This window comes from Nycticebus coucang, chromosome 1, assembly GCF_027406575.1.
Source record: "Nycticebus coucang isolate mNycCou1 chromosome 1, mNycCou1.pri, whole genome shotgun sequence".
Taxonomy (NCBI): Eukaryota; Metazoa; Chordata; class Mammalia; order Primates; family Lorisidae; genus Nycticebus; species Nycticebus coucang.
This window is the reverse complement of record NC_069780.1, coordinates 1,967,643-2,038,986: the sequence shown is the minus strand read 5'-3', so window position 1 is coordinate 2,038,986 and position 71,344 is coordinate 1,967,643. Positions and strand designations below refer to the sequence as shown.

The 71,344-nt window shown below is 43.6% G+C and overlaps 3 protein-coding genes across 3 annotated transcripts in view; 1 reads left to right on the top strand and 2 right to left on the bottom strand.

The window, feature by feature from the left end:
- Positions 1 to 1,649, top strand: part of JCHAIN (joining chain of multimeric IgA and IgM) — a 9,443-nt gene extending 7,794 nt beyond the window's left edge. Inside the window, exons 3-4 of the mRNA XM_053603133.1 lie at positions 1 to 17; positions 682 to 1,649. The exon at positions 1 to 17 is cut by the window's left edge and continues 64 nt beyond it. Of these exons, the coding sequence (XP_053459108.1) occupies positions 1 to 17; positions 682 to 892 (228 nt within the window). The 3' untranslated portion in view covers positions 893 to 1,649. The remainder of the gene's footprint in view (positions 18 to 681) is intronic.
- Positions 1,650 to 13,118: 11,469 nt separating this feature from the next.
- ENAM (enamelin) lies at positions 13,119 to 28,135 on the bottom strand. Its single transcript, XM_053596260.1, has 8 exons — positions 28,082 to 28,135; positions 25,370 to 25,438; positions 25,189 to 25,233; positions 23,958 to 23,999; positions 21,275 to 21,541; positions 20,254 to 20,316; positions 18,143 to 18,196; positions 13,119 to 15,950 (listed from the first exon to the last, which is right to left on the bottom strand). The coding sequence occupies exons 1-8, from the start codon at positions 28,133 to 28,135 to the stop codon at positions 13,119 to 13,121; spliced, it is 3,426 nt and encodes a 1,141-aa protein (XP_053452235.1).
- A 15,114-nt stretch (positions 28,136 to 43,249) lies between these two features.
- AMBN (ameloblastin) lies at positions 43,250 to 57,624 on the bottom strand. The gene is made up of 11 exons (XM_053594441.1): positions 57,523 to 57,624; positions 54,159 to 54,227; positions 51,590 to 51,640; positions 50,308 to 50,355; positions 49,721 to 49,831; positions 48,237 to 48,473; positions 47,508 to 47,546; positions 46,887 to 46,946; positions 46,739 to 46,783; positions 46,328 to 46,372; positions 43,250 to 44,255 (listed from the first exon to the last, which is right to left on the bottom strand). The coding sequence occupies exons 1-11, from the start codon at positions 57,622 to 57,624 to the stop codon at positions 43,737 to 43,739; spliced, it is 1,326 nt and encodes a 441-aa protein (XP_053450416.1). The 3' UTR covers positions 43,250 to 43,736.
- Positions 57,625 to 71,344: the final 13,720 nt, after the last annotated feature.

The following is a 71,344-nucleotide window of genomic DNA, read 5'->3' as shown; positions in this document are numbered from 1 at the left end:
TACCATTTGTCTGACGTGTAAGAGATTTTTCCTCATACTAATGTAGATGTGGAAGTTAATAACCTTTAATTAAATTTGTTAGTAAGAAGGTTTTGGAAAAGATGTTGGGGTATAAACATCTACATATAGCATCTGAACCTTTGAATACATTAATTCCTAAGTTAATTATTAGGCATTATAAATTAGTAAAACTTTGTCCTAGATAAAAGTCAGCTAGAAGTTTATTTGAAATAAATTATTGTCATTCGTAGAATAGCCAATTTATCTTAATAGTTCAATGAGGGGATTTCATCTAATAAACATGTGGGTGTCCCCTTGGAAATAATAGAGGCCGATATCACTTCTTAAAGGTTTTTTTCCTTCTTGTCACTAATATAACTTGTTTAAACAAGTATGCAGTTGGGAATAAACCTACCACAGTGGAAGTTGCTGTGTGGTGTACCCGAAGCAGTCATATCATGTCATTAATTATGTTGCTTACTTTCAACTAGTTTCCAAATAGTAAAGGTTGAAAATCTCAAACCGTTCTGTTCTGCAGAGCTGCCTAACGCGTCTTCCTTAGCCCCGCGTCGGGTCAGGGCCGTGGGAACTGCGGTAACCGACTTGATAGTGATGTCCAGGCACTCAGATTCCCGGACAGCATTTGATGGGGATTCTCTAATACGTACATTTGTTTTTCAGCTGTAAAAAATGTGATCCTACAGAAGTGGAGCTGGAAAACCAGATAGTTACTGCCACCCAGAGCAATCTCTGCGAAGAAGCCACCGAGGCAGACACCTGCTACACGTACGACAGGAACAAGTGCTATACGGCCGCGCTTCCGCTCACGTACGGCGGCGTGACCCGGATGGTGCAGACGGCCCTGACCCCCGACTCCTGCTACCCGGACTGATGCGGTCCGGCCGGCCGCGCGGCTCGCTCGCCCTCGCTCTCTCTCGCTCTCTCTCGCTCTCCATTTCCATCCAGAAATTAACATATTTACTACCAATGAATTTGAAGCCAGGATCTTTTGGGATGATGTAAAGCTAACTTTCTCCCCCAAACAATTTAAACAGTAACACCGTTATCTTTATTAGGCTACTGCTTGTCAGCTGCGCATGTTCACAAACAACCTGTCAGTTACCACGGTTGCCCCACCGGGTCTGCTCCCTTTAGAACACAGTTTATAGCATCAAACAGACAAACACAGAATGGAAGAAAATAAAACTCAAAGAATAAAAATCAGGAGGCATGATAAAATGTTACTTTTTTATTTTGGAGAGCCAGAGCTTTTGCATTTTCTGTACTATTCTCTTTTTAAAATGTTTCACTGTGTAGAGCAAACATATGTAAGCATATTTCAATTGTATGTCTTCCTTGGAAAAATAATGAAAACGGGTTTTGGAACTATTTAGAAAAATAATTTAAAATTAAATGTCTAATATACATGAAACCAATTAGCTGAATAATTAAATAACTAAAAAACATATTTTAACATAACACAGACTTGGAAGCAGAGGACACAGATTTTTCTTTTTGTTGGTAATCAGGGTACTGTAAGAAATTCCCATTGGAAACCATCTATGTCGTAACTGAATCTAATGAAATATGTATCCTAAAATATGTATTCTCTAGCACAGTTTGAACAATTAAATAGATTCATAAGCATATACCTGTGTGAAATAATTCTTTGGGAAAGAATTTGCTCATGTTAACTTTCTTGTAAGTTAAATATAACTTGTTATTGAACAATCTGTAAGTATGATGTAATGAGGCATTATTCACTGAATTCATACATGTACATATTTCAGGTAACTGCCATTTTACACTTAAATTTGATAAAAGGGCAAAATTTCTCCCGATAAAGACAGTATCGTGTCACCCAAAACTTCTTTATGGCAGGAAGCCTATATATTTCTAAAGGTGCGTGGGAAGTAAATGCTGACTCTGGATTTAAAATAGAGGGAAGATGATTAGTAGAAGTTGGTTTCTTGAAAAGGCATTTTTCTGTTTCCTTTAAAAAAAACAAACCATTTAAATCGTCATTTTCAGTAACTTCCAGGGATTATTCAGGGCTTCTTTAGGGATATGGGAGGACACTTGGGCCCCTCAGTGGGAACCATAGTTTTGATGTACTAGACAATTCATTCTTGACTGATCGTCAACCTAGGCAGCAGTTCTCGACAGAAACTGTATTAAAGGGCTGCGGCATTAGGAAGGTGAAGAACCACTGACCTAGAATCTGGTTTTAGTCAACTCTTTGACATTCATTAATAAAGCACACGAACAGGACTGTTCTGTGGCTATCAAATTATTGTGAATCCCTATCCCCATCACTGCTCAGTCCCTAGAACTCTGCTTAACTGTCATCTTGTTTATAAGGCCTGCCCTCCCTGACTACTTTTACATATTTTCAAAACCTATTTATATTTATTTATTTATTTTTGACATAGAGTCTCACTCCGACCCCTGGTAGAGTGTCGTGACGTCATGATTGCTCACAGCCAACTCAGACTCCTGGGCTCAAGCAATCCTCCTGCCTCAGCCTCCTAAGTAGCTGGGACTATAGGCACCTGCCATGATGCCTAGCTAGTTTTTCTATTGTTCGTAGAGATGGGGTCTTGCTCAAACTGGTCTTGAAAAACTGAGCTCAGGGACCCAGCCACCTTGGCCTCCCAGAGTGCTGGGCCTACAGGCCTGAGCCTTTGCACCCAGCCTCAAAACCTATTTCTGTACCTTAGTGTACATCCCCCAGGACTTATCACTCTCCAGCAGACTACATAAGTTGTTTACCACATTCACAGCTGTGTTCCCACTCTCTCCTGCCCCGCCACAGGGTGATCTACACAAGGGCAGGCATTTTTATTCTGCTCTTGATGTGTCATCAATCAGCACACTGAGCAGTGTCTTCACACGGAGCTGGTCAGGGCACTGTGTGAAGGAGCTGGCGTGCTGCTCAGGGCATGAGACGAGACATGCATGAGAAACACATACATGCACACACGCACCACACACACATGCACATACATGTATGTGCTCACACGCATACAAACACCACACACACACATGCACACACATGCATACACACGTACAATGTGCACACACATACATGCATGCACACATACATAGGCATGTACAAGCACACATACACAACACATGCACACGCATACTTACATGGACATACACACACATATGAAGAATTAACAATTGTTTGGCAGAATCTGATGAAGGCAAAGAAGTAGCTTCCAAAGTGTTATGAGAATTTACGGGAGACCCTCTCCCTTCTCCACATTTTTGCCATAGTTTCTCTGTGTATCCAATAGAAAAAGGTTTTGTCACCACAGCACACATTCTTGTGTGGAAGACCCCTATTCTGGAATCATAACCTGACTAAATGCTGTCTGGAAGAAGACTGAAAATTTATAGTCTTGCAGGCCTTTCTGCTTTCCGAAGTTGAGCTATGTTCTGACATGACCTTATTAATACAATTTACCACTTTGTTTGTGCTAGGACCAGTCCAAATGCTTTCTAAGTATTAACTCATTCAACAAAAATCTGAGTAGCTGGTAACTCTTACATGACAGTTACAGAAGAAAGAGGGTCACCTCCCTGTAAGTTTTCTTTACACATTTGCTCACATTTGTGGGGCATGGAGCCCACTGAGGGATCAGAGTGGATGCAGCGGCCATGGCAAGATTGGTTCTCTCTGCACGGAGCATAACTGCCTCTGGCCCGGGGACCCTCACTACGCTGTGCAAGGTTACAATTCCTCCCAGCTGCTCCATCATGGTTATAGAACGAGGCAGAGATGCTGAGATAGGCCAGTGCCTGGAAGATTGATCTGCTGGCACTGACTTGGGGACTTCCTGTTACTTTCCTGAAGATTTCTTAGCAGTGCACCACCAGATATGACCTACTCAGCCTCCCTCCCTAGCCCTTTCCTGCACGTGAGTCAGACTTGCATAAGTCAGGGTCTGATGTTTCTCTCAGCCTTGTTGACTTCCTGCCCATTTTTCCTCACAGGTGTTTTCCCAATAAATCTTTTGCACCTGTGATCTCATCTTGCAATTCTGCAGAGCTCCAATTAACACAATAGCCAACTACGATACATGTGATTCAGTGATGATAGTGATGATATTGAGTGCTCTTCACATGCCAAATAGTTTACGTCATCTCATTTAATCCTTACAATAACTTTTTGGGTATTTAATATGGTATTTAATATTTTACGTGAGACAAGCAATTCAGTGGAAAAATAGCAATTTGAGTGGTTCACTTGTTTAGTGACACTGAGTCCTTAACAGATATCAGTTGAGTCTCTTACATAATTACTATGTGCACTGTAATATTTTCTTATAGCTTATGTGGCATTTTGAAGTTAATGTGAACAATTCATTGATTTGTCAAAAGTCTATTAGTTATAATTTTTGTACTTTCTGTCCTCCCTTTTAAATTTGAATTCAATTGATGACATTTAAAAAAGACAGATATAAATAGGTACCATTGGTGAGAAATGAGAAATGTTTTTCCTCTGCAAAGTTCTTGACAAGATGGCCATCTGCCCAGGGGAGCACACTCAGTGCCAGCCAGATTAACAATAAGAGTAATGCTTCTTTGCTCCAGGCTCTTAGAGACCACTAGGCCCAAGCTAGGCAGTTGATTTTCACTTTAAACTCTTGTAATTTCTAGTGGTTTTGTGTGACTTGATATTCGAATTGAACCATATTTCCACTTCTGCAAATCGCAAGTACCCAGATGCATGTGCCCTCACAAGCTTCCGTGCACACGCCCCTCAGCTAGGAGCAGGTTGGGGTAATTACCCTTCAGTGACTTTCCTGACCTTGGCTTTGGGGTAGCAGTGTTGCCTAGTGACTACATCCATGGTCTAGGTCAGACACTGGGCAAGTTAATTCAATCCAAGACTGTTTCTTGTTAATGTTGTTTTTTTTTTTTTTTTTTTTTTTTTTGTAGAGACAGAGTCTCACTGTACCGCCCTCGGGTAGAGTGCCGTGGCGTCACACGGCTCACAGCAACCTCTAACTCTTGGGCTTACGCGATTCTCTTGCCTCAGCCTCCCGAGCAGCTGGGACTACAGGCACCCGCCACAACGCCCGGCTATTTTTTTTTTTTGGTTGCAGTTTGGCCGGGGCTGGGTTTGAACCCGCCACCCTCGGCATATGGGGCTGAGCCACAGGCGCACCCCCAAGACTGTTTCTTTATCTGAAAAATGCGAGTAAAAATAACTATGGTGGATTTTTATAAAAATAAGGATTCATGTGTGATTATATATATAATATGCATAATATATTATATATATAAATTATTACTGCTGTTGCAGCAGTCAGGATCCTTATATAAATTGCGTTAACACGTGTTAATCGCCTTTTGGCTATTTTGGCTGTTCTCTCTGCCTACACAACAAAAGAAAACTGTAAATATATATCAGATCCGTGATTCTTGAATTTCAGAGCATGTAAGAAGCGCCTGGAAGCCTCGTGAGCCTACGGTGGAGCCGCTCCGGGGTGGAGCTGCACGATCCGCGGTCCCCGCAGGTCCCGGCTTCCGCGCGGTTGGGGACCGCGGGGAAGCCCCTGCTTTAGAATCACGAGCCTCTGCTCCCACCTGGTGGCTGGATTGTGAAATTCAACGACTGTGCCTTTTCAGCACGGATCGGTTCACCTAATCCTCGCGGAGCGCCCTGCAAAACAAGCGCTCCCCTCATTGTACAGATGAGGCGGGTGGGTCCAGCCTCAGGCCCACCGGCCGGATGTGGGGAACTGGTACTGGATCGAGGCTGTCAGATCCCAAACCGGCCCCTCCCTCCGAATGCCACCTTGTCTAAACCTCACACCTCCCTCCCCAGTAATTCTACTTCTGAAGAAGTCACCAGAAACAGACAAAGCCAGACAGAGGTATTTACCGCAATGTTGTTCATAACTGTGAAAATTCACAGGAAACCTGAAATCCATCATCAAGGGAATGGTAATACAGGTGTATAGACTTCTCAATATTTTACAGACAACGGCAATGAAATTTTAATGCTTTTAAATTTTATGAAAATTGCTATACAGTGTGAAGAGGAAAATGGCAGGGTACTGCACGAGAGAGACTGAGGGAAACAGGCCGCAATGTTGATTTTTATGTTTCCTTTTACTTGTCAGTATAGTGTATTCCACATGTTGGACAATGACTATTTTATAATTAGGAAAATGTTAATCAATATTAATTAATTTTTTTATTTTTTATTGTTAAATCATAGCTGTGTACATTAGTGCAATCAAGGGGTCATTAATTTTTAATTTTAATCAATTATATGAATTTGGAGGAAATGCTAGGTTTTCATTCATCTGCATAATGTATTTAAGGGGAAGTGGTTTTACTCAGCGTCTCTGCGGTCAGCACGTGTGAGCCTCAGTGAGGGACACAAACGGAGAATGGGAACTGGGTCTCATTTGGGAGGAGTTTTTCTACTTCTACAGGCAGAACTAACAGGTCCTATGAGACAAATGTATGATGAAATGTTATAGAGGAGCTAGGATGTCAGGGATGGGCTGATGAAGGGCACAACCTTACAGGGGTCCTCGAACTGCATCCCGCCGGCCACATGAGATGGTGTGATTGTATTTGTTTCCATTTGTTTTTTTACTTCAAAATAAGATATGTGCTGTGTGCATAGGAATTTGTTCATAGTTTTTTTTTTTTTTTTAATTATAGTCTGGCCCTCCAGCAGTCTGAGGGACAGTGAACTGGCCCCTGTTAAAAAAGTTTGAGGATGCCTGTTAGAACTACAGGCCAAGAGACAGGGAGCAACATAGCAGGTGCAGGGGAGGCAGGAGCGGCCTCTCCCCTGTCCCTCGGCTCTCTTACAGGCTTACAAGTCACTTACAAGCTTCCTCATACACAGACCCTTAGGTTGGTGAGACTCGGTTTGCTTTGCCATCAAGATGTTTCTGTTCTCCCTTGGTGAATGTGAAGTTGTCACTCATTTACACGACATGGCCTAGCACCTTGCCACCCCAAACTTGGCCCTCTCACCGGCTGAAGCCGTCACCTGGGAACGTGTGGGTACTGCATGGTGGTTTGTCCTGCTCCAGAGCTACCACAGCACAGTCTGAACCACAACCACAAAGCAGCCCAGATGCTGGTTAAAGGAGGCAGCCACCAACGTGGCTGAGCCTCCCCAAACAAAATTTTCTGCCATTATTTTCCCCTAAATACGCTAAGGTCATTTTCCCTTTTTAAGGGAATGGTGGGCCGTCTGAGAGTACTGCATATTAGCCCACACTTGAGGAAAAAATATATTTACCAGTTTTAACCACAAAAATTGCTTTACGTAGTATAGAAAGGAATGACATAAAGTCATTGGATAACCTCAGAGGTAATTACTGTCCAGGCTGTGGCAAGGCGCAGAAGCGGGGTCTGGGTGCCCCAGCAGAGGAGGTGGCATCACGAGAGTGGAGTGTAGGGGACCTTTTCCAGGGCGGGACCCGAGAGCAGCTTCATCTGTTTCACAATGTCTGTGTCACATCACTTCTCAGCCTCCTCCTCGCTGCCTCTCCTGAACATTTCTCCTGCTAGCATGTAATTTTGCTTGTTACCTGCTGAATTCTGTTCCTAAGTCTAATTGACTATAAATTCACAACGAGAAGAAAATGTTGAGTAGCTGATATTGTTGGACCAGGGGTGAGGTGGAGTCGCAGGAGAACAGGGGCACAGAACCAAATGCCACATCTGTGTGAAGGGTGAATAGCCATTTTCCACCAGGTGAAGATTTCTTCCGAGCTTTAACCAGGCAGTTGGTGTGAGCCACAGTGAAACACTTACAATTTGGTGAGGTAGGGACAGTGTTGTCAACTCTAATTCCAACATTCTGGTTCCCTTTTTGGTTATTAGAAATGAAGTTGGGCAGTCAAGCTGAGATTCAAATTTAAGATACAATTCCCTTCACAGTAGCTCTAAAAAAAAAAAAAGAAATATTTGGGAATATATTTAACAAAGGATGCAAAAGATCTCTATAAATATACAGAACTATGAAACCCTGAAAAAGCAGAAGACATTAACAAGTGGAAGAACGTATCATGCTCATGGCTGGGAAGCATCGATATTGTTAAAATGTCCATACTACCCAAAGCCATCTACAGATTTAATACAATCTCCCTCAAAGCACCAAGGTCATACTTTAAGGAACTTGAAAAAATGGTACTTTGTTTCATATGGAACCAGAAAAACCCTGAGTAGCCCATACAATTAAAAAAAATAAAAGCAAATCTGGAGGCATCACATTACAAGACTTCAGGTTTATACTACAAGTGTATAGTGATCAAAACAGCAGGGTACTGGCACAGAAATAGAGGTACAGATCTATGGAATCGAAGAGAACCTAGAGATGAACCATCTGATGTTTGATAAACCAAACGAAAGCATGCACTGGGGAAAATAATCCCTATTCACTAAATGGTCTGGGAGAACTGGTGAGCCACATGTAGAAGATTGAAATTGGACCCGCACCTCTCACCACTGACAAAAATAAATTTTACTGGATAAAATATTTCAAATAAGTCAGGAAACAATAAAAATTCTAGAAGAAGGTGTGGGGAAAATGCTTGACAAAATTGGCCTGGGATTTATGAAGAAGATCCCTGTGGCAATTGCAGCAACACCAGAAATAAGTAAATGGGACACGATCAGGCCAAAAAGCTTCTGCACAGCTAAGGGCACCACAACTAAAGCAAACAGACGGTCTTCAGAATGGGAAAAGATAGTTTCATGCTATGAATCTGATAAAGGACTGATAATTAGACTCTACAGAGAGCTCAAATTGATTAACAAGAGAAAACAACCCCATTTATAAGTGAGCAGGAGAGTTGAACAGGAACTTCTCTGAAGATTACAGACGAATGGCCAACTACAAGAAAAAAATGGTCATTGTCCCTCACCATATTAATGCCAATCAAAATCACCCTGAGGTATTACCTAACCCCCGTGAGAACGGCCCACATCACAAAGTCCTGCATCTGCAGATGCTGGCGTGGATGTGGAGAGAGGGAAACACTTCCACGCTGCTGGTGGGACTGCAAACTAGTACAGCCTCTGTGGAAAGAAGTGTGGAGAGTCCTCAAAGAACCAAAAGTAGGCCTTCCATTTGATCCCATAATCCCAGCAGTGGGTATCTAACCAAAAGAAAAAAAGTCATTTTACCACAAGGACATTTGCACAAGAATGTTTATTGCAGCTCAGTTCACAATTGCCAAGATGTGGAAGCAGCCCCAGTATCCATGAACCCATGAATGGCTTAACAGATTGTGGTGTGTGTACACCATAGGGTAAAATGCAGCCATAAGAAAAGATGGAGACTTTACGTTGTGTGTGTTTACCTGGATGGAGTTGAAACACATTCTTCTTAGTCAAGTATCATAAGAATTGAAAAAAAGTATCCAAAGTACTCAATACTAGTATGAAACCAATATATGAAAAACTACATGCTGACATGAAAGAAAAACAGAAGAACAAGGTGGAGGGGAGAGGAGGGAGAGAGGAGGGGCAGGAGGCAGGGCAAGCAGCCGGGTCTCAGCTAACTGCACAATGTGAGGGTGTTCAGCAGGCGCCTGGGTGAAGGGTTCAACTACAATCGAACTTTACCTTAGAAATGAAAACAATATCAAATATATCAAAAATATCAAAAACAATATATCAACCTGAAAAAAAAAATAATGGAAAACGAAAGATATGAAGTTTAGTTTCCTGACAGTGAGATGCATCTTTTTCAGGTTACTTGAGGTCATGTTGGAAGGGGACGGGGACATGACAGCAGAGGGGACGTGGGCAGAGACACATCTAAACTAGTGACAGGAACAGCTTGAAGGTCACATCTTGTGCATTTTCTTTGAAGATGCACGTATAAAGTTAAGGCTTTGATGTGAGCGAAAAGTCAAACATGTTATCTATGCCTTTAGGTGCTTCAAAAAGCCTCGCGAAGATTCTCCATGAGAGTTTCCAGAGGTCGGGCGAAACCCGTTGCCCCGTTGTGCTTTCCAGGTACAAAGTGAGCAAGACCAGTGCCCAGCTGTCCTTTAGAAAAGCTGATCATAAGCTTTGCTTAGAAAGCAAGTGTAGTTTGGCCTTATTCGATTATCTCCTGTCTGTAAAACTCAGATATTGTTTTTTACTTCATCAACTAAAGATATCATGGACTATATACGTTTTAGGATTGGCAGGGGACGACCCCTAAGAACGCACCACAGTGGTGGGGCTGTAGTGGTGGGAGGGCTCACTTTCAGAGCACCCCATCTCTGTATGCACCTTAACTTTAGGGCAGACTTTAAGAACTCTAAACTCGGGTGGCGCCTGTGGCTCAGTTGGTAAGGCGCCGGCCCCATATACCAAGGGTGGCGGGTTCAAACCTGGCCCCGGCCGAACTGCAACCAAAAAATAGCCGGGCGTTGTGGCGGGCACCTGTAGTCCCAGCTACTCGGGAGGCTGAGGCAAGAGAATCGCCTTAAGCCCAGGAGTTGGAGGTTGCTGTGAGCTGTGTGAGGCCATGGCACTCTACTGAGGGCCATAAAGTGAGACTCTGTCTCTACAAAAAAAAAAAAAAAAAAGAACTCTAAACTCAATAACTGAGCAAAGGCACACAAAATACTTAATTCCTCTACTGTGGGGAGTTCAGGTCTGGCACCTAGGCCTGCAGAAGTGTGCTGTGCTGATGAGATCAAGTCATTTTCTACAGGGGGATTCTCCTTTCTTTTACTGTATATTCTCAAGTTCGAGAGCTGTTTGTGCCACACCGTGCTTCGCGCTCCATGTGACAGAAGCCTCAGATGATAATTTAAGCAGCAGTGCCTCATGGACTCACATGTGCTGACAGACTTGCTCAAAGACTATGAGACCGGGGGCGGTGCCTGTGGCTCAGTAGGTAGGGCACCAGCCCCATATAGTGAGAGTGGTGGGTTGGACCCAGCCCCGGCCAGCTAAAACAGCAGTGACAACTGCAACAAAAACAAAGCCGGGTGTTGTGGCAAGCACCTATAGTCTCAGCTACTTGGGAGGCTGAGGCAAGAGAATCGCTTAAGCCCAAGAGTTGGAGGTTGCTGTGAGCTGTGACGCCACAGCACTCTACTGAGGGCAACAAAAGGGAGATCTGTCTCAAAAAAAAAAAAAAAAAAAGAAAGAAAAAAAAGACTATGAGCCCCATACATTTTGGTAAAATGTAAAGTGAGTATTTTGCAATAAAGTATTCATACTGTGATTTCAAAAAGATCATTTGCAAAAACCTAGTGAAACAATAATGTAGTTTTATTTTAAGAGTATTTTTAAAAGACAGTTTTATACAGAATAAGTTAATGACTTTTCAGTACGTGATTAAAATAGAAACGTGGCTGAGGTGGGGGGATTGTAAGTAGCTAGTGGATGGCCTAGATAATCTACCTCTAAAATTCTTCTTATGCTGAAATTCTATGATGCAAATGTTGCTGAACGTACAAAGCTATGGAGTGTGGTGGCTCCTTTGGCTTCCCAGACAGTTCACTTGCAGGGAGAGAGTTTTCATGAGTGTGTTAAAAGCTGTTTGAAAAACCAGCCAATCGATAAATATTTACTGAGCGCCTTCCACGTGCGGGACACTGCGCTTGGTATTATGAAAGATTAGAGGGCAACATTTCTTTTTTCCGGAAGTTTTCATCCTTGTATTTCCCCAAATTTCTGAGAGCTTCTTATGAAACCTGTCCTTGAAAATTTCTCCTAGGAAATTTCTTGAAATTAGACGGTCAGTTTTTAGGTAAATCTGGGAAATCTTCTCTTCTAAGCAAGGACTACCCAGATACTAGGCCAAAATGCCAGTAATTAAAAAAAATAATAATAAACTGAGATGTATTCTATGTAAGGCAATATAGAAATATCAACTTTACAAAATAATTTACATCATTAATCAAGATACTGAGAGAATGTGTCTCTGATAATTCTACATGGACATCTGGCGAGACCACCTGTGCTGAACGAGTAAAAACAAGCTGAACATGGAGTGTTGCATTTGTGTAAGTCAAGGTTTCCCAAGACGTCCGCTGCAGACCTGCAGACTGGGAGCTGATGACGGGCACGGCATGCCCTGGTTTGCTCTTTGTGGTGCTCGGCGCAGAGCAGCAGCTCCCCTGTCACCCACTCCCTGCCTTACTGAGCCTCCCAGGTGGCTGGTTCTGTGTGCTTGTCTTCTCTTCTCCTTGGATGTGTTCCTCTAACTCTGCTGTTTCTACCTGGTTCAGACCATGAGATAATTAAAAACGAATGTAATTCTAAGTGTCTATTATTTCTGAAATATATCCTATGATGACGGTTAAGTGAGGTCAAGAAAAAATTAGGGTAGAATTTAGAGAAGGGCTACAAAAAGGGAAAAAGTGCATGTGGTCTTAAGACGTGAAATGGTGCAGCTGGGAAAAGACAAACTAAAGAGAGGAGAGCAGTCGGGGCTCCCAGAAAGACAAACAGAGAGGAGGACGTGGTGGGGGACGCAGACTCAAAGAGAAGATGAGTGCTGGCTAAAAATCGTAGCTTAATATGTGGTAAGTGGCAGGGAGCTAGAGGGAGCAGCAGGAAAAACAGAGAACTAAATATCGAATGGTAGAGGGAGAAAGAAAAGGAAGGAAGCCAGGAAAGGAAATGATAAAAGTAAGAAGAGTGCGTGTGGAAGGAAAATGCCCAAAGAGAATATCGAGCAGAAAGGAAACCTGACAAAACCAGTGCAAGAAATACACCAAAGGCGTGCCAGGACTACGCTCAGGCTATATCTCCAGGTGTAAAGTGGAAAGTCATCTGCCTTTTAGTCTTGCAAACCCAGAAATGTTTGCAAGTGTGGAACATTGAGAAAAAAAAAGAGAAATTAGCAAGCAAAAAGAAACTAACCCAGACATGGCAGGGTGGCCACGACCTTTTGGTTCTGAACTGATTAGGACAGTGCTGGACCCCGTGACCTCCAAAGACCCAATCTCATTAGCTCCACTTGGGCCACTACTCCTATTGCAAGGAGGGGAAAACTTAAGGATCACCAAAAGGCAGATTCTTAATTGAGTTTTCATGAAAAAGGTTTGGGAATGATTGTGCAGAGTATTAGTTATCTTCTCTTCTCCAAGAAAGCTTGGCTGAGAGATTCCTTAGGCCTGAAGTAGTAAGCAGTCTTGTGGCTGGTCCTGGGGGATGGTCCCCCTCTGATGGGGTTCAAAGGGAGTGTGTTCATCTGCATCAAGTGGGTCTACGTTCACACTCCTAAACTGCTCTCCGGGAGCTACCTCTAGCAATGTGTCAGGATTTTCTGTAGTCACAATTTGATCCCCATCAAATGGGCCTTGCCTTCCATTGCTAGACGGGGTCCCAGGGCTGGAAGAGTGATGCTTTGCTGATTTGGAGCCAAAGCATGGTAACTGCAGGACGTGAGGTGGTCTTTGCAGCTGCCTCTCACCGTCCTTGCCCTGGACCTCACTCTGGATGTCTTCTAGGTTGGGGCCTTCTTCAGGGGCACCAATAACAAGCTGCTCAGGAGTAAGGCCGACTGTTCTTCCATGGAGCTGGTTGTCTTCAAAAGTTTGTTCCAGAACTTTGCTCCCATCTCCTCCAAGGTCACTTTTGAGACACGGTGTACTCTTTGATTGAAGGGAACTGGCTTCGGGAAAGGGCACAACTCCCCTCTGGCCCACTGGCCTCTTTGAAGAACATGGCGTGTTCCTCCTCAGACCGGACACATCATCTCTAACAGGACTCGGGCTCTGGCTTTCCCCGGGCAGTCTCTTCTCTGAGCTATTTCTTTGGTCGGGTAGAATACTTGCTGGGGTGATGACGTGTCTGGCATGCTTGGCATGACTCCCTTCTGTATATAGCGGGCTGGCATCTTGCTTCTCCCCTGGCGCAAGGCCATAGGATGGAGTGTAGTCTTGTAGAGCCAGTGGGTCATCCTTGGGCCCTGTGGGGCCACCCGCGCAGCAGGGACCTCTTTGGTGTAGGTGAACTAAATGTGCTTCTTTTTGATGTGATGGGTAACTTTGAGGAATTAAGTCTGGGAAAGCCACCTGTTTTCTTTCTGGTGAATTTAGCCTAGTAATTTGCATGCCATAGTTCCAACTGTCACCTTCACGCCACACTGGATTTTTCTGAAGCCCGGCAGGGGAGTTATTGGAATAGGGATGGTTCTCTTTCTGGTCTGGTGGACTAGCTGGGGCTTTGTGTAAATTTACTGTCTGGTCCCAGAAATTTCTGTAAAAATATGGTCCTCTTTCCTTCTGTCCTTGGACTTGAATCCTGTGGTCCCAAGAGTTCCATGAAGGAAACAAAGTGCTTTCCTCCTGTCCAGCGGCACTGTTGGTGTAATAGCCCCTGCTCTCTATAGGTGGTGACACAGTAGGAGCCGTATTATATTGGGGGAAATTATCATCTGGGCTCCAGGGATAAAGTTCATTGTAAGGAAAGTCCTCCCTGGGTTTTGGCGGATTATCTAGGGAGTAGGGAAGATACTCTTTGGGCTGATGTGAGGTGTATCGCTCCCCTTCATAGTGAGCTGTTGGGCCTTCTTTAAAGCTCAGGTCCTCACCCCATCTATTTTGTCCCGGAAAAGGTTCATCTCCAGTTGGATCGATTGGGTCCTCTTCATTATAAGGGACTGTCCCTTTCTGGTCTGGAGGATTTATGGGGTACAGTGGATTTTCTTGCTGCCCCATAGTATTGGGAGAATCCTCCCTCTCATCCCACATACTGCTCCTGAGGTATGGGGAGTTTTCCCGGGGAGGGTAGGGGTTATACTCAGGGTAGAAAACGCCTCCTCTGGCACTGTGGGAAGGATGAGGCAAATGTTCTTCCTGCCTCCCCGGATCCTCCTTAAAAGGTGGAGAAATTTCTTGGTGGTTCCAAGTGTTTTTTCCAGGAGGAAAACGTTCCCTTGTGGTAGAAGGGATTTCCTCAGGGTATACAGGCTGATATGTACTGTGCTTTAATTCTGGCTGGTTAGTTTCTGATTCATACGGAATTCTTCTTGGTTCTAAAACAATCCCTTTGGGCAAATTTTGGCTTTGGGTTTGTCCATTAGAATTTGGGAGTCTAGCGGAATCTCCTATTTGGTGATAGGAGTTTTCCCGTTGATCAATAGAATTAAAATTTGGGATTGGTGTACTTCTTTCGGGATGAGGCAGTTTATAATTGGATTTATTAACTCCGTACTGTTGAGGCTTTCTCCAGGGCCCAGTTGGATCCTTTGTAGGAACAACTATTCTTTCCCTTTGGCCCAGTGGCTTCTCCCTGGGATTCTGGACTTTTTCACTGGGGCTGACAGTGCCGTGTTTGGGACCCAGTGGAGCAGTGCTGGCCCCCAGGGGGTGTTTATTTAGCTCCTGAGGCTTTCTTCTGATGTTTGCTGGATTTCCTGAATAATTGGGATAATTGCCTCTTGAAGTGGAAGGATAAGCTTTGTGATAAGTTGGGTTTCCTGCACGAGCTACTTGCACAAAGGAATTCCACCGAGGACCCCTTTGAAATTGTTGATTTCTAAAAAAAGTCCCCGTCTGCCTATGGCCCATGGCAGTGCCAGTGGGATACCACTGTCTTCCTGAAGGAAAACGCCGTACATTGGGGTTTGGGTAAGTCTCGCGAATATTTGGCTGACTTGGTCTCCACGGGCTCTGACTTCCTGGCACCCCCTGGCCTGAAGCATTGACCGCAGGGGGTGGAGTGACCCCATTTGGGGTCCCAGGGCTCGGCCCCAGGCCGCCGTTTCCTGTGGGGTTGGTGTCATTTCCTCCCGGACTCCCTCTGGGACTCGGATGGGTAGAATTAGTCTCTGTGGCTGTGGCTGTTGTGTTAGCTGTGGGCTCTGTGCCTGGACTCTCGGCTTTAGGGGGATCTTCTTCTTTTGGTTTTTCAAAATCTTGTTCGAACATCTCTTCTGAGTAGTATGGTGGGCGACCTCCAAAGCCATGATATCCAAAATATCCGAAGTAGGGGTTCTGCAGGAGAGAAGGTGGAAATGAACGGTTACTGTGTCCCACTGTGAGAGGGACATCCTGCCAGCACACGCTTCTTTCAGGGCCACTGGCCTCACTTTCCTTCTGGACGTGGATTCCTCTGGGGTCCCCCACCCTCTCCCTCTGGCTATCTCCTCTGGTGCTCTTGGTGATCACTCCTATTCAGCTTTCTCTCTTTAGGGGTAATACTGAGTCTGAGTTGTTGTTGTTTTTAATCAAGGAATCCATTGTCTATCCTCATTTTTCTGTTCTCATTTACACACCTGCCCTAAGCAATCTATTGCATGCTAATGCATCAGCCAAGGAGTTTAACAACCCCGTGGGACTTGACTCAGCAATAGAAGCTTCATGCATGCTCTGCTTTAAGTGTGTTGACACGTGAAATGCCTCCAAAAGGCGTCGCTCTCAGTTCTGGCAAGGCAACAGGGTTGCCCTGAGGAAGACTCCACGAGCAATTCCGACAGGAAGCCCAATGCTGGGCTCCTCGCCCCTCAAAGCTCCTCTGACATTCAATATTTAAGCAACATTCTCCACTGTCTACCTGGTTTCCCAAGTTCCTGCTCTCTCCCTTATTTCCCCAGATAATTAATGACACAGTCCCATAAAATCTAAACTTTCAGCCTGTCCCCTCTTCTGTCATCTGCAGTGCCCTAGATGGCTTCAAAACTTTTCTTCCTGGCTGGTCTCTGTATAATCTTACTCTCCTCTAATCTTGCCTCTCTGCTGCCATCAGAGGTGGGGGATGTGGAAATTCTGCCACTTTCCTCTTTAAATATGTATTTAAAGTTCTCCTTACTGAGATCAACCCTGACCCCTTTAGCATAGCATACAAAGCCGCCCAGCGTGGTGCTAAACGGTGGGTTTGAGTCCCATTCCATCAGTGTGAGCAACACGATGCCGCTGTCCTCAGCTCATTCATTTGTAATGTGGGGATAACAGTAACATAACTGCCTTTTAGATGGTCATGAGGGTGCAGAGAGGCATCATAAGTAAAGCTCAGTGCCTGGCACTTAGTGCCTAGGAAGTATATAATGGTCGTCATAATAGTAATAATGTTTTTTTATCATCATCTGGGCTATAACTGTAACATTCCACCTCATCTCCCCGCCCTTTTCCAGTTGCAAATCACAACTACTATTAGTTCTCTGAATTCTCTGCCCTCCATATGCTTCGACGTTTGAACACAGCTTCTTTGTGTTGAAACTTCTTCCACCTACACATTTGCCCGTCCTGGCGAGCTTGTCTCTTCCTTCAGGATTCAGCTGGATGGCTCCCATCTGGGTCCTAACTTCCTGGGCAGAATGTGGCCTGTCTCCAGGCGCTGCCCAGCAGTAGCAACTTCTGACACAATCATCATTCCTCTGCACTCAGTCGCCTACTTCCCTGGGATTCTCCCACTTGATTCTCCCACGTAAAGTTTTTGAGTGAAAACACAATGCTTCTCATCCTTAGCTAGCACAGTGGGGCATGCTTCATACATTTTTGTTTAATGTGTGATTTAGTTATTAGGAGCCCCATCAGTCAGCATGTGAGTTAGACATTTGTGTGGTATCTAGTAATTCAGTAGGTGAAACTGAGTAGTAATTTATCTTCTCCAGGCTTCATTTTATTTGTACTATGAAGAAGTTAGCTAATCACTGAATTTCCTTCTGAGGACAACATTCTAAGATGCTCCTACACAGCCGCCTGTGTTGATCACTGTCTGGAGCCCATGACCAATCTCAAGGTCACTGGCCTGATCTCTGTTTCCTTTCACTTTTTTATTTTTCAAAAATCCCAGGAGCTTGAGCTACAGGCTCATGTGCTGCATTTTTTTCGATACTCTTTTTTTAATTTTTATTTTTTATTAAGTCATTTGTACATAGATCACAAATATATTTATGCTATTATAGGATTCGATGTGTTGATTATTTGTACCAATTGGAGTGCTTGCATCCTACTAATCAACATAGCTCTCACCTCATTTACCAATTACAGCATTAAGGCATTTGTGTTCTACACCTGATAGATCCAACTTGTACTTGCAATGTGCTCCATAGGGTGGTCTCCCTACTATCCCTCCCTCCATCAATGCACCCCTCCCTTCACTTCTCCCTCCCCTAACTTTCTTATTAGAGGTGGATGAAAAGCAGAATGAATGGACTGAGATTCCTAACCAGGAAGGCAGCACTTACCCCTCCTTCTTCATTGCTGACTGGCGGGCGCCCGTAGCCTGGTGGAGGTCCCCTCTGAAAAGTGAAGGACGCAGTGAGCACAGAGGAGAGTCATTCTCTGTGCTACCTACCCCTCTGTGAGACCCCAATCTCTAAAAGTAGCCCCAGCTAGTGACTGGGTGAGTCAGCACTGTGAGGTGTTAGCCTCTGAGTCACTGGCTATCTCAGTCTGGCTAAGAGTTAGGATCCAGTACTGAACTTTGGTGAATATTAATACAAAGGCTTCAGCTGAATCCTAGACTATCTTCCTTAAAACATGCTGTATGGCTGTATCCCTACAAATCACTCTGCCTCCCACACATGTGTGACAGACACAGAGTGCCGTTAGGATCCAAATATCCATATTAGAACATCTTATAATAAAGATTAAATGATGATGTTACTTTCAGAAGCTCGCTTCATATTTAGGGTTGACAAACTGACAATCCTTCTTAGAGTGTTACCGTAACATTTTTATGTGAACAAGACTAATTTTCCTCATCAAACTTGGAAGCTGAGTTTCTGCTTAGGGATGGCTACCCAGTGGGAAGGTTTAGAAAAGTGATTTGATTCCTGTGAACTTTCAAGAAATTCTGTGTAGATGAGATTAATAGTTATTCCAGCATGAGAATTGTGTTTGTCTCCTCTTTTAAATTTAACTTTTAAGAACAGATTTTAAATGTCCATACCACAAGGAAAAAGTATGTGAGATAATTGGTATGTTAATGTTCTTGATTTAAGCCTTCCATAACATATACATACATCAAAACATCAATCATACCACATAAATTTATACAGCTATTCTTTGTCAATTAAAAATAAGAAAATAAAATTAAAATTAAATAAAAAAAATTTAACTTTTAAAACATTTTTTGAGATAGAGTCTCACTCTGTGTCCTGAGTGCCATGGTGTCTTCATAGCTCACAGAAACCTTAAACTCCTGGGCTCAATTGGTAACTCTTGCCTAAGCCTCCCGAATAGCTAGGATTACAGGTGTCTGCCACAACATCTGGTTGGTTTTTCTACATTTATTTATTTATTTATTTTTTCAATTTTTAATAGAGATGGGACCTCACTCTTGCTCAGGCTGTTCTCAAACTCCTGAGCTCAAGTGATCCACCCACCTTGGCCTCCTGGAGTGCTAGGATTACAGGCATGAGCCATCCCCGCCTGTTTATCTGCTTTTAAAATCTTTCCCTGGTACTTCGTTTCCTTATCCAGTATGGCCAGTAAATAGAAGTCAGTCTTAAAGAAAAAAACTCCTGACGTTTTACTCTTTGAAACATATTGTTCCTCGCTGATAAAAAGCCCTTCTTGGTTACAGGGTTAAAAAGAGAAAAGCTATGCCACAGCAGAATGAACTGTCATCAAATATTTATTGTTTTGTTTGTTTAACAACAATTGGCCTTTAATATTTCCTTACGTAAAAAATTTATTTGGGCTTCCATTATTTTGAATGCTTATGGTATAATTTCAGTATTATGTTTTAATGATTCTTTTTTTTTTTTTTTTAAATCACTACCTTATTTATTTATTTATTTTTTGCAGTACCTGCCACCTCTGGTACATGGGGCCGGTGCCCTACTCCTTGAGCCATGGGCGCTACCCCTGTTTCAATGATTCTTGAAGCATTCTTGTAAGTAATATTTTGCAAGACTATTTACAATGATGTATCTATGCCTAGAAACAATAGGATATGATGGAATATCTTAGCCTGTTCATAGCTTACCTTGTCATTTTCGAACTTCATTCTGTCCCCATTTCCCCATTATATTAAATGAGGATAAGATGTTTTCCAATCTTGTAAGGCAGCAGAGCAATAGCAAAGAAGTAGCCCAACCTTTTAAGATTAATTTATTAACTAAGTTTTTAATTAGTATCTGGTAATTTAGGTTGCGTTCATGTCACCAGTTGGGTATAAAATTCATTCAAAAATTACTTTTTTTTCCTGCGTGATTACTGACGTGAGGATTTTGCTCCAGACTCTCTACTGATTGGGATACGGCATTCCATTCCATTGTATGAACTTACCTTAATGTAAAATATAACATACTGATATTATTTTTCACTTTTAGTGTACAAAAATCCTCACCTGTGGGATGTGCCATGGAGGTGGAGGGTAGGGGAAGAGCCCATTGCTGAAGGGAGAGAAGGCCTGGAGGGGAGAGAGAGTGATGTGGAATTGAGAAGATAAAGAGTCAAACAAACCAGCTACATACAGTAGAAACTGATGTCTAGGACTCTCTGCATCAAACTGCATTTTTTTTTTTTTTTTAAGAGCAAAGATGATCATGATAATAACAATTAGTATTACGGAGCACAGCCCTAGGCACTGTGCTCAGCGTTTTGTTGCTAAACTCATTTCATCCTCACACAACTACAGGGGATGCCTACTATTACTTCCCCCATTCAAAAATTAAGAATATTAAGTTCGGAGCAGTCAAGTCACTTGCCCAAAGTCTCATAGCTAGTGAGTGGCTGGAACCAGTATTCAAACCCAGGAGTAGCTTTTCATTCAATTATATACTCCCCACGTGTATAGTAGCGTCTGATAATAGATATTAACTGACTAAAAGTCAGGGTTTTTGAAGCACCGCCCTGGGTGAGGGCGTGAGAAACCGTCTGTACCCCTGTCTCTTAGCAGGACCGGACTGTGCCCTCCGGGTGTGCGGGCAGCACTGTTAATTCCAGAGCTATACTTCATATCATCAAAGCTTAGATCTGGAAGAGACTCAGAAACCGTTTAGTTTACTCACGGGAAACAAATCTAGGAAGGTGAAGCGGTTTGTTCAAGATCTCACAACTAATAAGGGTCAGGGCAGAACTTGAACCTTTGTTTCTCGACCCCCAGGTTACCGCTCCTGCTATCACACCACTTTGCCTGTGGATCTTAGAAGGAGCTTCTAGAGGGCAACAATTTTTAGGTAATTTTGAATCAAAGGAAGCTGGAGTTGAGTGCCATGCAGTTTTGGGTAAGTGTAAAAACAAAACAGCACATAGCAGTGCCGGGGGGGTCCGGGGGGTCCGGGGAGCACGTGTGGGGGCGCACGTCCCCCCAGGCCCTCCGAGGACACGGGTGACTCCGGCCCGGGGGGTTTCTGGACCAGCCTCACCTGAGGGGTCTGCCCTTCTTCCTTGGGCTCCGGCATGTCATGCGGCGGCTGCTTCAAAGGCCGCTTTTGTGGTGTCTTTTTTGGCTGAGTCTGGTTGGGTTTATGGGCCTCCGGGGTTTGGTCAGTCTTGTTCTGGCGTTTGGGCGCCGAGGGTCCGTGTGGCGGCCACGTCCTGGGCGGGGGCTGAGGCCACATGGGCACCTGGTACTGCGGGAACTGCTGTGGGGGCTGCAGACCGTTCCCGTAGGCCCGGCCGAGGTGCGCCATCTGCAAGGGTGGCGCAGGTGTGAGACTGGGGGTGGGGGACAGACTGGGGGGCTGACACTATGGGGGTGGGACAGCCTGGGGGGCTGAGACTGTGGGGGTGGGACAGCCTGGGGGGGCTGAGACTGTGGGGGTGGGACAGCCTGGGGGGGCTGAGACTGTGGGGGTGGGACAGCCTGGGGGGGCTGAGACTGTGGGGGTGGGACAGCCTGGGGGGGCTGAGACTGTGGGGGTGGGACAGCCTGGGGGGGCTGAGACTGTGGGTGTGGGACAGCCTGGGGGGGCTGAGACTGTGGGGGTGGGACAGCCTGGGGGGCTGAGACTGTGGGGGTGGGACAGCCTGGGGGGGCTGAGACTGTGGGTGTGAGACAGACTGGGGGGCTGAGACTGTGGGTGTGAGACAGACTGGGGGGCTGACACTATGGGGGTGGGACAGCCTGGGGGGCTGAGACTGTGGGGGTGGGACAGCCTGGGGGGGCTGAGACTGTGGGGGTGGGACAGCCTGGGGGGGCTGAGACTGTGGGGGTGGGACAGCCTGGGGGGGCTGAGACTGTGGGGGTGGGACAGCCTGGGGGGGCTGAGACTGTGGGGGTGGGACAGCCTGGGGGGGCTGAGACTGTGGGTGTGGGACAGCCTGGGGGGGCTGAGACTGTGGGTGTGGGACAGCCTGGGGGGGCTGAGACTGTGGGGGTGGGACAGCCTGGGGGGGCTGAGACTGTGGGGGTGGGACAGCCTGGGGGGGCTGAGACTGTGGGGGTGGGACAGCCTGGGGGGGCTGAGACTGTGGGTGTGAGACAGACTGGGGCGCTGACACTGTGGGGGTGGGACAGACTGGGGGGGCTGACACTATGGGTGTGAGACAGACTGGGGCGCTGACACTATGGGGGTGGGACAGACTGGGGGGCTGAGACTGCAGGGCGTGACTCAGACCCCCCTCCCTCCCATGTCAGCCTCTGAACATCAGCCAAGGATTTTAACAACCCTGTGGAACTTGACTCAGTAATAGAAGCTTCAAGATCTTTAGCTGGAATCTCTTTAAATGTTGTCTTATTCTAGAAGAACTTAAGTCTTCTAGACAGCCAAACAACTAACCAAATCAAAAGGCAAAATAAGTTGAGAAATTTCACTTTGAGAATTTGATGATTTTCTAACTCTGAAACCCTGACTCAGGTAAGACGTGTACAGTCAGGTTAGGGAGGATTTGATGGCAAGTTTAGAACCCATGTGACTTGTCATAGGGCTGAATACAAAGGAGAAAAAACAAAAGCAAGGCAAAGGAAGTGAGAGTATAAAGAAAAAAAGAAAATAAAAATTCCATCAGTGTGAATACACCAACACGGTGGCTGGGCTGCTTGGTTATGGAGAGATCCTCACTAATTCTGTTTTCATTATCAAATCCCCCCAATTACAAGACTGGGCAGGGAAGCAAAAAATAGCTATAATGCTGATTTATGGATTTAGGATAATTTATGATTCAGGTCTTATGGCATCAATTCCCATTCAGACATTTCCTCCTTGATTTAACACCTGCCTCTGTCCTCACCCTCATTCATTAGCCTCTTGCTATCTAGTGGATGAGGTGCCCATGATGTGAGGACTGAGGGAGACAAACTGCAAATCTTGCCTCAAGGTGCAGAATTTCAAATCAAAGGCAAAGTCACTAAAACCAAGAATAAGGATTCGAAAAAGTTGGGCCAACCAAGAATTGAGGAAGAGAAAATTGGCAGTGATGATGATTTTAGGCAAGAAGATTTAAAGGAGAATGAGATGAATAAAAAGGATTAAGAGAAAATGGATGAAGTCGTCCTTGATTTTCCCTCAACATAGCTCTCATGATTATGCCATGGAAGTCAGAAGTGACGTGTGGAATTATTGTGCTATTATGTGATTTTCTTGGAAAAATTATGCCAAAGGATCCAACTGATAGTTGATTCCTTGTTGGTTTGTTCTGAGAATTAGCACACAGTGACAAGAATAACCTACATGCATTTAAATAACATAAAACACTCATTTTGTAATTTTAGCATTATCTTTCAAGATATTCCAAATAAAATTTATCCCTCCCAGTGTTTATTATACAGTTTTTGTTATCATTATTTGTGAACTCTTGGGTGACATTTTTCCAGAACCTTTTTTTCTTGGAGATATATCACCAAGATATATATACAAACACACATACATCTCCAATCTGTCTTGTAATTATAACAAATTATTTTGATTTACATTGTAAGATCAATGAATAAGGATAAAATTTGGCGTGAGAGAAAATGTAAAAGTTTTTTTCTCTCATCAGAACGCTTAAATGATTACATTGTGATTATATGCGTAGATCAGTGTCTTATTAGCTACAAAAAGCCTTATGATGGAGCTTTCTGGATAGAAACAAGAAATTGGCAGAAACAGCAAAAGAGGAACTTACATGTGGGAAGTTCATGAAGCTGAACTGGCCGTAACGCATCATCTGTAACGACAGGAATCCAGGGACCCAATCAGTGCCTCCTCCAACCCACCCGATTTGTAGGAAACAAGTTAAATTTCTGATTTTAAGGCACAGCAGTCATAATTTCTTTTATGAGCTGTGCATGAATTTAAAATACATATACAATTAAAGATACTTCTACAGCACTGTAATTTTTAAGTCAGAATTTTATTTTGAGGAGAATCAATATAAAATTGTAGAAAATGAAAGTCTGGGTGGCAGGCAGCCGGCCACGTACACCAAGGGTAGCGGATTGGAACCCAGCCCAGGCCTGCTAAACAACAATGATGGGTGGCGCCTGTGGCTCAGTGAGTAGGGGGCCGGCCCCATGTGCCAAGAGTGGCGGGTTCGAACCCAGCCCCGGCCAAACTGCAAAAAACAAACAAACAAAAAAAAAAACAATGACAACTGCAACCAAAAAAAAAAAAAAAATAGCTGGGCGTTGTGGCAGACACCTGTATTCCTAGCTACTGGGAGGCTGAGGCAAGAGAATCGCTTAAGCCCAAGAGTTTGAGGTTGCTGTGAGCTGTGACGCCACTGCACTCTACCCAGGGTGACAGCTTGAGACTCTGTCTCTCACACACACACAAAGAAAGTCTGGTCTACATGGAAGTTTTTGAATGTCCTACTCTTTTGGAGTTCAGGATTTGAGGATGTAATAATTACTTGACAAGATGATTCTTCTTTCTGATGGGTATTGAATTTGATTAATGGTCCTGGATTTGAGTCACTTAAAAGATATTTGTATTTTTCAGCATCTACCTTCTAATAACTCTTGGTACAAATAGCTGGTTATCAAAGAAGCTAACATCAATTAGATTTTCACATAATCCGCATTTATCTTAAATGTGAACACTGAAGCACGTGGGTCGGATGATGGTGGAGAAATGACTACTTTGCCTTGCTTTGAGAGTTTAAGACTTTCTCATTTGTTCACTTACTGTTTTTAGAGATGGGGTTTGCGCTGTCACCCAGGCTGGGATGCAGTGGCACGGTTCCAGCTCACTGCAGCCTCCAACTCCTGCACTCAAGGGAGCTTCCTGCTTCAGCCTCCTGAGTTTAAGACTTTAAGCTCTCCCTCTCTTTACCTTTTTCATGAGATATTCTCCTATTTTATGAACTTCTAGGCTAGGACTCGGGAAAGCTGTGCCCTACGACTGAACATACGTACCTCCTCACTTTTACTGCTAAATCCCGGCATGCGGGGCATGTGCATCTGGGGCATGTGCATCTGGAAGTGAGAGAATGTCAGTGACCAGTGACAACTTCAGTTGAAATAAGCTCTATGGCTTTCTCTAAGCTACGCAATAGCAGAACACAAAGGAAAGGCCTTGCATTTAAAACGTACTCACCGGCATAGCAAGGGAATTACCAAGCAGACCTAGAAAGACCAGGAAAATCTTCATTTCTCCTCTTGGTACCTGGAATACAAAGCTAAATTTAATTTTGAACTGCAAAATAATTATACTTAGGGCACTCTGAACTTATTTCTGTACCAGCCCACTTGTCTGTCAAGGATAGCACAGAAATAGTCTGAACCCTGCTGGCGTTTTTATGTTATGTTAAGAGACTATTAAGATAGTTATTACTTGGTACCATTCCAAAGTACCAAAAGGATCAGATTAAAAAGGAAATACAAAGAGGAAAGAGAACTAGAAAAATATGTAGCACTAGAATATTACATTAGGAAGTTACCGGAAAAACAGGAATATTGATGGATTTGAGTTTTAGTTGCTAGGTTAGAAAGGCATAGCAATGTCCAGCTACATTCGCTGCACAGAATAATCTCAATTTCAGTGAGAGCACACTCCAAAATCTGGATATTATGCCACTTTCTAAGATGCTATTGACAACATTCCACTGTATAGAGGTCAATTAAATAAACTGGAATATTTCAGAACCCTGTTTTTCCTTGTTTCTCTCCTGTTGTTTCTATCATCATTTTTCCCCTTAAAAATTACTTCTGCTGGGCAGCTCAGTGGATAGGGTGCCGGCCACATACACTGAGGCTGGTGGGTTCGAACCCGGCCTGGGCCAGCTAAAACAACAATGATAACTGCAAAAAAAAAAAAAAAAAAAAAAGCCAGGCGTTGTGGTGTTTAGCCTGCAGTCCCAGCTACTTGGGAGGCTTCAGCCCAAGAGTTTGAGGTTGCTGTGAGCTATGATGCCATGGCACTCTACCCAGGGCAACAAAGTGAGACTCTGTCTCAAAAAAAAAAAAAGAAAAAAATCACTCTGCTCAAGGTCTGGTCAGCAAAATAGGAATAAATAGGCAGAAATGTAAATGTATCTCTTTGTTGGATACTTGATTAAACTATAGAGGAAAGGTTGAAACTATAGACTCGTGAAATTTGAAGATTGTTGTTATGGATTTCATTTACCCTAATGTAGTCAATTGTTCAAGGCTTGTAAAACTAAGACCAGATTTACTTCTTTGAACAAGGTTTATTCTGAAGCACTTAATTGGGTAATTCCTTAAGAGAACTGTTTCTATTTGCAGAGAAAAATAAAGGTTTTCATCCGAATCATTCATTTTCATGATAAATCAGATACAGCCCAGTTCCTAGCATAGTAACCAGCATGTGGACCCCTTGTAGGGCTCGTTCTTTTGTTTTTTCCTTTTCTGGGCATAACCGTCTACCCCCTCTGCCCCCAGCCATGACTAGAGCCAGTGCTTGGCCCTGTCTCACTCCCTGTAGGACAGCAATGCAATTAAAGGACACCTAGGCGTGGTTACAACTGAATTTTCCCCAAATCATAGGTAGAATCTGTTATCTTTTGTATATTAGAAAAATTGAGAGACTGCAGTTAAACAAAGGAGGCAGTAACATGCACATAACTTTCCTACTGGCTAAAGATTTTCAGAATTATAACATCACAGAGAATTAAAAATAACAGCTGAAACTGGAGTGTTTAGTACAGGCTACAACAACACAAGGAGCCCGTGAAGAAACTACTGTGAAGCCTTTCATTTCTAAATGTTTCTAAGATCATGGCCCAAGGTTTTGAGGGAATGTTTGGATGTTTGATTTCTCTCTTGCCTGATATTCATTTCGACTCTACAGCAGCTGTCAAAGTGACTTTTTTTTGAGGCAGAGTCTCACTCTGTGCCCAGGGCTAGAGTGCTGTGTCATCATTATAGCTCACAGCCATCTCAAACTCTTGGGCATAAGCGAGCCATTTGCCTCAGCCTCAGCTTCCCAGGTAGCTGGGACTACAGGTATCCACTACAACACTGATTGGTTTTCATATTTTTAGTAAAGACAGGGTCTCATTTTGCCCAGGCTGGTCTCCAATTCCTGAGCTCAAGCAATCCACCTGCCTCAGCCTCCCAGAGCACTGGGATTATAGGCATGAGTGCCATGCCTGGCCACAGTGATTTCTGATAATGTGGCACACTCATGTAGAAAGATGTGCCTTTTTGTTTTTTTATTTTTTGGAGACAGAGTCTCATTCTATCGCCCTCGGTAGAGTGCTGTGGCGTCACAGCTCACAGCAACCTCCACTCCTGGGTTTAGGGGATTCTTTTGCCTCAGCTTCTTGAATAGCTGGGACTACAGGTGCCCACCACAATGCCTGGCTATTTTTTGTTGCAGTTTTGGCCGGAGCAGGGTTTGAACCCGCCACCCTTGGTATATGGGGCCGGCACCCTACCCACTGAGCCACAGGTGCCGCCCTAGAAAGATGTGGCCTTTTGTTTTGCAAATATACAAGGCCACCAACTTTCTCTTTTGTAAAATTAATATATTATGTTGGATGGTTTTTAAGATCCCTTTTATCTGTAGAAGTTCATGATTGGATAAAAGTCTACAGCACTTATTTTTTGAGTTAAAACTAACAGTCCTGATGACTGCGGTGAAGCAGCACAGCTATGCCCACCCTCCACAGCTGCACGTGCCCGCTCTCCACGGCTATGCCCACCCTCCACGGCTGTGCACGCTCTCCTGGGTGTTCCTCTGTTCTTCTGATGTATTTGCTTAGTGATTTGTGCTCCTGAAGGTACTGCTGGCAATATCTAGTTTGAGAGCTAGTATATATTGGGAAAAATGAATGAAAATACTCACCAAATTGTCTATCTTAGGAAAAGAGACTTCATGCCTGCACTGCAGCAGCAACATTTTTTCACCAAATTTTTCATAGGCCTCTAAGAAAAATACAGATTAAGCATAAGAAGAAACTCAAATAAAGAAATGGAACAAAAAAAAATGAAATGAATAGCAAAGCTTCAGCTCTAAGGCAGAATGTCATGTTGGCTACTTTATCCCATCATACCCTTGGTAGAGGGTCCTCAAAATCAAGCTTAATTTGTTCCGTGAAGAGCAGGGTGAAAGCTAAGTGACAGAAAATGACACAGGCGATGCATTTTGGCTTCAAGTGCAAGGTTGGCCAAACTGGACTTCTCTATGGGAGAGTGTACAAAAGTAAATGAGTTCTAAGTACTTTAGAAGAAAACTTGTAAGAAAAAAATAGACCAAATAAAGCAAGGAGTTTAAAGTTCTGTGAGAAGATTAGTCTGCAAGCAATGTTTACACAGCGAGCATCAAGGAATGCAGAAAGGAAGGAAATCAGTCAACATCTACGAGTTACATTCATGATTTGGCTTTATATAATTTATGCTGAGAGTCTCTAATACTCACCCAATGCCAGTGAGACGCTGCAGTCTATAAAAAATAACTTTTACTTGAACTTTGTTAGCCTGTCATTGAAATATATTTTTAATGGTCTACGCAGTGGAAATGACAACAAACTGCTGAAGCCAGGGAGATCTCAAGGAGAAAGACACATTTATTTCTTAATAATAAAACAAAAATTCTTCCTGCAGATGTCACGTTCAGTACCAAAAATGCTCAAAATAAAGATTCCTCCTCGTCAGAAAGCTTGGCATAGAAGGGCACATTTAAGCACAGCTTTGGGCCTGTGTAACCAATCAGCTCTGAGGAAGATGGTTTTGCCATCACAAGAGTTTAAGGCAAAAAAACCCCACATCCAACGTAAAATTTAAATGTGTTATTATGGGAGCTGTCAAATGAAGTCTCTTATTATGTATAATAACAGTCCAGGAAAATGAGCTTACAGCAGTGAGATTTAGAAGATGCTTCCTTTGGTGAATTTGGGTTTTGAAGTATGGAAACTTTGTTTATATAAAGATATTTTGGGAACAAAAGTGAATATTAGCCATATGCTAATGTCTTAAATCATTAGCTTTCATCAGAAGGGAGACCTATATGTAGGTTTACATATTTAATCAATACATTTTTATGTGTCGTTAAAATTAACCAGTATGTCAACACAGACAACTTGGTGACTAGAGTTGCTTCTTACCACAAGTGTCAGGCTGCCTTCGTCCACCTTTACAGAAACTGAATAGTGAGGGCACACATCGTGTGTCCACTGGGGTGAGTTTGCAGATGGAAGGACATGGAAGGGACGGTGTACTCCTGGAGCTGAGGTGGGGCCTGTGCCTGGCAGTTGACCGGGAGGCGGGAGATTTGATGTCCACCTTAGCCGTAAAGGTGCTGGGAGCTGCCACTAAGCCTCATTCTTGTTCACTTTCTGCTTGTTCACTTTGTTCCCTTGGCCACAACGAGATGTGGTCAGTGTCCATGACATAGACTGAATAAGTGACTCTTCATAGTGTTGGACTGGGTGGGAAAATAAGGAATCTCTTCTGCTTTAAGGGAAACCGCTTATGAGGTGCAGTGTACACTACTTGGGTACAATAAAAGTCCAGACTCCACCACTGTATGATACATACGTGTAATGGAATTCAACCTGTACCCCAAATACATTCAAATAAAAATTAAAAAAACACTAAACAATGCAGCCTAATCATATGTATCCTTATGTTCATCCAAAATAGAAAACAAACAAAACCCCCCATCCCACAAACTCTATAAAGTGTTCTGAAATCATTCCTTGCTGACTAACCCCCCTTTACGTGAATTATCTCTACTTACTTTGTAAGTTCTTTTCCCTCCAAACAATTACAACTGTTTGTGAACTTGTTTATGATTTCTTTTAACAATTTTAAAATGACTCGGTGCTTGTAGCTCAAGCAGCTAAGGCACCAGCCTCATACACCAGAGCCGGCGGGTTCGAATCTGGCCTGGGCCTGCCAAACAATGACAACCACAACCAAAATAAAATAGCTGGGCATTGTGGTGGGCACCTGTAGTCCCAGCTACTTAGGAGGCTGAGGCAAGAGAATTGCTTAAGCCCAGGAGTTTGAGGTTGCTGCGAGCTGTGACCTGTGACGTCACAGCACTCTACCCAGGGTGATAGCTTGAGGCTCTGCCTCAAAAAAAAAAAAAAATTTTTTTTTTTAAATGTATCTCTTGTTTTTTTCACTATATTTCCCTTCTCATCCATAAAACAAGGCATCTTAACCTGGGATTTGTAAACCCAAGAGACTGCATATAAGAATGTGTGCATTTGAGTGTAAATACGGTGCCCCTACCCCAAAAAATAAGCCGTGTCTTCCAAAGGCCTGTGAGTGCCTCACTTCCCTTTTATCCAGTTATTAAGATCCTCTTATTGCCCTAGATTTTAATTCACCAGGACCAGAAGTCTCTTAATTTCTTACTCTAGATGTGGTGGAAAAAGACTGGGTTTTAGAGTTGCCAGATCTGAGTTTAAACCTTCCACAAATTATTCAGCTGTTCAGTTTTCTGTTCTATAAAAAGAAGGCAGTAACTCTCTGCCCCATAAATGAAATAATAAATGTTAAATAGCTGGCCCCTGGAAGATGACAGTAGTGGCTGACTCATCAATGCACAAGGGGACTTCCATGGTTCCAATTATACCTTAGAATGATTTTCTAAGGACCTCAGGGTAAGAAATGCAGTCACGGTTCTCCGGGCAGATAGACCTCCTTATATAGTACAGCTATAGAGGGGAATCTGTGGATTTTTATTAGCAGAGCACTTGCTACGGCCGACCTCTGGGATCTGCTATGTGCCTCAGAGTGTCTGAGCACCCTCAGCCTTGACTTCTCTTGGAAACCATTTACCCAGCACATTCCCAGCCCTAGAGGTGAGAAGCTCTTCTAACATAGGAGAAGGAAAGGCACAGTTAATCTCTCACAGATCAAATGGTGAATAACATTTTATACTACAGACATTTCCAAAGAGGCCTCTCCATGCAAAGCCCTGGCTTAGGTGCTTGCCCGTCTTGCACAGAATGTAAGGATAGGAAACCTTCTGAATTAGACCTCAGCAGTGGATTCAAATTCTCTTGCACAGTTTTCTTGTTTTAAGTGATTTAATCTCTTTAAGAAGTTTCTTGTTTGTAAACTGAGGGACGATACTATTCCTTTCGTGGGTTTGTTGAAAACTTAATGAAATAATTCATTTAAAATTCTTAGCACATATGGCAGATAAATGTTATAAATAAATAAATGTTACCTATTATTATTATTAGAGGTAATGTTTAATTCTTGGAGCTCTGAGCAATAAGAACTCTCATATATCTTCAAGATCATCTTTAAAATTATTCAGAATCAAATAAGACTTTTTTTTTTTTGAGTTAGAGTCTCACTCTGGCTCCTGGGTAGAGTGCGGTGGCATCACAGCTCACAGCAATCTCAAGGGTTCAAGTGGCCCTCTTGCCTCAGCCTCCCAAATAGCTGGGATTACAGGTGCACAGTACAACACCTAGCTAGTGTTTTTTATTTTTAGTGGACACGGTCTCAGTCTGGCTCAGGCTGGTCGGGAACTCCAGAACTCAAGGATCCTTCTGCCTGTGCCTCCCAGAGTGCTGGGATTATAGGCGGGGAGTCAGTTTTCCCAGGTGTCAGGACACCAGGACCAATATTCTATAAAAGTCTTCTCTCTAAAAATGCAGAATGGTATGGACTTAATTAATATAGACTTGTGAAATTTCTATTCCAAAAACTGACATAAATTATGATTTTATAAAAAGTCTGGATTTTATAAAAAAAAAAAAAAAAAAAAAGCCTTGTTTGTCTTGGAAGTGAGAAAATAATCCTCCGGTATTGGGAATGTGGATGATGCTGGTTAGAATGAATCAAGCTTTCAATCAACAGCAGGGCCGACAGGATAATTGAGCGCGCTGAGACTTGAGTCTGTTACATCATTTCTTACCAGACATGCCCTAATCACCTTCCCAGCGTTGGCACCTACGCCGCCCAAGTGCACTCGCCCGACGTGTGCGTTTCCAGCCTCTTCCTAACAGGCCGGTCTGCGCGGGCGCAGCGCCCGCTTGGTGCTTCCCCACTGGTCTCCATCCACATGTTTCCATCAGGACTCACAGGACTGGGTCTCACCAGCTCTCCGTAGGATGGTGGAATAACGTGGTCCATAGCGTGTGTGGAAACTGAGGCTCAGGGCGCACAGCGCGCGGCCGCACCAGGGCTCCCTGGGCCCGGCCACCTGCCCAGGCGGGCAGGACGGCCACCTGCCGGGACCTTGGGGGCGCCAGTGTCCGGCTGGGTCCTGGGTTCTCTTGCCTCCTCTGGTGACCAGGTCATTCCCAGCCTGTCCAGGAGACCCGCAGGGGTGCAGCACACCAGGGTTTAAGGGAGAAGTGACCGGAAGGGCTGGGCTTTTAAACACATGAACACTTTCCCTCCGTGCTTTCTCGTAAGGCCATTGTCATCACTTTCTTCATTATGAAGATTTCTAAAGGGAGAAAAGAACCGAAAAGAGAGAGAGAGAGCATACATTTTCAGTTTAAGAACCCGTTTCCAAATGAGTGGAAGATTCCAGTGCCAAGAAAGAAAAAGGCTCCAAATCGCGGAATCCCGGAGTAGGTGGGGGGTGGCGGGGAACCTCAGGGCCGTGGGCAGAGCCCTGCCTATCCCCTCAGACCCACCCCGACTCCTCTCTTCTGTCATTTTCGGGCATATCCTGTCAGCTTTACCTTCGAGACGGACCACGTCGTGTGCTCCCACCTGCGCACCACCCTGATGCTTCTCGGCCCTCAAATCGGCACCTGGAGATACTTCAAGGACGTGACTCGGATCGAGCCCCTCCTCTGGCCCATCCCCTCCGCCGGGGTCAGGCCAGTCCTGACAGCATCCACGAGGACCGTGGGATCTGATCTCCCCTCTCCGCTGTCCAGCTCCTGCTACTCTCCACTCCTCCTCCAGCCCCGTCACCTCGCGGGACCACACCAGGCGCACTTCTGCCCCAGGACCTTTGCACTGGCCGTGCCCTTTGTCTAGAATACTTTATCTCAGAGTTTGCAAGGCTCAGTCCCTCCCCCCCGCATCGGGTCTTCACCCAATGCTACCTTCTCAGGAGGCCCGACCTAATGAAAACTGTACCATACCATCTCTCTGGTCCCCTTTCCTGCACTCATCACCAATTAACACATATTTTCTTTCTTTCTTAATTTGTTGTCTGTCTGCCTACACCACAATGTAAGCTCCAGAAAGGCAGGCAATTGTGTCTATTTTGCTCATTACTGTATCCCTAGAACCTAGAACACAGTAGGTGCTCAGGATGCATTTGTGGATTAAATATAATCTAGCAGTTCAGCCCTTTTATTGTGTAGAAAAAGAAGCTAAGGTCTGGACGGATTAACTGATTTCTCCAGGGTGTCCACTACTGGTGAGGGTCAGAGTGGGGGCCTGACTCTCAGTTTAGTGATTCTTTCTCCACAGACCAGCGTGTTCTGAGCGATGTTTAGCACTGACACCACAGTCCACGTTCAAGGCTCAACACAGTAAATAATAGTAGCGAGAGAAGCCCAGGTCAAGACCTGGAGAGTGAGAGTGGGAGAATGATAGAGTGACAGGCATGGCCACACATGCACACACACATGTACATGCACTCAGGTGCATACACATGCACGTGCGCACAGACGTGGATGCACCCACGTAGTGCACATGTGTGAACACACATGCTCCCACACACATACAGCACACCCCCCACATGTTCACATCCACACACACACATGCATACACTTGCATATGCACACAGACATGTACACATATGCATGCACTCACATGCTTACACGTGCATACAGTGTACACACCCACATGCTCACATTCACACACACTCACACAGTGATACATGTGCACACATGCCCATACACAGCACATGTGTGCACACAAATGCACACCCACACATGAACACACACACGGCACACGTGAACACACACGCACACACAGGCACACACAGTGTGTACACAATGGCACACATGCACACACATGCACACAGTGTATACACACATGGCACACATGCACACACAGTGTATACACACATGCACATACACACATGACACACATGCACACACAGTGTATACACACATGCACATACACACATGGCACACATGCACACACATGCACACACAGTGTATACACACATGCACATACACACATGGCACACATGCACACAGTGTATACACACATGGCACACATGCACACACAGTGTATACACACATGCACATACACACATGGCACACATGCACACACAGTGTATACACACATGGCACACTTGAACACACATGAACGCAGATGCACACAGATGCACACACAGTGTGTACACACATGCACATACCCGCACACAGAGTTAGGGAGCTAGTGAGAACAGAGATGAGAAAGGACACAGAGGACAGAGACACCCCAGCTGGATTCACACTTCCACCTGTTTCCCATTCAAGTTGCCCCCCATCTCCCATGCCACTGTCGGAATTGATTTCCTCTAAACCAGTAACACCCTTGGTGATCTCCTGGGTGCTGCAGAACAAAATGTAAACCTCTTAGCTTGGTGTACACGTCACACCTGCCTTCTATTTCCCCCCATAACACCACACAATTCCCCTGACATCCTGCTGCTCTTGCCCTGGTGTTCTATTTTGCCTTCCAGATTCTTCAGGTCTTTCAACATATTTGTCCATCAGCAGGTGTGGTTTACTGGGCCTCAATCTCCTTATTCCACTTAGAAAACTACTCTGTGGGCGGCGCCTGTGGCTCAGTGGGTAGGACGCCGGCCCCATATACCAAAGGTGGCGGGTTCAAACCTGGCCCTAGCCAAACCGCAACAAAAAAATAGCCGGGTGTTGTGGCGGGTTCCTGTGGTCCCAGCTACTCGGGAGGCTGAGGCAAGAGAATCACCTGAGCCCAGGAGTTGGAGGTTGCTGTGAGCTGTGATGCCACGGCACTCTACCCAGGGTGATAAAGTGAGACTCTTGTCTATAAAAAAAAAAAAAAAAAAAAGAAAACTACTCTGTATCTTTTTAGAGTTATCTCAAAAATCCCCTCCACTGTGAAATCTCCCTGTCATTCCCAGCAGAGTCCCTAGCCTTGAGTCCTTTTCTGGACCATTTACTGCAGTATCTGAATTTCCTACTAATTGTGGTGTCACCATGTCTCCCATGGCCAGCAGGTGCAGGCCCTAGAGGGACTGGAGGGAGCCCCAAGTGTGCCAGCTGAATGAGTGAAGGCCGACTGCAGTGGCTTGGCTGACTTTGGTTTTCTGACAAGTGATTATTGAGAGTGAGAAGCAGGAGATTGAGTGTATACAGCTAGTTATACAAAGTAAAGTTAGACTTCTGCTAAGTTAACGCTGTGTCTTGTGACAATAAACAGTAAATTCTAGATTACAGTCTCATTGACTCAATGTGCACTGGAAGCTTTTACTGGCAAAATTTTTATCATCTTTGCTTTCTTTTCCAATGACTATTGAAATTACTCATTTTTAGTCCATTATCTCATTTAGTAAGTATTTATTGAATGTACATTCTATATCAGGTACTATTCTAGGGTCTGGGGACACTGAACTTAGGAAGATAAATGCTACCTGCCATCATAGGGCTCACAGAATAGCAAGGAGGCTGATCTTAAACAAATAATACACAAATAATTCGTGTTTACAACTGTAGCAGCAGCTGACACTGTTTTATCAGTGGCTCCGAGTAGCCCCATACTCCGCAGTGTTTACTGAGCTCTTCCTCCATGCAAGTGCTGTTGTGGGGTCCACCATGTTGGGTTTCATTGCTTCTTTGGACCCTGAGTGTTGGGTTCTATTATCTGTTTGTTGGTTTGTTTCATTTTGCTCTTAGATGAGGAACCTGTGGCACAGAGAGACCGAGTATCCAGTCTCAAGCCAGTTGACTTGGGACTCACCCCCCACGCCGTGCTGCTGTCTGTACTTGCATGAGAAAAAGTGTCATCTAGTCCTAATGAAACCAGGCATGGAGTGCAGGTTAACTTGCATATTTTCCCCACCTGTCTAACACAGTGACCCAGAAAGTGCTGCAGGGTGAGGAGGGTGGCAGAAGGCAGCGGGGACACCAGGTTGAAAATGCTTCCGTCAGGCAGAGTCAAGCGGCTCCCAGCACGGCTCTGGCTCCACTCCGCAGCCTTGAGTGAGCTCTTTAGCTCACCCTGAAGAAGTGTGCTGGACTAGCTGCTCTAACAGCACTTTTCACTTCTAAAGTCACTTCGTGCAAATGTCCCTTGCCCAGAAAGCTCTCCCTGGCTATTCCGGCATCTCTCTGCCTGCCTCCCTCACCCACCTTAGTCTCCTTCATAGGGTTTACCACGACCTGACATGGGGTCATGGGTTGGATCTTTTGTTTACTCCTGTTTTCCTAACGGCTAGAACAATGCTTAATATTTGAGTTCATTTTAATTTGTATCTTCCAGGAGACTGGGATAGGTAACAACTCTTAGGGCCAGCATGGGATCATTCACAGAAACACTCTTAGCACTGATAATTCTGAAGATGCAGAAAAGGAGTCACAATCTGTGTCTTTTAGAATCTCCTGTTAAAGGGAAAGTTACATTTCCTTCACTTGGCATGGTGTGCTGACTCGGCATGTCTGGACATGGAGTGGGTCTGAGGAAAGCCTCAGGGATCCAGACAGAGGGATGGCTTCTACTGGGTCTTTCTTTCATTTTTCCAAGGAAGAGGAATAGTAGAGTTTACACCCACCCACAGACGTGCTGACACTTCTGGTTTCTGGGACTCTGTCACCCACCTATGCTTCATGGAAGTAGCACAGCCCTAGACAGGAATAAAACGACATCCAATGTGTGCCAGACACACAACTGCAGGGCTGACCTTTTCTATGTCAGTTTTTCCAAACACATCTTTTAGTAATACCCACACATTTCTACTTTGTGAATAAATCAGAATGAAAATCCCATCCACTCTGGAAAACCCACAGTCATTTCTTTGGCTATGCTCCAACGGTGTATCTTTAAGTCATTACCAGACTGGTTGTTAGCTGGGTCTTGGGTAGAAAGCTGCTGAGCCCTGGGAAAGATGAAAGCGCAGGGGGCTGAAGGCGTCAGCAAAAGGCCTTCCATGATCGCCTTCATAATGATCATTTCGAGGGCTGGGAATTGGTGTTTCTGGTGTCTGGCTTCTGTGGAGTCTGGTTGCTGCCGTCTCTGCTCCGAGGGACTCATCTAAGCTTCCAGCTCAGTCTCCCTCTGTCTGTTGGGGTCACGGGACTGGTAGTTGCATGCTATCTTTAGAGTTCACTTTTTAGTACTGAGTGATTTCAGATGGAAGAGGAATATACGTAGAAGTTTTCATGTGTTTGAGACTCATTTTTCTGAAGAGAGTGTTTTCGGATTCTAATAAAATTCAGACACTGAGTCTGGGTTGGTTTGATATTTGCTTTGTCTTGTACAAAGTCTCACCCTGGTGGATGTTTGTTCAGATGAGCACGTTAGGGGTTCTTAACCTTAGGTCCACGCATAAAAGTGAAGTTGTCTGCACTAAAATTGCAGGCAGAATTTTGTGTGTTCCCTCCATTTACTTTTTCAGAAAGAGGCTTCACAGCTTATCTTAGATTCTCAAAGGGATGCTTGATGCCCAGGGTCTGAGTGGGAGAAGGCCCGGTGGGAAGCTGGAGGCTTGGGTTCTTCAGCCTCCAGTAGCAACTGGAACTTGGAAAACATGACTCTTGTGGGCCTTAGTCTCCTGACCTATAAATGAGAAGGTTGAAATAAATCAGTGTTTTCCCATAGTTTATTGGTGTACATGGTCATTTGTGGCTGTTTTTATCATTATTGTCATATCCAATTACAAACTGTACTACTTACTTGATATTTTTTCTTTCATCTCCACATTAAAAACATAAAACCTGTTTTAAGAGGAATCTCTTTTGTGCATCTGTAAGTGGAAAATCCAGCATCACTTGATATACATTTTTTTTTTTTTTAAGAGACAGAGTCTTACTTTGTTGCCCTGGGTAGAGTGCTGTGGTGTCACAGCTCACAGCAACCTCTAGCTCTTGGGCTTAGGCGATTCTCTTGCCTCAGCCTCCCAAGTAGCTGGGACCACAGGTGCCCGCCACAGTACCCGGCTATTTTTTTGTTGCAGTTTGGCGGGGCCAGGTTTGAACCCGCCACCCTCGGTATATGGGGCCAGTGCCCTACTCACTGAGCCACAGACGCTGCCCACTTGATATAAATTTTTAAAAGTCATTCATGCACTACATAAAGGTCACTGTCTTTACACCAATGGTGGGTGCCCATACCTGGCACGGTAGTGTAAGGGACGCACAGCCATCCCTCAGTGTCCACGGGGATTGGTTCCAGGACCCCTGTGGATACTAACATCTGAGGGTGCTCATGTTCCTTGTATAAAATGGCACAGTACCTGCATATTGCCTACAGATATCCTCCTGAGTACTTTAAATCATCTCTGGGTTAGGTAGCAATACTTAATACAGTGTAAACGCCATGGTTGTTAGGCTGTGCTGCTTAGGAAATAATGACAGGAAGAAAAGTGGGTGTGTATCCATACAAATGCAACCAGTGTAGGGTCAACCACACTTCCTACCTGCAGGAGGCTGAATCCGTAGATGCGGAACACATGAACATGAGGGGCTGACTGTGCTATGATTACAGCTCCAGAATCACTCTCCACCAGAAAATTCTTCCTTCAGTAAGGCGTTATCTATGGTTTTGTTCTTGGTAGGCCATATATAATAAATGAGGAATGCTGCCTTGGGATCTGCTGGAAAGACAGCAGCCTGCAGAGCAGCGGCTGGCGGTGGTGCTTGTCTCTGAGAGACGAGGAGTGTGCAGTGAGCACATGGCCACAGAACGGAGACTGGGCAGTGTGCTTTGACCAGCAGCGTTCTGTGGCAAGGGTGGAGTTATCACAGGTCTCTAGAAAAACACAGATGGACATCCTGTTAGGGTGCTACTTGACATAAAAAGACAAACATTTGTAGGGTCACCGACCCTAACTCAGGTGGCTACAGCGGGATTCACAGTTTCTTGTCTGGTTCCCAGGCCTAGAGCCTCTCAACTGAGGGGAGACCAGATGCATCTGAGGGAAGACCCAGCTGTGTTGCCAAATTGTGAACCACATACTTTGAGCTAGCCCCAGGGGGCCCGAGGCAATTTACTAGGGAGACTGCATATGGTGGGTGGGAGAAGGAAAATACCCAGACTTCCCAGGGGTTATTAGACAGTGGTTCTGAGCCTTAAACACCTTCACAGTCTACTGATTAAATAGGAGTTGGGTGGTAGGTGGAATCCCGGCCCACACCCCACTGGCAGTGTGCACAGTGGGTCTATCGCATGATGACAGAATGTTCATGTATAGCAGGGATGGATGTGCCTGATAACCAGAAGAATCCCACAGTGATTCCTGTATAGTGGAGTGAGAGCTGCAGCCGGCGGGGGCCTCATTTCTAACAGCACAGTCAGTCCTGCAGAAAGACGGGCAGAGATGCATGTTACCACAGGAGGCCCAAGAGATACAGGGAAGGTGTCCTTCTACCTTTACCTTTAACTCCCCTATTTGGCTGGAGCAAAAGCTAAATGGGTCATGGGAAATTACAGTTGTTATTTTCCAAACTCAGTAAGGTGGTGATGCCATCTGCAGGTGTGTCTCTGGATGTGGCAACGTCACTGGAGCAGTTCAGCATAGCCCGTGGCACCCAGTACCTAGCCACAGATCTGGCATGTGCTTTACTTCTTTTCCAAGCAGCAAGAAACATCAGAGCCAGTCCACTTTGAGCAGACACAGACAATACAATTTATACTCTCCTGCCCCAGAATGATGCCACCTTCCCTGCCGTGTGCCATGACATGGCCTGAAGGTCCCTGACCACCTCTATGTTCCAGAGGATATGACACCTGCAGGACATGGGAGACGCAATACATGGGGGTTTGATTAGCATGAAGTAGCAAGCGAGAGCGTGGGAGACAAACACTGCAAGTGTCCCTGGGCTGATGATGTTTCTCCGGGCCTAGCAGTCTCAGGCACATTGTGATAGCTGAATCTTGTACCACCCTACAAGGAGGCAGAAGCACATGCTTGCTGGACGGCTGCATGTTTTGAAGGCAACACAGAGCATATAACTTGAAGGGCTGGCAGCTTTGTGTGAAGTAGTACATGCTGTGATGTGAGCGTCCCTGTCACTTGGGCATCATGACCCAGGAGACTCCACCTGTTTGGAGTATCTGTAGTTGTGTCGGGCCTGGGGCGAGCCCTGCAGGAGGATAATAGCACAGAAACTTAGGTTTGTTTTGGTGAACAGTAAGTAGTTCTTGCCTTGCTTCTGGGCCCCGTTAGAGACACTCTTCTGACTATGGGGTGCCAGGCATGAACTAGGTGACATGCCGTCCACTGAAACGCAAACTGAACACTAACAGCAGCGTTTCACTGTGGACAGAAACACACAGTGTTTCTCGGGCCTCTGTGGGTCACCTGTGCTGTACAAGCAAGGGGCCCAGGCTTCCACATACGTCCTTCCTCTCAGCAACCTTGATGCTTTTCCATCAACGTCACTTTTGTCTTCAAGGGAGCTAGAATATCAGATGTCCAACCACAGTACTGGTTACACTCGTCCAACTTGATGATTAATGCCTATAACCCGTTTCATTGTTAGAGGTATCCCAGGTTGGAGGATCAATGATACGGCCGCTCTGTTTATAACCAATCAGCGGAGAGGAAAGGTCCGTGTCTAGCTCACAGGTATGGGATTCTCTATCAGCTGGACGTGGACAGTCAGTGCACTGCAACCCCACTCAGTGGGCAGAACTTTAAATTGCATTTTTGGTGTTTGTTTTGTGTGAAGGGAAAGATGGCCTAAGACAGCAGTTCCCCACCTTTTTGGCACCATGGACTGATTTCATGGAAAGCAATTTTTCCATGAAAATACCCAGGGGGCAGGTGTTAGGTTCTTATTAGGAGCACACACTCAGACCCCTCAAATGTACAGTTTATGTGGTGCTTGTGCCCCTGTGAGACTCTAACGCCCATGCTGATCTGACAGGAGACAGAGCATGGGCCATGATGTGGGGGATGGGGAGCGGCCACGGCTGTAAATACAGACGAAGCTTTCCTGGCTCTCCGGTTGCCAATCTCCTGCCGTGTAGTCCAGTCCCTACTGGTACCAGTCCATGGCCAGAGGTTTGGGGACTGTAGGCCTCAGATACAGAGCTACACTGCTCAGGGTTAGATCAGATTAGTTACCTGGTCAGGGATCTAGAAAGAATAAAATTGGAATATTGTTGATAAGGAGGGTAAACAAGACAAGTTATTTGGATAGCTCTCTCTGAAGGGGACATAGTGTGAAGATATGTTTCTCAGGTAACTGGGTTTCTCAGATACGTTCCTCTGGCCATGCGTGGGAAACCGGAGACGAGGAAATTCTCAATAATCCAGACGGCCTCTCCGGACAGTGGCATTTAGCCTCTTTCCCTTCCTACAGTGGGCTTTGCCCAGTGGGTCCGTGTTTGAAGCAAGGATGGTGGCAGGGATAGAGGGCCTCAACCACGTAACACGCTCCCTCATCATGTGGATCTGGCTATGACCACTGGTAAGTGCCCCACTGCCACCAACAGAGGCCAACTCTGAGGTCCTGATGTGATGACTTCCATAGGGAAACCAGTCTATGTGGCCTCACAAATGCATCATTCAAATGAGTAGGAGGGTCCAGGGGACAGTGGTGGAGTGTGAATGGAAAAGCACAAATTTATTGGATTAATGGGAATGATTCCACTCTTACACTGTTACTGCTGCTGTTTTGCTGAGTTTTCTTTAGAAAAGGATTGGCTGAAAAAGAAGGAAAGCAGCACTTAGCAGTTCCACCTGCACAGGTCAACTGATTTGGCTCTCACAGCAAGCCTGTGTGCCAGGCTGTAGCTCACCCCAGAAATGAGAACACAGGTGCAGAGAAGTTCAGCTCCTCAACTGAAGCCTCAGATGATAAGAGGTGACATCAGGTTTGGACCCAGGTCTCTCTTTGTGCCTTGTACTGTCCTTCAGGACACTGGGAGCTAAGGTGGACATCACTCTCCCCTCCTCACACCTTTGTCAGAGGCAGCAGGGAAGGCTGACTGAGCTTTACCTTCTGTACCTCTCTCAGCTCTGGTCTGTGAAGAGAGGACGGTGCCCACCTGCCCCTGCTGAGGCTCCCGAAGTGTGCAGGTCAGGACACATCCCTGGGCTCTTTTTCCTGGGCTGGGCTGTGGAATATCCACCTATGGAGGGAGGAAGGGATCTCCACTTCATGGAGTCTAAGATCTGGGCTGGGCAATTTAGGAGAAGGTGGAGAGAGTGGGGGTAGGAGGGGCGACCAGCTGTGGGCTGGGGACCTCTCAGTGTAGGCAGACGCCCTGACCACACACACCTGCCGTGGTAGTAAGCCAGGGCCATTCTTTGCATGTCCCCTTTCCATGTTACATTTCACAGGAATAAGCTAATTCTGATGTGGTGCTTCTCACTCTGCAGATGCTACAGGCACTGTCCTGAGAAAACCCGTGTGATCCCTCCTAGGCCCATGAGGCCCCTTCAGGGTGGGTGAGGGCCCTTCCGGCTCCAGGGGCACCCTGAGCCTGGCCTTGCCTGTGTGATCCCTCCCAGGCCTGTGAGGCCCCTCAGGGTGGGTGAGGGCCCTTCCGGCTCCAGGGGCACCCTGAGCCCGGCCTTGCCGTACACTTTTTGCATGTGCTGGGCTGAGTGTGTCTGTTTTGCAGTGTTGTGGATCACACACGGGAAGTGATCGAGCTCGGCGTCTGGGGTCTTGTTAACCCCACGATTGTCTCTCGCCTGTCACGCCCACTGTGAGCTCTGAAGGAAGGGCTTGTGTCCCCTATGCCCTGCACAGTGCCCAGGGGACGGATAGATATTTAGTACACTTCCAATGACACAATGAATGAATTGAATAAAATGAGTCAAGGCGTAGCAAAAGTAGGGGTTGAGTATGTTTTTGTTCTGAATTTAAATATATATAAATAATAAGCATACAATCGCTGACATTTTCAGTGAGAAAAATTCTTTATTTAAATTAGGCTGAGTGAGCTTATGTAAACTAGATTAAATAAAATACTCTACAAATGAGAATTTTAAATCCAATATACCAAATCCAGTAATACCAGTCAGGAGTTCGTCCCCAATCCCCATTTAATAAAGTTTTATTTTAACGTGGGTCTGTCTTTGCTTAAAGAACAAAAGCAGCACCATTATTTCCTGGACAGCGTAGTGTCGCGCTAGAAGAGAGGTCCCGATGCCTAAGACACAGGAAGCGGTGATCATCAAACGCTGAGAGTAAACTCGCTCCCGGGTTAACAGTACTTCTAAATCCCACAGAAGGTGGCATATTTTATTTCCATAAAATAAAGTGAAAGCAAGAAGGAGACCTACGCTATTTCTAGCCACTTGTATTTATTAATGCACGCTTCATGCTTTTAATGCCTTTGCCGCAGAGGGTAGCAAGTATTAGAGCGGGAAGGTGCAGTGTGGGGGGGGCCCGCTGGGGGGCAGCGCGGGGCCGTCAGGGCTCCTGGTAGCGCCAGGCCTCGTGCGCGGCCTGGGGCTGCGCCGACGTCTCCAGCAGGTCCGCGGGGGCCACCGTGGTGTCCGTGGTTGCTTCCAGGGGTGTGGTCACGTCAGCCGCGTAGGTCCCGTAGATGTCGGCTAGCTCGGGGGTCATCAGCGGGTCCGCGGCGGCCGGGGTGACCCCGGGAGGCCCCTGCCTCTGCCCCGCGGGGCCCCGCGCCAGGCCGGGGTCCTCGTCGCCGGGGAAGGCCAGGAGCCCCGGGAGGGCGCCGGGCGCGAGCTCTGGGGGCAGAGCGGGGTGCACCTGGTCGGCCGGGCTGGCCTCCGGCCCGGGGGTGTCCGCGGTGCCGCCTTCGCCCTTCTCAGGGCCTTTGGTTGCGGCGACCGGGGAGTCAAACTCCAGCGTGAAGTCCCCACCCATGGCCGGGTTTGGGGGCAGGCCCCCGAGGCTGGGCCTCACGCCGCCGAATCCCGGGAACACGGCTCCGTAGGCCATGGGGCCTCCTCGCCCTCCCTGCGGAGGAAAACGTGCGTCAAAGACGCTGGGGTCGAGCGCGGGTGGCTGCGCGGCGCGGTTACACCTGCTGGGGTCGCCAGGAGCCAGACGACACCAACAGGGACCCGGGAGGGGGCCGGCCGGGAGCCAGACGACACCGACGGGGACCAGGGAGGGGGCCGGCCGGGAGCCAGAGGACACCTACAGGGACCTGGGAGGGGGCCGGCCCGGAGCCAGACGACACCGACAGGGACCCGGGAGGGGGCCGGCCGGGAGCTAGGACACGGACAGGGACCCGGGAACGGGCCGGCCGGGAGCCAGAGGACACCTACAGGGACCCTGGAGGGGGCCGGCCAGGAGCAGGGGTGGGCCGGATGGCACCTGTCTCACTGGCTCTGACACTGGACCAGAGGGCTCTGTACTTATCCGGCCCGAGGCCCCTTCAGTGAATGGGCAGCGGGGAGGGCAGCGGCTCCGCCGAAGTGAGGCTTTGAGGCGCGGTGGGTTTGCATTTAGTTTTAAGAAAACAGCAAGCTGTTAAAACGGGCACTGACACAATAAACAAAAATTGAAATCCATCTTGGGAATGGCATTTTTCAGTGTCCCCCAAATGTCTGAAACTCCACTTAAGAATTATTATTTTTTTTAAAGTACAAGGGGTAAGAACAAGTTCAATTTCTCAGGAAGAACTAAAACATTTTTCTTTCTGTGGGCAGATAGAATTCCAGAAATGACCTTTTTTGTTTGTTTGTTTTTTAATACCTCACCTTTGTTGCCAGGAAAATGAGGGCCAAGCTCTCAGGCTGGTTGAAACAGTTGAGTGTGACTTGGGTTATCTCCATTCTGACTGCCTCATGATTTTGACTCATTTTTAAATCTTACCCTCAGTTTCTTGTTATATTTATTGTGTATCTTTTTGTAAGCTACTGCAACATCTTTTGCGAATGAAACAGAATATAAATGACTTAATATGACAAGGTGGTAGTTACCACTTACTTGAATTTTGAATTTTGAGCCTGTGTTACCTTCCCCTGGCCTTTCACTGTCTGGGTCTCAGCTTTTGCCTGTTTCCCCCAGAGATGGCACTGTGAAGCCCTGAGCTATGCTGTTTTTCTCTCCTCCTCGTTCCCTCTAATGAAGCTATTCTTGCTGTTGTCCCATAATTTTGACACATCTGTCCTGTACAGGCCTTTTCAAGTCACTGGAGCTCCCTGAGAACAGGGTCTGATCTCATCTGGTCAATAGTCTCTTCCTATGGGCACAGAAGGCTCTCAAAAATGTCAAAATGTGACTTTCTTTCCCTGATGGCATATGTATATATTTATTCATTTGATAGAATCTGCAGCTGATACTGATGTGTTAATTCAGTTTGGTTTTGGTTTTGTCTTGTTCGGTACTCCAACAGATATAACTGGTAGACATTTTCTGAGGAAAAAAGTCATATCATGTGAGTGTTGATCTCAACCTTGTGGCGTGCACGGGTAATGATAACAGAGTAAGAATATTCTCTCACTGACAATGCAGTTTGAAGTTTATAGTAATCACATTTTAAATTTGGCTAATTTCCCTTTTTTTTTTTTTTAGACCTTTCTCTTTTGAGGTTTGAATTACAAGGCTCTTGAATTTGGTGTTTGAAGGGGTTAAATGGTCCTACAAGGATAGGGAACTCTGTGTGAGCAACACAGATCTTTTTTGGTTTGAAGGGTTTACAGATTGATAATGAGGCTTTCACCTGCCCTGCATTGAAAAGACATGCACAGGGCAGATGTGTCAAAATTATGGGATAACAGCAAGCATAGCTTTGTTAGAGGGAAAGAGGAGGAGAGCAAAACAGTCCTTCTGCCCATCTACAAGGAACGGGGTAAAACCCTAAGCACAAGAATGGCTAGCACTCAGAAATGAGTGACTACTTAGGAAATGTGATGAAATTTTTGGATACTGCTTTGGAATCAAGCTTTTGGTTTTGGAGTGGAAACATCTGAGTGTCATGCTCATTTGGCCATGTTTGTGACCAGAGTCTCTTGCCACCAGTCATTGTGACTGTTCTTCCTTCATTACTATTTTAAGAAGCATGAGAGGGTATTACTCACAGCCATTTCTTCAGAGCTCATGATGCCAAGTCTACCAGGGGCATTCTGTCCAAAAAGAAACATTGCATCCTATTATGAACTAGCAGCCTGTATTACTTTCTTAGCTACTCAAGACAAAGTTATGCCACTTAGTATTTCATTAAGTCTTAATATTTTTGCTGTGTCCAGAGGCAGAATAAAGTGGAGAGGTGAGTCATTATCAAAGGTAGCCAACTTGGATAATTCAGATCTAGAAATTATTTTGTCTGCAATGTCTGTGTGTGAGACTGTGTCTGGCCAGAATTACCCAAATAGGAAGTGTGCCTCCTTACTATTTAAAAGTTCTTTGGAATCTCTTATGTAAGGCCTGGATTTTATAATTTTAGTTCTAACATTAATTCAATATGTTTTTTAAATAGAACATGGACTTACCAATTGATTTGCTCCATAGGACACATAAAACATTCCTGGATAAAGCTAAATAAATTATGATAGTTATCACAAAATGCATTTTCCGAGGGAAAAAACTTTTAAGTAAATTGCAAAAAGAGAAGTGGTATTTAAAAGAAAAACAACTTACTGGAGACTGTTTATTTTGTGGCATTGGGCCCCGAGCTATCAAACGGGCGATTTGGAATATCTTCAAATGATAGAAAACAGAAATAAGTAATTTAACAAACAAATCTCTATTGCAGTAATTTATAAGAGTTATGTGTAGCATATTTGCAGATGGATTACTATGAAAAAGTATTTAATATTTAAGAAAACAAAAGAACATGTTATATTTCATATTTATGGATAAATGGGACTAGTAAAATATTTAGTTCTTTTTTTTTGCTTTGAAGACTAAAGAGATTTTCTTTCTTTCTTTTTTTTTTTTTTGAGACAGAGTCTCACTTTCTCACCCTCAGTAGAATGCTGTGGCGTCACAGCTCACAGCAACCTCAAACTCTTGGGCTCAAGTGATTCTCTTGCCTCAGCCTCCCAAGTGGCTGGGACTACAGGTGCCAATGCAATACCCAGCTATTTTTAGAAATGGGGTCTTGCTCTTGCTCAGGCTGATTTTGAACATCTGAGCTCGAGCAATCCACCTGCCTTGGCCTCTCAGAGTGCTAGGATTATAGGTGTGAGCCACTGGGCACGGCCTTGAAGTATAGAGAGATTTTCCCCAAGAGAGTGTCTCACTGAGATCTGTACTTACTGATGGACCTTGTGGGCCAGCAAAATCCATTACTGGGAGCTGTGTCACAGAGAAAGATTAAAAAGTACCAGTCAGAATAGAGTGAACGGGGCATATGGGTACCTTTTTTACAATTACGATGAAACAATCTGAAATGAGTTTCTCTGTCTTACTTTCTTTTAGCCTTTGGGGGAGACATGACCCGAGAATTTATGATTTATGATTATGTCTTTTACCAGGAGTGTGGTCAGGATGATGTGGGGAAGGTTACGTGCCTGCAGCAAACTGGTTCCTTTTCTGTGCACTGTACTGTTCTCCGTATCATTACAAGGTATTTGGATGGCTGTGTTTCTCTGTCAGAGAGACAATAATGCAGAATCCTACTTGCTATGCCGAGGGGTCCACCATTCTTCTTAAGCTTTCCAACACTGAAAAGACCAGTGTCAGGAAGCCTGGACTTTCCTGGGCTGCCCTATTCCCTCTGGACGCTTCCACCGTTTGTAGCTAAGAAACCACGTTTTACAGGCGCAGGGCTTTAGAACCCGTGCCTGTCACTGATGGCAAAGGACATCATTGGATGTTCTATTTAAAAAAACACGTCTTAGATCTGGAAGGCTATCCAGAGCATATTTATATTTTCTTGCATTATGCCTGAGAACCATGATAGCTTAAAAACCCCCTGCAACTTGGTCTTCTTTCATTAGGTTAGAGAGTGACCCTGATCAGAGGGGTCACTGAGGAAGAAAGTACCTCAGGCTTTGGGAGCTTCTCTTCTGGTGCCACCTGCTCCTGGACGGCAGGCAGTTCTCCTTCCTGCAAGGGCAGCTGTCCCAGGTGGACTGGAGGCTGAGGCCTGCCCTTCTGTGCGGTGCCCTGGATGGTGGTCTCAGCTGTGGGCTGGAGGAAAGGCTTTAGTCCTGCCTGTTGAGGCTGCAGAGCTGGCTGTGATGGGAGAGGTGGGGGGTGCACAGGCAAAGAATATTCATACTGCAGAGAGATTCGAAAACAGTGTCAGGAAAGAAGGACTCATTAATCCGGGGTGTCTAGAATTTCTAAAGCAAGAGGGCTTGAGGTGCTTTCTGTCCTGAAGCTATGTTTATGTGGGAAACACCAGTTTACTCAGAATCAATGTCATCTGGGAGGTCTCGTGTGTGCCTGGCCCCCCTCCGTCCTCAGGGACTGCCTTTGTTCTGGAAGATGGGGTGCAATGCGAACTTCTCTGTCGAATGAGTCCCTTTCTCCTCTGGGTGCTCATAGCTGCCTCTAAATGTCTTTATTGTACTACATTTTCACTGAGTTACAATTACTCATTACAAATTTTTGTCCCCCAGTCAGTGGGAAGAATGGCTCCTAGTAAGCGCCTAGCACAGGGTGAGTGCTTAATACATTTCTTGAGTTAAGGAAAGGATAAAGGGTATTAAATAAAACATTGACCAAATTCCTGCAACTGAGAGTCCATCTTGGAAACAATCAGGTGAAGAAATAGTTGTCTTTAACAAAATTCATGGTCCTACTGAGTGTGGCCTGGCGGTAATGTTCCCGCAGTGGGACACCACAAGGCCTTCACATTTCCTGTAAAGCTACCATGTTCACAGCTTCTTGTAGAAATTACACATGGTAGGTGGATTGGTTGCAAACTCCCTAAACCATCAAGGAAGTCTCACAACCAGAGACTTCAGTACCATGACATACAGGGCTTTGTCTTGTCTATAACTTCCTGCTCCTGGGAGTCCTTCCCAAATGTCTCCATATTTACTCCCAAACCACAGTCTGGTTCCTGTATTTATTAGGCACCTAATAACTAACAGTTAACAGATTGGTATGTTTATTGATTTCTGTAGAGTTCATGATGTTTTAACTGAGATATTTGAAATTAGCATTTGAATAATTATTTAGGAAATCTTGATTAAAATGGAAATTGTCTGAGATGCAGCCTGCTTCCATTCTGGGGAACAGTTTGCCTGTGGTTAATGCTGGTATCTTTAGTACAGGCTTCTTATATTTTGGAGGACTATGTTATCATCCTATTTGAGATAAATGTACAAATGGATTAAAATTTAAAAGAATTTGCTAAGTGCTGGGAGCAGTTTTAGGTTTTGGTTTGTTTTGTGTGAGGTCACTTTATTGGTAATTGCCAGTACTGTTTGTTGCTAGTGATTCCCAGGTTAGAGAAGGCAAGTTGGGAGAGATCTTAAAGCCTAAGGTCCAAGGCCATGCTGATGTCACTCACTTACTTGCTGAGTTTCATGCTCCCGCGGCCTCATCCATGGGAGGGAAGGCTGTGGGGGGAGGAGGCCCTGCAGCCACAAGGAGTTAAATGACTTCCCAAAGCCAAACCTCGAATACTTCAGACATGCAGGAAAACAAAGACATGGGTCATATCTTAACATTGGATTAAACGTGGCTTTCACTTTCTAAAAATATCCAGAGATAGGGTATAGATAGCAAAAGTGATGCTGGTTAACTTAACATGGAGGTAAACGAACTTTCCCTCTCAGCAGACTTCAAGTCCATTCCGAGCCAGACTGCACTTTTCCCATAAACTTGTTTGCGATTTGTCTCTTTACACACTTGTGTTTTGGGCCATATAATTAAACTGATAACTTCGGAAAGGATTTTTTTTTCACTGTAGAAAAGTCAATATTGTTTTTATTTTTCCTTGCCATCTTATTTTAGACTATCTCAATTCCTTATTTGTTCTTCCAGTATTTAAGATGTTGTCCATTCAAAAACAAATTTTACGAATTAAGTGCTGCCCCTAATATTATCGCCTTCCCCACCAGTCACACGTGAAATAAGAAATACTTGAAAATACGATTACCTGAGAAAGTGTATTTAATCCCTGCAGACTTCCCAATTGTCTCATTGTCTATCGAGAAAAAAAGTGGGTTAATGTTTATCATACATTCCTTTTGGTCCAATTGATTTCTCTTAATATGTGACACTCTCAAAGTTTGAGGTGGGTCAGTTTGAATAAACCATGGCAGACGCAAATCACCATGGAGAGGTGCAGATGGTAAATGTGGTCCTGCCACTGCTGTGATTATTGCCACTAACATGATGATGTTGCTTTTTATTTCATTAATGGAGAAAAAGTTTTATTTTAGTATGGGTTACATTGAAACATGGGCAATAGCTCATTCAACTGAGATATAAATGTAATTGGGAGGACATTGCTTCGTCGAATTTCTTCTTTGCCTTTTACAAATTCATCCCAAAGAGGAATTTGAAAAAACAGGCAAATAAAACAAAAACAGCCCTCATTTCCTTCCAAAACAAAAAATCCCTCAACATAGTAAATATTGGAAGAAATTTTAAGTGTCTGGAGAGATTATCAAGAATGCTGCTGTTTCAATGAAAGTTACTTTCACTTTTTTAATGAAAAGAGATTTTCAGTGCTTCAGATTGAGATTGAACTAGAAAATAAGAAAAAAACCCCTAACAACTCAGTGAAATTAGCTTCCATGTGGAACAAGCATTTAGCCCAAGTAGGCATTGATTACTCTCAGGTTATCATTAATATAAGACCTTGTGAAAAAGTTTTAATCTCTTAAATACCTTTTTCTTTATAACTTTTTTATTCATATAGCCAAAAAATTATATTTTGCTGTGTTTTTCTAGACTGAATATATATTAGCTGCAATAAAACAAACACACCGTCCAAGTTATGAAGGAAATGTAATAGTACAATGTTAATGTTGTTTACAGGACTTCTTATAAGCAATTAAATTTTGTGTAGATAAATTTTCTTCATCAGAATATTATCAAAGAAAAAGAGTGGGACTAAATATGAACTACAGAGCAATATGTTTTAATTAACATCATAATTAATGTAATAATTGTATTAATGGGTATGTAATATATAGTAGGAATTAATTGTTAGAATTGCTTTGATTCACATGCAGATGATGTCTTAAAACCCCTGAAAGTTTAAAACTGTAGTGCAAGAGAATGCTCTAACGATGTAGGTAACTTTTCTAGAATTTCTCAGGATGACAGCTGCAGGCTTCCGAGTAGGAAAACTGAGAAACAGCCGTCACATTTCTCCTTTACCAGAAATGCATGATGCAAAGATTACAGGTAAAACCTCTGGAAGAACATACCTCGAGGCTCAAACTAGCCATGCCTGGGACCCCTGATTGCTGAGGAAACACCTAAATGGAAATAAGAATAATTTTGAGTTTTCTTTGGTGTGAAACTTTCTTAAATGCATGTTGGGAACAGAAAGTTACCCCTTACTAAGAACTAGCTGAGGGGCTTATTACCAATGGTGTTTTGTTATCCAAATGATATGAGCTTTGGGGCAGAATGAAGAAAAATTGAAGTTATTTGGGGGAATGAACATGATATTTAATAATTTTGCCCCCATGAGTCATCTGTCTTTTGCATCTTAACGCTATGCTTGCTTCAAAGCAAAATTTGATTTAGGTTGAAGTTATACACAGTGAGAAGTAAAATAAAGCAATAAAATGGAAAATGAAGAGTACTTTATACTCTGACAAATCATGACAGAAACAGGCAGAAGGGACACACGAGCTGAATTTCCTTGTGCTTTTGGCAAACCTGTGTGCTTTCTGTTGGTAGGTGTGATGTGCTCACGGCATGTGTAAAACCCAACTTGCCTCCCATTTCAAAGGGTTTTAGCAAATTCTCTGTTATCTTTAGTGAAAGATTATTTTATGTATAAACCTGTAGATCTGTGTTTGTATTTTTGCATCACAACAGAGCATTTAAGTACTGTTATACTTAATGTGTTCACTTAAAAGGTGTTCAACTTTTTTTATGAGTTGAACAACTCATAAAGTTGTTCCTTTATGAGTAAGAAGTTCTAACCTCGAATTTTTCATATAAGTAAACTACCACCTTCTGAGTCATGGAGCCAATAATCCAGTTCTCCAAATAATTCAGTTTTGGACATGAAGAGAGAGAGAGAAAGGCATTATAAATGTGTAGTAAACAGCTGGGGCCCTGCAGGGTGGTAGGAAGGGAGAGTGATTGCATTTGCATGTGCAGACGTGTACATAGAGTGTGCGTGTGTGTGTGTCAGAATTTGAGAGATCATGAGAGCAGCACCTTCCTTCTTTGTCCCAATTCGTCAGCACGGGAACAATCTTGGACAGCTTCAGCTACAAGAGAGTCTACTTTGCTTTTCCACTTGCTTCAAGTCATGAGTTAAAGAACAATATTTACAGGAATGTAAATAAACAGATTACATTTCCTAAGTGGGATGAAAGGGAAAGAACAGCTGATGTGACGGGCAGTCAGCTGGCAGTCAGAAGTAATTGTCCTCCTGCTCAGAGTGGACCTGGTGATCCAGGTGTGGACAGGCAGAGGCTCAGATTCTGAGGGTGGGCGGCTGAGGCCCACCCCAATGTCAGTATCACAGGTAAGCCAGGGTGGTGGCTTCAACTTTTTTTTTCACTTAATTCATCTTGCGTGATGGAACAGAGACTCTATTCGTGAAGTAAAGGTTGTCATACCTGTAATCAGTTTTCATCCTCTTTCTCCAAAATATTTAACTTTAAAAACACCAAATAGCTTATCTTTTCCCTCAAGGAATTAAAATATCTAAAGTTTGTTCGAGGCCAATTATGAACTCCTCGTGACAAGAGACCTTGTCTTATGTACCTGTGTGGCTTCTGGGCCCAGCACGTCACTGGGACATGAGGCAGCTGCTACATCTGTCTGTTACTGAACGCACACAGCTGCTGAGTAGTCTGTGTGACAGCAGTCGCATACCTCTGGCTGGAGTTGTTCAGGGTTCGAAGGACTGTGTGGGGTAAGAGGATGCTGATGTGGGCAGCGGGGAAGAAGTCCAGGGCCCAGGGGACTGTGTGTGCGTGAGGACGCTAGTGTGGGCCAGGTGTAGGCCCAAAGTGTACAGTTAGCCCCATTGCTCTGACCTGTTTTGATTTGAGGAATATCAGCTGTCACACAATTTCACTCCTACCAGGTGAATCTGTTAGTTTATTACTAACTTCAAGTGAAATTACCTTGCTCAGTTTTATAACCATGGTAATTTGCCTAGTATGGTCCCTTTTAAAATGAAGAAAATGTGCTTTACTTTTTCAGAGACATTCTGTCTTTCCATTTCAGTTTTGTATTGATAGTAAGGAGTGGATAATAAAATTTTGCCATGCATTGTGGAGACCATTTAAGTTTTTAAACTTTGAATAGTGGAGTATGATTAGGGATTATCTTTGGAATATTTTAAATGTCTTTTTGAAAAGAACAGTCATGGGTGGCGCCTGTGGCTCAGTGAGTAGGGCGCCGGCCCCATATGCCGAGGGTGGCGGGTTCAAACCCAGCCCCAGCCAAACTGCAACAAAAAATTAGCCGGGCGTTGTGGCGGGCACCTGTAGTCCCAGCTACTCGGGAGGCTGAGGCAAGAGAATCGCTTAAGCCCAAGAGTTAGAGGTTGCTGTGAGCTGTGACGCCACAGCACTCTACCTGAGGGCAGTACAGTGAGACTCTGTCTCTACAAAAAAAAAGAAAAGAACAGTCATGTTTGACTGATTGATTTTGGATGGTTAGGCTGATATCTGGGCAACTATGGCTTTGTCCAGTGGGAACTGTACCACTAGAGTCCACGCAGGGCCTCCCTCCACGGCCGCCAGTGTTGTTGGGGTCCATGTCAGGAGCCCTGCGGGCTCACTGGCGAGGCTGACTTACCGGCACTGCGGCACTCACGTGCAGGAGGCACAGGGTCAGGAGCAGGCCCTTCATTTTGAAGAGTGAAATCTACAACAAAATTGAGTTGGAGAATTAAATCAGACACATTTTTTTCTCTTTTTTTTTTTTGCAGTTTTTTGCTGGGGCTGGGTTTGAACCAGCGCCCTACTCCTTTGAGCCACAGGCGCCGCCCTGTTTTTTTTTTTTTGGTGGGGGGGGTATAATGTGCTGATTTTATATACAATTTGGAATACTTCAGAATGGTTAAAAGACATTTAAAAAAAAATCTTACCCTTCTAAAAACAACCTGTTAAGGTTAAAAAACAAAAGTAAGACCTTGATGTTGCTGAACAATTGATTTGTATTTAGTAGTTTCTAAATGAATTGACAGGCAATTAAAATATGTTGAAGCACTTATTTTTCTTTTTAAGGGAGGGTGTTCCTAAGTAGACACACAGGAACGTCTCCAGGGTAATTCTCTAAGGGCTGTGTTTCTTCTTAGAAAATAAATTATGAATTTAAAAATTCCTTCCACCAAGGGAAATATTAGCCTAGAAAGTATCATTCGCAGAAGTTTATACTTTGCTTATTCTCCTGCAACAAGTTTTGAAATGCATTTGGAATGTAAGACACTTAACAATCATTTTATAACAAACCTTTATTGGTGGATATATAATTCAACATTCAGGCTGTCTGCAGAACCATGCCAAAACTTATCTTTTAAAAATAAGAGTAAATCGAATATTTTAGATTCCTTTAATATTAGTGAAAAATACATCTCAAAATGTAGTTTGCATCTTTGTAAAGTGAGTTATCTCCTTATACAGGGTGTCCATAAAGTTCATGTGCAATTCTAAATTTACAACATTTTAAACTGCACATGAACTGTATGAACACATGAACTTTATGGACACCCTGCATTTATTTTATACATTTTAAAGGTTCTTTACCCTTCTATGAATGGAGACCTGCCTGGCCAGGAGAATTGCTTGTCTTCTAATACTTTTTAAAACTAGGCACTGTCACCAATAATCACAAATCGTGATAAAAAGTCTACGGATAAGTCTTTTTTCCTCAGATGCTCGGGTATTAGGCATGTCTTCTCTGGAACACTCTAAGGGATTACAATAAGCTATTACTCAGCTTCTGGTGACAAAAGAAGATAGCTCCTCTTTATAAAAGCTGTGTGAAGATAGGAAAAAGGAATTCACAGGAAGCACATAAAGCCCCATTTTACCTTAGATGCCGCTGTGCACTGTGTCCTCAGGGCCTGCCGATGCAACCAAGATAGTCCCAGGGAAAGAAGACTGGAATGGTTTCTGCACTGTGTGTGGGACTCTCTGTACCTCTCATTCGGGGAAGATCAGAAACCTTTATTTAAAGTGCCAACCCGCCAATCAAAATGGGGGACCATCTCTGCTCCTGCGGGAGTCCACACCCTTTCACTGTGTGCAAGGACATCAGCCCGTGGAGTCTCATTATTTTAATTGCAGCTCAGTTCTGCATTTATTCAAGGAGCCTGACTGATTGCAGGGGAGGGAGGCCAGGAATAATGGACATGGGCTCCGAGGATAATCATTTTGGTGAGCTGGGGGAAATATATGTAAAACAGGCGCGAAACAAACCATTATCTGTTTTGTGCAGGGTTTTATCTGCCGATAAAGCCAGTCCCCCCAGCACTAGCATTCTTGAGATTTTCATCCTCGCGTTTGTTGTGGTAAAAGTAGCCTCCTAACACACACACAGTCTAAACGGAAACAGTAAAATGCCTTCTTGGGCTTGAGAGGGAAGACACGAATGTTAGGTGGACGATGACTGCGTGTCCCTCACCTTATGTTTTCCTATCTGGAGATAATTGCCTAGCAATAGCCAAGATGTTCTGAGAAATTTCAGTTGGACCCTTGGTAAGAATCACTTCCAGTAGAGCTTTGGTGTGCAGTTTTGCACAAGGTGGGTGGGGAATGTAAATCAGAACATTCTCCAGGAACGGATCCAATCTCTGGGCACGCTCTCTCTCCTGTCCAGGATTAGTGTCAGGTGGGGTTTATGAGGCAGAGCTAGGTCGCCTGAAAGGCTAACAGGATACAGACGTGTTTTCCCCACGAATAGGTAACTATGTCTTGAGTGCAGTTTGAACATGAGCTACTTTCGTTATTTCTCTGCCCCTTTGTGTCTTTCCAAAGTTGTGATTTCAGCCCCGGTCATTGGCATACGCATTTAAGACCAGTTTCTTAAATGAAGAAAGGATGAGTCAGTGCACTCTTTGGGAAGTAGGGATCTTGCCAATTACAGGGAACGTTGGGGAAGCTGATGTTTTGAGAGAAAGATGTCTCCATGCCAAGTAGGCCTGACAGCTTCAAGTTCGTGTTATGCAAGAAGCTGTCCCTGAGAAACCGTTTCCATACAAAACATGGTCTTTAGGGAGCAAAGAGCGTGCGAGTGTGCTTTGCAAACAGCAGAGTGCTGTGAGATGAAGAGTGTGCTCTGTCTCTCTCTCCCAGCTCTGGTGCAGCCAAATCTCTTGCTCTTTCTGGCAGCTTCTGCCCACAGGGCAGGGATGGTGATTCATCCTCAGGCTTGTCGGGAATGTTGGATGTGACAAGGGTGCAGCAGCAGCCAGACAGTGAGCGAGACCACATGAGATGTGAGACCCAGGCAGTGTTTGTGCGTGCGTGCGTCTGTGTCTGTGTATCTCTGTATGTCTCTGTGTGTGTGCGTGTCTTTGTGCACACGTGTATCTTCGTGTGTGTGTGTGTGTGTGTGTGTCTGTCTGTCTGTCTGTCTGTCTGTCTGTGTGCGCCCTCTACAGCCCAGGAGCATGGTCATGACATGATAATAACGATGTTTTCCCAGGATTATTACGCTCTCTCTGCTCCCACTCAAACACACAGCACATCTCTGGTTCAATTGCTTCTTCTCTTTCTTAGTGTCACACTCCATCCTGTATTATTATCTTCCCAATGTTTATCTGATAGTTGCTTTCTCTCCTAATACTTGGTATGTTAACACCAAACGTATCTTCCTGAGAGTGGGGCATCTCCGAGGATCCCGGCAGTTTCCTGTGAACTTCCCTCCCTGGGACCAGGCAGATGAGCGGTTCAGCTCGTCGTTCCAGCCCACCTCCCACTTCATGTGAGACGCTGTGCCCTGATGTATTATAGTGTTTGCTGTGTCAGTTCGAGTTGGTTTCATATTTTTTAATTTTTGTGATAGATTTTTTAAAAATTTAAGAATATTAGGGGTGCATGTGTTTTGTTTACATACTTTGCAAAATTGAGTCAAAGTTATGTGTGCCCTTACCCAGAGAGTATGTGCTGTACCCAACAGGTGTGAGCTTCCCCATTACCACCACCCACCCACCCACCCATCCAGCTTGATCCTCACTGAGGTTTACTTCCCGGTGTGCACTTGGGTACTGGTTCATTAGTTCCAACTCGGTATTGAGTGTGTGTGTTTGCTCCTCCATTCTTGTGATGTTTCACTTAGAAGAATGGTCTCCAATTCCCTCCAGGTTGTCACGAAAGACACTAGATCACCTGACACCCCCGGTATATGGGGCCGGCGCCCTACTCCTTGAGCCGCAGGCGCTGCCCCACACCTGTGGAGCATATGACAAAGGTACAAGTCAGATCCGTCAAGTGTAGAACATAAATGTCTTAACACAATAATCAAATCCGTCAAGTGTAGAACATAAATGTCTTAACACAATAATCAAGTAAATGAGGCGAAAGCTATGTTGATCGGTTTGATGTGACCATGTCAGATTGTATAAAAAAAATCAACACATTGTACCCCAATATGCATAAATGTATTCATGATCTATGTGTATATGACTTAATAAAAAAAAAGACACTAGATCACCATTTCTTATGGCTGAGCCACATTTTATTAACTTATTCACGTGTTCTTTCCATGTCTTTGTCATTTGAAAAGTTCCTGTTCGTGAGTCTTGCCTATTTTTTTTTTATAATTACAAATCATTTAATAATATATAATTATAAATCATTATAAATGCCATTACAGAAAATAACAAAGCACTATGAGAAGATAATAGAGGGGATCTTCTTTAGACTAGGAAGGTCCTGGTTCACAGAAGATACTACATGTTTGTTTACTAAAGGAAGAAAGGCAGGGAGGGAAAAGTCAGAATTGTGAACAGTTGTGAAGGGCCTAAGGCAAAGAAGACTTTCTTTTTTTTTTTTTTTTAACCAATAATAGACATTTATTTTCTTACAGTTCTGGAGGAACTCAAGAGCAAGGTGGCAGGTTTAGTTTCTCCTGAGGCCTCTCTCCCTGGCTTGCAGATGGCTGACTTCTTGCTGTGTCCTTGCATGGTTTCTTTGTCAGTGTGTCTGTGTCCTAATTTCTTCTCTCTCTTTTCTTTTTGGCTTTTTTTTTTTTTTTTATTGTTGGGGATTCATTGAGGGTACTATAAGCCAGTTACACTGATTGCAATTGTTAGGTAAAGTCTCTCTTGCAATCATGTCTTGCCCCCATAAAGTATGACACACACTAAGGCCCCACCCTCCTCCCTCCCTCTTTCTGCTTCCCCCCCATAACCTTGTCATTAATTGTCCTCATATCAAGATTGAGTACATAGGATTCATGCTTCTCCATTTTTGTGATGCTTTACTAAGAATAATGTCTTCCACGTCCATCCAGGTTAATACGAAAGATGTAAAGTCTCCATTTTTTTTAATAGCTGAATAGTATTCCATGGTATACATATACCACAGCTTGTCAATCCATTCCTGGGTTGGTGGGCATTTAGGCTGTTTCCACATTTTGGCGATTGTAAATTGAGCTGCAATAAACAGTCTAGTACAAGTGTCCTTATGATAAAAGGATTTTTTTCCTTCTGGGTAGATGCCCAGTAATGGGATTGCAGGATCGAATGGGAGGTCTAGGTTGAGTGCTTTGAGGTTTCTCCATACTTCCTTCCAGAAGGGTTGTACTAGTTTGCAGTCCCACCAGCAGTGTAAAAGTGTTCCCTTCTCTCCACATCCACGCCAGCATCTGCAGTTTTGAGATTTTGTGATGTGGGCCATTCTCACTGGGGTTAGATGATATCTCAGGGATGTTTTGATTTGCATTTCTCTAATATATAGAGATGATGAACATTTTTTCATGTGTTTGTTAGCCATTCGTCTGTCGTCTTTAGAGAAAGTTCTATTCATGTCTCTTGCCCATTGAAATAAGGGATTGTTGGCTTTTTTCATGTGGATTAATTTGAGTTCTCTATAGATCCTGGTTGTCAAGCTTTTGTCTGATTGAAAATATGCAAATATCCTTTCTCATTGTGTAGGTTGTCTCTTTGCTTTGGTTATTGTCTCCTTAGCTGTACAGAAGCTTTTCAGTTTAATGAAGTCCCATTTGTTTATTTTTGTTGTTGTTGCAATTGCCATGGCAGTCTTCTTCATGAAGTCTTTCCCCAGGCCAATATCTTCCAGTGTTTTTCCTATGCTTTCTTTGAGGATTTTTATTGTTTCATGCCTTAAATTTAAGTCCTTTATCCATCTTGAATCAATTTTTGTGAGTGGGGAAAGGTGTGGGTCCAGTTTCAGTCTTTTACATGTAGACATCCAGTTCTCCCAACACCATTTATTGAATAGGGAGTCTTTCCCCCAAGGTAAGTTCTTGTTTGGTTTATCAAAGATTAGGTGGTTGTAAGATGTTAGTTTCATTTCTTGGTGTTCAATTCGATTCCAAGTGTCTATGTCTCTGTTTTTGTGCCAGTGCCATGCTGTCTTGAGCACTATGGCTTTGTAGTACAGACTAAAATCTGGTATGCTGATGCCCCCAGCTTTATTTTTGTTACTAAGAACTGCCTTAGCTATACGGGTTTTTTTCCGGTTCCATACAAAACGCAGAATCATTTTTTCCAAATCTTGAAAGTATGATGTAGGTACTTTGATAGGAATGGCATTGAATAGGTAGATTGCTTTGGGAAGTATAGACATTTTAACAATGTTAATTCTTCCCATCCATGAGCATGGTATGTTCTTCCATTTGTTAATATCCTCTGCTATTTCCTTTCTGAGGATTTCATAGTTTTCTTTATAGAGGTCCTTCACCTCCTTCGTTAGGTATATTCCTAGGTATTTCATTTTCTTTGAAACTATGGTGAAGGGAGTTGTGTCCTTAATTAGCTTCTCATCTTGACTGTTATTGGTGTATACAAAGGCTACTGACTTGTGGACATTGATTTTATATCCTGAAACATTACTGTATTTTTTGATGACTTCTAGGAGTCTTGTGGTTGAGTCTTTGGGGTTCTCTAAGTATAAGATCATGTCGTCAGCAAAGAGGGAGAGTTTGACCTCCTCTGCTCCCATTTGGATTCCCTTTATTTCCTTGTCTTGCCTAATTGTATTGGCTAGAACTTCCAGCACTATGTTGAATAGTAAAGGTGACAGAGGACAACCTTGTCTGGTTCCAGTTCTAAGAGGAAAAGCTTTCAGTTTTACTCCATTCAGTAAAATATTGGCTGTGGGTTTGTCATAGATAGCTTCAATCAGTTTTAGAAATGTGCCACCTATGCTTATGCTCTTCAGTGTTCTAATTAGAAAAGGATGCTGGATTTTATCAAATGCTTTTTCTGCATCTATTGAGAGGATCATGTGATCTTTATTTTTGCCTCTGTTAATATGGTGGATAACGTTTATGGACTTGCGTATGTTAAACCAGCCTTGCATCCCTGAGTCTTGCCTATTTTTTAATGGGGCTGTTTGGTTGTTTCATTTTTCTGGCTAGAAAACAATTTTTATCTCAGGTTATGGGATGTATGTTACTGGGGAAGTTAGTGAATATAATCTTCATACATCCTATGAAAAATGTTTTAATAATAAAGTAATCTGGAAATTAGCATAAGCATGAATGAGTTTCTGATAGTGTTTATAGACATTAAGGAAATTACTATAGCTGATAGAAACGATGTTCTATTGATCAAGACTGTACCTGTATGGAGAACAACTGGAGTGCCAATTGGAAAATGAAAAACAGGGCTGGGCTTGGTGGCTCACACCTGTAATCCCAGCACATTGGGAGGCCAAGGTGGGAGTTCAAGACCAGCCCAAGCAGCAGAGTGAGACCCCAATCTCTACAAATAAATCAGAAAAACAATCAGCCACTCATGGTGGCCTGCACCTGTAATCCCAGTTGCTCAGGAAGTTGAGGCAGGAGGATCCCTTGAGCCCAGAAGTTGTGTGATCTGTGCCACCCACAGTGAGCTGTGATTGTGCCAATGCTCTCCAGCCTGGCAGCAGAGTGAGAGCCTGTCTAAAAAAAGAAAAGAAAAATGCTTATGTCTAGAGTATGGCAAACAAAACAACCCCTGCCCCCAAACACACAAAACTCAAAGTCATGGTAGATTTTTTTTACAAGGAAAAACTCAGAGAAAGAGGACCCTGTGACCCAAGGAAGCACAATGGCTGAGAGCACAGCTGATTAAGCCCCTCTGTGACACGCACTGACTGCGTGACGTGGGCCGAGCCACTCAACATGTGTGTACAATTCTTTTTTTTTTTTTTTCTTTTTTCTTTCTTTCTTTCTTTCTTTCTTTATTTTTTTATTGTTGGGGATTCATTGAGGGTACAATAAGCCAGGTTACACTGATTGCAATTGTTAGGTAAAGTCCCTCTTGCAATCATGTCTTGCCCCCATAAAGTGTGACACACACCAAGGCCCCACCCCCCTCCCTCCTTCCCTCTTTCTGTTTCCCCCCCATAACCATAATTGTCATTAATTGTCCTCATATCAAAATTGAGTACATAGGATTCATGCTTCTCCATTCTTGTGATGCTTTATTAAGAATAATGTCTTCCACGTCCATCCAGGTTAATACGAAGGATGTAAAGTCTCCATTTTTTTTAATGGCTGAATAGTATTCCATGGTATACATATACCACAGCTTGTTAATCCATTACTGGGTTGGTGGGCATTTAGGCTCTTTCCACATTTTGGTGATGGTAAATTGAGCTGCAATAAACAGTCTAGTACAAGTGTCCTTATGATAAAAGGATTTCTTTCCTCTGGGTAGATGCCCAGTAATGGGATTGCAGGATCAAATGGGAGGTCTAGCTTGAGTGCTTTGAGGTTTCTCCATACTTCCTTCCAGAAAGGTTGTACTAGTTTGCAGTCCCACCAGCAGTGTAAAAGTGTTCCCTTCTCTCCACATCCACGCCAGCATCTGCAGTTTTGAGATTTTTGTGATGTGGGCCATTCTCACTGGGGTTAGATGATATCTCAGGGATGTTTTGATTTGCATTTCTCTAATATATAGAGATGATGAACATTTTTTCATGTGTTTGTTAGCCATTCGTCTGTCGTCTTTAGAGAAAGTTCTATTCATGTCTCTTGCCCATTGATATATGGGATTGTTGGCTTTTTTCATGTGGATTAATTTGAGTTCTCTATAGATCCTAGTTATCAAGCTTTTGTCTGATTGAAAATATGCAAATATCCTTTCCCATTGTGTAGGTTGTCTCTTTGCTTTGGTTATTGTCTCCTTAGCTGTACAGAAGCTTTTCAGTTTAATGAAGTCTCATTTGTTTATTTTTGTTGTTGCAATTGCCATGGCAGTCTTCTTCATGAAGTCTTTCCCCAGGCCAATATCTTCCAGTGTTTTTCCTATGCTTTCTTTGAGGATTTTTATTGTTTCATGCCTTAAATTTAAGTCCTTTATCCATCTTGAGTCAACTTTTGTGAGTGGGGAAAGGTGTGGTTCCAGTTTCAGTCTTTTACATGTAGACATCCAGTTCTCCCAACACCATTTATTGAATAGGGAGTCTTTCCCCCAAGGTATGTTCTTGTTTGGTTTATCAAAGATTAGGTGGTTGTAAGATGTTAGTTTCATTTCTTGGTGTTCAATTCGATTCCAAGTGTCTATGTCTCTGTTTTTGTGCCAGTGCCATGCTGTCTTGAGCACTATGGCTTTGTAGTACAGACTAAAATCTGGTATGCTGATGCCCCCAGCTTTATTTTTGTTACAGAGAACTGCCTTAGGTATACGGGTTTTTTTCCGGTTCCATACAAAATGCAGAATCATTTTTTCCAAATCTTGAAAGTATGATGTTGGTATTTTGATAGGAATGGCATTGAATAGGTAGATTGCTTTGGGAAGTATAGACATTTTAACAATGTTGATTCTTCCCATCCATGAGCATGGTATGTTCTTCCATTTGTTAATATCCTCTGCTATTTCCTTTCTGAGGATTTCATAGTTTTCTTTATAGAGGTCCTTCACCTCCTTCATTAGGTATACTCCTAGGTATTTCATTTTCTTTGAAACTATGGTAAAGGGAGTTGTGTCCTTAATTAGCTTCTCATCTTGACTGTTTTTGGTGTACACAAAGGCTACTGACTTGTGGACATTGATTTTATATCCTGAAACATTACTGTATTTTTTGATGACTTCTAGGAGTCTTGTGGTTGAGTCTTTGGGGTTCTCTAAGTATAAGATCATGTCGTCAGCAAAGAGGGAGAGTTTGACCTCCTCTGCTCCCATTTGGATTCCCTTTATTTCCTTGTCTTGCCTAATTGTATTGGCTAGAACTTCCAGCACTATGTTGAATAGTAAAGGTGACAGAGGACAACCTTGTCTGGTTCCAGTTCTAAGAGGGAAAGCTTTCAGTTTTACTCCATTCAGTAAAATATTAGCTGTGGGTTTGTCATAGATAGCTTCAATCAGTTTTAGAAATGTGCCGCCTATGCCTATACTCTTCAGTGTTCTAATTAGAAAAGGATGCTGGATTTTATCAAATGCTTTTTCTGCATCTATTGAGAGGATCATGTGATCTTTATTTTTGCCTCTGTTAATATGGTGGATAACGTTTATGGACTTGCGTATGTTAAACCAGCCTTGCATCCCTGGGATGAAGCCTACTTGATCATGATGAATGACTTTTTTGATGATAAGCTGCAATCTATTTGGCTAGGATTTTGTTCAGAATTTTTGCGTCTATATTCATGAGTGAGATTGGTCTGAAATTCTCCTTTTTGTTTGGGTCTTTTCCTGGTTTTGGTATCAGGGTGATGTTTGCTTCATAGAATGTGTTGGGGAAGATTCCTTCTTCCTCAATTTTTTGGAATAATTTCTGCAGTACAGGAATAAGCTCTTCCTTGAAGGTTTGATAGATTCTGGAGTGAAGCCATCTGGACCAGGGCATTTTTTAGTTGGAAGCTTTTTTATTGTTTCTTTGATCTCAGTGCTTGAAATTGGTCTGTTCAGTAGGTCTATTTCTTCCTGGCTAAGTCTAGGGAGAGGGTGTGATTCCAAATATTGATCCATTTCCTTCACATTGTGAAATTTCTGGGCATAGAGTTTCTGGTAGTATTCAGAGATGATCTCTTGTATCTCTGTGGGATCAGTTGTTATTTCCCCTTTATTGTTTCTGATTGAGGTTACTAGAGATTTTACTTTTCTATTTCTAGTTAGTCTGGCCAATGGTTTATCTATTTTATTTATTTTTACAAAAAACCAACCCCTTGTTTCATTAATTTTCTGAATGATTCTTTTGTTTTCAATTTCATTGATCTCTGATTTGATTTTGGATATTTCTTTTCTTCTACTGAGTTTAGGCTTAGATTGTTCTTCTTTTTCCAATTCCATAAGATCTCTTGTGAGATTGTTGATGTGCTCTCTTTCTGTTTTTCGAATGTAGGCATCTAAAGCGATGAATTTTCCTCTCAAAACTGCTTTTGCAGTATCCCACAGGTTTTGGTAGCTTGTGTCTTCATTGTTGTTATGCTCAAGGAAGTTAATGATTTCCTGTTTTATTTCTTCCTGCACCCATCTGTTATTCAACGGAAGATTGTTTAATTTCCATGCCTTTGGGTGGGGTCGAGCATTTTTGTTAGAGTTGAGTTCCACCTTTAGTGCCTTATGGTCTGAGAAGATACAAGGTAAAATTTCAATTCTTTTGATTCTGTTGATATTTGTTTTGTGTCCCAGGATATGATCAATTTTGGAGAATGTTCCATGGGGTGATGAGAAGAATGTATATTCTTTATCTTTGGGATGGAGTGTTCTATATGCGTCTATCAAGCACAGTTGTTCTAGGGTCTCATTTAAATCTCTTACATCCTTGTTTAATTTCTGTTTAGAGGATCTGTCCAGCTCTGTAGGAGGAGTGTTAAGGTCCCCTGTTATTATGGTATTATCAGATATCATATTGCTCAGACTGAGTAAGGTCTGTTTCAAGAATCTGGGAGCATTTAAATTGGGTGCATAGATATTTAGAATTGAAATGTCTTCTTGTTGTATTTTTCCCTTGACCAATATAAAGTGACCATCTTTGTCTTTTTTGACTTTAGTTGCTTTAAATCCACATGTATCTGAAAATAAGATTGCAACTCCTCTTTTCTTCTGCATTCCATTTGCCTGAAAAATTGTCTTCCAACCCTTGACTCGGAGCTTTAATTTGTCTTTTGAAGCCAGGTGTGTTTCTTGCAGACAGCAAATGGATGGCTTGTGTTTTTTAATCCAGTCAACCAAACTATGTCTCTTCAGTGGGGAATTCAAGCCATTAACATTTATTGAGATAATTGATAAGTGTGGTAGTATTCTATTCGTCTTATTTTGTGAGAGTCCATTGCTTAGTTTTATCTTTTGCATCAGTGTGGAGGTTAGGTTCTTTCCTTTAATTTCTGAGTTCTTACTTTGCTGCTGATCCATTGTGGTGGTCAGTGTGCAGAACAGGTTGAAGTATTTCCTGTAGAGCTGGTTTTGTGGTGGCGAATTTCCTCAATGTTTGTATATCCGTAAATGATTTGATTTCTCCGTCAATTTGAAGCTTAGCTTAGCAGGGTACAGAATTCTGGGCTGGAAATTGTTCTGTTTAAGTAGATTAAAGGTAGATGACCATTGTCTTCTTGCTTGGAAAGTTTCATTAGAGAAGTGTGCGGTCACTCTGATGGATTTGCCCCTGTAGGTCAACTGGCGCTTACTCCTGGCAGCTTGCAGAATCTTTTCTTTTGTCTTGACTTTGGACAGGTTCATCACAATGTGTCTTGGAGAAGCTCGGTTAGAGTTGAGGCGACCTGGGGTCCGATAGCCCTCTGAAAGCAGAGTGTCAGAATATTTGGTGATATTTGGGAAATTTTCTTTTATAATATTCTCTAGTATGGCTTCCATTCCTCTGGGGTATTCTTCTTCCCCTTCTGGAATTCCTATAACTCGTATGTTGGAATGCTTCATAAAGTCCCATAATTCTGACAGTGAACGTTCTGCTTTCTCTCTCTTCTTTTCTGCCTCTTTTACTATCTGAGTTATCTCAAGAACTTTGTCTTCTACCTCTGAAATTCTTTCTTCTGCATGGTCTAACCTGTTGCTGATACTTTCCATTGTGTCTTTAAGTTCCCTGATTGACTGTTTCATTTCCTTCAGCTCTGCTATATCCTTTTTATATTCTTCATATCGTTCATCTCTTATTTGATTCTGTTTTTGAATTTCCTTTTGGTTAATTTCCACTTTATTAGCAGTTTCCTTCATTGTTTCCATCATTTCTTTCATTGTTTTCAACATGTGTATTCTAAATTCCCTTTCTGTCATTCCTAACATTTCTGTATAGGTGGAATCCTCTGCAGTAGCTACCTCATGGTCCCTTGGCGGGGTTGTTCTGGACTGGTTCTTCATGTTGCCTGGAGTTTTCTGCTGATTCTTCGTCATGAGTGATTTCTTTTATCTGTTTCCTTGCCCTAATTTTCCTTTCACTTCCTCTTGCTCTTTAAGTTCTCGTGCCTGTGGAAGTTGTGGGCGGGTTTAGACGGATTGAACACACGCGACCACTTGCCGGTTTTCCACTGTTTTAGTCTCCTCTTGGGGTCCAGAAGTCTCTCGCTGACTCCCTGTATCCTCTCAGGGGTGATTCTAGGCAGATACCACCAGCCAGAGATGCCTGGAGTCCTATCTCCCCAGATTCATGGTGCCCAGATGCAAGGAAGCTGTTACTCGGCTGCCATCTTGCTCCGCCTCCTCACGTGTGTACAATTCTTATGTGGTATTTCCTTTTGTTCATGTAGTATTTTCATCTGTGTAATGTGAGCTAGCATAGGTCAACATTAATTTAATTTAAATATAATAATGACTATAAAGTGCTCAGCACATTATCTGGTAGCCAGAAAATACTCAGTTTTCATGAGTTATTACTATTCTTCTTGAAATAATAAAATGGTAAAAATATTCTTCATATTGGATTCTTTTTAGCTTTCATTAAGGCATAATGGATACAAAAAAATCAAACACATCTACTGCATACATCTTGGTGAGTTTGGACATATGCGCACAGCCGTGATATGATTACCACAACCGAGGTACTAAATCTGGGTATCACCTCCAACAATGTCCTTTTGCATTGTGTGTTGTAGATTGTGAGGAGACTTACTATAAAATCTGTCCTCTTAACATATTGTCGAGTGCACAGCATAACACACTGTTGTTAGCTGTAGGCACTGTGTTGTACGGTGGATCTCCAGGACTTATTCGTATTACATAACAGATTTGCTACCCACTGAAGAACAATTCCCTGCTCTCCCTTCTCCCCACTCCGTCCCTACCACTGTATTTTCTGCTTCTATGGGTTTGGCTATTTCAGACGCCGCACGTGAGTTGAGTCATGCAGTCTCTGTCCTCCTGTGACTGGCTTATTTCAGTGGTGCACCAGGTTAGCATGAAAGGCAGGGCTTCTTCTCTTCTGGGATGGATGATATTCCATCAGATGGAATCTCCATTGGCTGTTGTGAGTGACACGGCAGGGAACACGTGGCTTTGCCTGTATTCTTTTCTCACCTCTGCACAACTAATTTTTCAAGGTCCTACTCAGATTTTACTTCTTCCACGTCCTCTTCCCTCGTCCTTCCCTCCACGGTGGCTTTTACTTTCTCTGAATTCCAAAATTTGTATCGTTCACTGGATAATCCTTCTCACGCTACCTGTGGCTGCTTGATCAACATCTACCCTGCCTGTGGTCTGCTGACTTTCTGTAGATGGTTGTCATGTCTTTTCAATGACAGAAAACATTCCTGTGGGGAAGAAACCGCCCATTCTTCCCAGTGGTGTCCTTTGGTGTCCTATACACATCCTAAGAGCTGGACAGTATTTACTGTGGGAAGACATGACTTTGTGTGTTTTACCCTTATTAACTTATACAGTCCTCACGAGAATGTTATGAAAGGGCACTATGCTTCCCCTTTTTGTACTTGACAAAACTAAACTATAGAGAAACTGTAGAACAATGAAGTAAATTGCCCAAAGGGACAGTCGGTGGTAGAACCAGAATTTAGACTCAGATGTTGGGCTCCAGAGTACATACCCTTCTGTGCTGCGTCAGAGGGATCAGTCACCCGGTGGCCAATGGCACAGCTAGACAATCAGTGGTGGGGTTGAGGAGTGCCACACTCACACCTGCTTGTGGGGCATTTGCTGGATATTTACACAACGAAGAGAGGCACACAGAAATAGTCAATGAAGCATACAGTAAATCAATAATAATTTAAAAGCACATAGGCCAGGAACGGTGGCTCATGCTTGTAATCCCAGTACTTTAGGAGGTCAAGGCACAGGCTAGGAGTTCAATATCACTCTGGTTAGTAGAGTGAGATACTGTCTCTACAAAATAGTTAAAAAAAAATTCACTAGGCATTGTGGTGACCGTTCAGTCTGTAGTCCCAGCTACTCGGAAGGCTGAGGCAGGAGGATCACTTTATCCCAGGAGTCAAGGTTGCAGTGAGCTGTGATTGCACCATTGCACTCCAGCCTGGGGGAAAGAGTAAGAACCTGTCTCAGAAACAAAAATAAAAACTAAAACCAGAAACAAATGCACATGATGTTAAGAGGCATAAACCCACACAGGTTTACCTCAAAAACAGGAAAATGACAGAGCAGCAATTCTCATCACTGTGAAGTTAAGTAAGTATCAAGTGCCCCAGGAGAAGGATCTGGGGGTGCATCATGCATTAAGCTTCAGGAGAAGGGAGCAAAGGCAAAAAGTGTGGCCAAGTCAGGGGAAGGGCAATTCTTAAAGCTGCCTGTGTGTTAGAATAATAAAATGAGTAATACAGATCTCGTGAATCTTACAGTCATGTCTACTGTATATAATAGTCATAGGTTATTTTTATTGATGACTTACCACATACCTGGTCCTGTTTTCTATATTTCTTATCTTAATTCATCTCCACCAACCACCCTATGCTGTAAGTTCTGTGAAAACAGGCTTAGTGACAGTGCTGACACCCACACAAGCTGGTGCTCAGCACAGCCGGAATGTGATCTCTGAATCTGTCATCACCCGGTGTTTCCATGGGGTCCATTATCATGCTGGTTTGGGCTAATGTTTCTATTTCATTTTTATTTAAAAAAAATTTATTTTTCTAGTTTTTTGAAGACAGGGTCTCATGCTGTCACCTGGGTTGGAGTACAGTGTTGACATCATAGCTCGCTGTAACTTCAAACCCCTGGGCTTAGTGACTCTCCTGCCTTGGCCTCCTGAGTAGTTGGGACCACAGGTGGGTGACACCACGGCTGGTTAATATTTTCATTTTGATACTTTTCGTAGAGACAGGGACTTTACAATTTTTTTTTTTTTTTTGAGACAGAGTCTCACTTTATTGCCCTCGGTAGAATGCTGTGGTGTCACACAGCTCACAGCAACTTCCAATTCCTGGGCTTAGGGGATTCTCCTGCCTCAGCCTCCCGAGTAGCTGCTACTACAGGCACCTGCCACAATGCCTGGCTATTTTTTTGTTGCAATTTGACCAGGGTCAGGTTCCACCACCCTTGGTATATGGGGCCAGTGCCCTACCCACTGAGCAACAGGTGCTGCCCCAGGGACTTTACTCTTATTCAGGCTAGTCTCAAACTCCTGGCCTCAAGTGATCCTCCTGCCTTGGCCTCCAGAAGTGCTGGGATTATAGGCATGAGCCACTGCGCCTGCCCCTGTGATTTTTAATTTTTACAAAAAAAGGATAATAATATGTGACGTCTACTGATACATTATTACCATATAGTACTATAGCACAGGAGTCAAATTTGAGGTATTTTTGCTTTCTTATGATGATGGTCAAATTTCTTTAAAAAACCAGACAATTAGTAGAAGATTCTGCTTTTTATTGGTTTCTGTTTATTTCCTGATTAAGAACAAAAGTTAGAAAAGCAACATAATGATGATAAAAGTACAAAAGAGAGACAAATTAGAATTTTACTATATTATCAACTTAAAATTTTTTTCTTACAGTAATTATTCATGTTAAAGTCATATTTAGTAGAGCTGTGCTTATAGCCTAAGTATCATTTTGTGCGGCGTTTTATACACTTACCATTTTATCATAAATATTAATATGTGGCTACAGGGCTAAGTATTATATTGTTAGTTGTCTGGGTAATAGATTCTCAAGGCGAAGTTTAGGAGCTCTACTTTTCACCCATTGGTTGTTTCTAATTTTTCACAATGAATATTTTAATCAGTAAAGATTACAAAAATATTTTAACATTTTGAATTATTTTCTTGGCATACTTTACTATGCATATGATTCCTGGTTAATAGCATGCATATTTTTATAGCTCCTAATAAGTATTGTTGAATTGTTCATGTTTATACAATACCAACAATTTATCCATATTAATTTTACCACAGCATTGCCAGGACATAGTCACCTAATCCATTTCCCCATAACTTAATTGGTACAATGCATATTTCATTGGTGTGTTGAATTATCTTTCCTTCATCATCATCAAGATTAAATATTTTCCTTACATATTTATTTACTATTTTTCCACTTTTTGTAAATTGTTCATGTTTTATTAGGCATAGGGAAATTAATATTATCTATTTGTATGTGTTTTTTATATCATTGAGTATATATTATAAAACATTTTATGTAGCATACAAAACTGATCCCTTACCATGTTTGATGGAAAAAAATTTTTTTTTTGAAACAGAGTCTTACTCTGTCATGCTGAGTAGAGCTATGATGTCATAGCTCGCAGCAACCTCAAATTCTTGGGCTTAAGCGATTCTCTTGCCTCAGCCTCCCAAGGAACTGGGACTACAGGCGCCTACCACAATGCCCAGCTATTTTTTTTTAATTGCAGTTGTCATTGTTGTTTAGGTGGCCCTGGCTGGGTTTGAACCCGCCAGCCTTGGTGTATCTGGCTGGTGCTGTAACCACTGTGCTGCAGGTGCTGAGGCTTA

Bases quoted from the DNA above. Each gene is read 5' to 3' on its own strand.
- ENAM (XM_053596260.1), bottom strand. From the start codon at position 28,135: ATGTTGCTGCTGCAGTGCAGGCATGAAGTCTCTTTTCCTAAGATAGAC. The intron at 25,439-28,081 runs GTGAGTATTTTC...TTTGTATTCCAG, and splicing joins TTCCTAAGATAGACAATTTG to GTACCAAGAGGAGAAATGAA. The intron at 21,542-23,957 runs GTAAGTTCCTCT...CCACCCTTGCAG, and splicing joins GCTTCATGAACTTCCCACAT to ATGGCGCACCTCGGCCGGGC.
- AMBN (XM_053594441.1), bottom strand. From the start codon at position 57,624: ATGGAGGAGCAAACACACACACTCAATACCGAGTTGGAACTAATGAAC. The intron at 51,641-54,158 runs GTAAGTCAGCCT...ATTTCCATTTAG, and splicing joins ACGTGAGTGCCGCAGTGCCG to GTGTTTCCTCAGCAATCAGG. The intron at 50,356-51,589 runs GTATGTTCTTCC...TTTTCTCGATAG, and splicing joins TGGCTAGTTTGAGCCTCGAG to ACAATGAGACAATTGGGAAG.